This window comes from Callospermophilus lateralis, chromosome 3 (assembly GCF_048772815.1).
Source record: "Callospermophilus lateralis isolate mCalLat2 chromosome 3, mCalLat2.hap1, whole genome shotgun sequence".
Taxonomy (NCBI): domain Eukaryota; kingdom Metazoa; phylum Chordata; class Mammalia; order Rodentia; family Sciuridae; genus Callospermophilus; species Callospermophilus lateralis.
In genome coordinates, this window is record NC_135307.1 from 91,152,943 (window position 1) to 91,213,012 (window position 60,070).

The window sequence follows — 60,070 nt, forward strand, 5'->3', positions numbered from 1 at the left end:
CCTTTTTAAAAAGAATTTAACCTTTATTTTATATGAAACTGAGGATTGGACCCAGGGCCTCACCCATGCTAGACAAGCGCTTTACTACTGAACTACAACCCCAGGCTGATTTCCCATTTCTTGATCAGAGTGTTCATTTTTGCAGTCCTTGCTTCTGTCACCCTGAGCCTGTGACTTAGGGCTACCTTACCTCCTTATGGAATTCCCAAATTCGAGAGCTCTTCTTCTTGGTGGTGTTGCTGAGTACCAGGGTGCCTGCCAGCTATGGAACTCTCACCTCTGTTAATGGGGTTTGTTACCCTTCTTCTCTTGTGATTTCTTCCAGTTTATTCTTTAGAGTCAAATTCATTTCCTTGTTTTCTCAATTAGTCTCTTCACCACACTCTTCTGTGTTGTTTCCTCCTCATTTGTCAAATTCTTAAAACTTTTCCTCCCTCCATTTCTACTTATATAAATCTTGTTCTTCTTTCAGGCATTGTCTCAGAGGATATCCCTGATTAAAGCCTCTTCTGCAACCTCTTCTTCTTGTACCTCTTCCCAGAAGACTTTATTCCCCTTACATACACTTAGGTTACTTAACCTAAAATTACAATTGTTTGTATATACTCATCAAAGACCCTTCTCTGTTGCTTGGGACTTGGGAACAAGAATTACTTATAACCCATATTTTTAAAAAAATTATATATATTTTAGTTGTAGGTGGACACAATACCTTTATTTTATTTTTATGTGGTGCTGAGGATCAAACCCAGTGCCTCATGTGTGCTAGGTGAGGGCTCTACCACTGAGCCACAACCCCAGCCCCATAACCCACCTTTGAAGCTTCCACAGACCAGTACAGTCCCAGGAGTATGAGAATTGAATTAATTAGCAGGAGGACCCATAGGATAATTGAATTAATAGGCAGGAGGACCCAAGTATTCTCTTCAATTTCTAGGCTGGATTCCAACAGTTCCTAGATTGGCTTCACTGTTTATTAAGAAGCTGCTTGTATGGACTGTAGGTACTAGATGAAACAAAGGTTTCCACAATACATACTCTCATCTTCCTTGTAAGAGGTAGGGGGTGTCTCATTTATTTATTCATTCATTTAACAACCACTTATTGATGACTAAGTGCTAAATCCACAGATTTTATTTTTTCCTGTAAAGAAAGATGACAGGGAGTGGGATGCTGCCATTAAGACATTTATATTTGGGGAGTCTCAAACATAACAACTGACTGTAGACAAAGTAAAGTAGGTCCAATAATAAAGCATAAGCCAAATTACCTGGGAGCACTTTTATTAATTTCAAGAGGAGAGAGAATAAAGATACTGGAATAAAGAAGTTTCAGAAGAAAAGCAATTTGCTTTTCCCAGTGGACTCATAGCATCATCATGACAACAACAAAGCTCACCCTTCAAATCCCTGGCACCATCTCTGTGCTTAATGGGAGTGGAGGTAGATTGGGAAGGAGAAGGTAAATCAGTTTATTCAAGATGTGTGCTGTTTATTAGTAGTCAGATATAGCTATTGGGCACTTGAAATGTGGTTTATATATAAGTATAAATTGGGCATGGTGGCATACCTATAATCCCAGCTACTTGGATGGTTCCTTCCTCCCTCCCTCCTTTCCTTCCTTCCTTCTTTCCTATCTGTTTCTTTCAAGCAGCTTCCTTAGAGAAACAATAGCTTTTGAATGGCAGATGTAGAGCTGATCTGGTGAAATCTTCAGTGATAGCAACTAGAATTTTGTTTTGCTTTGTTTTAGCATTGTTAGGAATAGAACCCAGGGCAGGTGCTCTACCACTTAATTACATCTCCAAAGTATTCAATCACAAGAATGGGATCCTAATTGGAATGGGTTATACTCTATGTATGTATAATATATCAAAATACATTCTACTGTCATGCCAACTTAGGATAATAGATTAATAAGTATGATCCATTAATATACCTTCTCACAATCAATGAGAAGATGGGAAAAGGTGAGAGTTAGATGAAATAATAGGAGGGAAGCCTTTAAAATAGTGCCTACTTGTATTAGTTTCCTCTGGCTGCTGTAATAAATTACCACAACCCTGAGGGCTTAAAACAATACACAGTTATTCTCTTGTAGTTCTCTTGTGGAGTTACACTGGTCGTGTATTCATATATAAACATAGAGAATTTATGTCTGATTCATTCTACTGTCTTTCTTATTCCCATCCCCTCTCCCTTCTCTTCATTTCCCTTTGTCTAATCCAATGAACCTCTACTCTCCCCTGATCCTTATTGTGCATTAGCATCCACATTTCAGAGAGAACATCCAGCCTTTTGGTTTTGGGGGATTGGCTTATTTCGTTTAGCATGCTATTCTTCAGCTCCATCCTCACTGGCAAATGCCATAATTTCATTATTACTTGTGGCTGAGTAATATCCCATTGTGTATATATACATTTTCTTTACCATCCATCTGTTGAAGGGCACTTAGTTTGGCTCCATAGCTTAGCTATTATGAATTGAGCTGCTATAAACATTGATGTGGCTGCATTACTATAGTATGCTCATTTTAAGTGTTGACTGATCTGTAAGACATTGGAGATAATATGTATTACTAAAATAAAACCCTGAGGTGTGAGAATATCACAGTGGAGATGCTTAAACCCTTGATTACTTATTAAAGCTGCCCCATCTTTGCACATCCAGTTTCCTCACTGGCTCTACTCCATTGCCCTTCCTCTTTGGTTCTGGTCTCTCATAACCTTTTGACTAATGTTCTCAGATACTGCCTACCCACTAATACCTTAATACCCTCCCACCTCTAAGCCTTGACTCCTGATATTCTCTTTGCCAGGAATATTTTTCTGCTTCCCTTATGCCACATTGTTTCATGATCCTATTTAACAATGTGTCTTAATTAAGTTCTTTTTCAAGAATGAAGATTTAACAGACCACTTTTAAACAATGAGTGGGTATTTAAAGACAGGCAATTAGGCAAACCATTCAAATATAAGAATTGTAACTCTTTGAGATCCAAGATGGCTTTGTGAGTTTCAGTGGCAGAAGTTCATGGATCTTCACTGTACTGTTCTGCCATTTGTATGACTCAACTACTAATTAGATTGGGCTTTTAGTGGGGAAATCCCCAACTTTCCTGGCTTTTTCAACATATATTTTATATTTTTTCTTATCCTTATCACTTCAGCTTATTCATAATTTCTTCTTCCTGATAATTTAGCCCTACTCAGTAACTACAACCAACTTGCTTTTGGTCTTATCTTTTTCTCTCTTTTTACATCTTTCTAGCATCAGCTTCTGCCATTAATTGCCCAATTTCCTCCTTATTTCCCACTTAAGATTCTAGAGAGTAATATATTGCTACATTACTTTAAAAAAATCTATTTATTTATTCATACTAATTATGTATATATGACAGCAGAATGCATTTTGATTCATTGTACACAACTGTAGTACAACTTTTCATTTCTCTGGTTGTACATGGCTACCTTACTGTTTAGGTAGAACTTTCTCCACTAAGCTGCATCATTATTTACTGATCAGGTTATGAATTTGACTGATTTAAGGGCATCAGGTACCCATATATATGGTTCAATCAACTGTGGGCCAACATGGCTTCCCAAGCTCCCTCTAAGAAGGGGTTGTGGACATGCTATGTATATGATGCCATGTGCACATTCTCTCATTTAATTATCACAACAATCCTGATAGCAACCTATTTTCTACAGATGAAGAAACTGAGGAAAAGAGGGACTACCTAGTATGCAATCTCAAATCTGCCATAAAAAAAATCACTATGCATGGCTGGGGATGTAGCTCAGTGGTACCACAAGAAAACAAAGAGAAAAATAAATCACTACAGCAGCCTGCTTTGTTCTTGGATGGGAGAAATCACCATGTAGGGGCTTCGTTGAAGAATTTTAAGTGAATTCTCTTGAAACAAAATTATGAGGTACAGAACTGTCAAGAAAGGAGAGCACTACTGCTGCCCTCTATTCCTTTCACAACTGATTACAAGATAGGTGTTCCTAGGAGAGCTCACTCTTATTGATGAGGGTGTGTGTGTGTTACTGTCCTGTGGGTTCATACTGGAGATATTATTTACTACACATGGATCTATTGTAAATAATGGATCAAATTTAGAACAGATCCATCTTTTACTATGACCACCTTAATGTAAATATGCATGCATCATCCTAACCTAATGTATTCATATTTACAAAACAAGTCAATGGAAAAATATTTTTTTCCCTGTTGCAAATTCTTTCTTCTTATACCCTAGGCTATGGAATTGGTGGGACAGTAGTTTTACAAAAATCCCTAGCTCAAGACTCTTCAGATCTTTCCCTGGGCCAGAAAAAAGTGGGTTTCTACATGTGGGTACAAGGTACATGGAGACAAGGTATATGTGGTAGGGCCAACTTAGGATAATAGATTAATAAGTATGATTCATTAATATACCTTCTCACAATCAATGAGAAGATGGAAAAAGGTGAGAGTTAAATGAAATAATAGGAGGGAAGCCTTTAAAATAGTGCCTACTTGTATTAGTTTCCTCTGGCTGCTGTAATAAATTACCACAACCCTGAGGGCTTAAAACAATACACAGTTATTCTCTTGTAGTTCTGGAGGTCAGAAGTCTGAAATTAGTTTCACTGGGCCAAAGTCAAGGTGTCTGTAAGGCTGAACTCCCTCAGAGGCTTCAGGGACTATTTCCTTTTCTTTTCCAGCATCTTGAGCTTCATTCTTTTGTGGAATCATCCTCCATCTTAAAAACCAGTGGCATAGCATCTTGTTCTACTTGTTACATTGCTGTATTCTGTAGTAATATCTTCTTCTACCTTCCTCTTCTAAGAACACTTGTGATTACTATTATAGTCTACACAGATAATCCAGGATAATCTCCCTATCTCAAGATCCTTAACTTAATCACACCTAAAGGACCCTTTTTTTTTTTTTAATATAAGGGAACATTTTCAGATTCCAGAGATTAGTACCTGTATATCTTTGAGACTGTTATTCAGCCTGCCACACTGGCATAAAGTAAATGCTCAAGGAATGCTAGCTATTATCATTAATATTCTAGGCACTTTACATATGCTCTTTAATCCTCACTATAGCCTTATAAAGTAGAGGATACCTAATAGAGAGAGAGAGGTAGTTATCCCTATTTTACTGAGAAGAGGGTTAGGAAGGTTAAGCAGTTACCTCAAATCAGTTGGTAGGTGAACTTCCAACACATGAGACTAATTCCAGGGCTCACACTCTCCATCTCTGTAGCAGGATGACTTTAGGGAGCATGTCTATGACTATACTCTCAGTAAAGGTAACACTCACCCTATTTTTCTATTCAAGGCATTTGGTTTGCTATTTGTGTTCTTGGGGAAAGGGGAGGTCCTTCCCCAGAGAGTATCATCTCTTTCAGTACTATCAGCCAAACCTCTGATCTCATTCAAGTTTTACCAGGTACCTTAATGATGGTCTTTATAGCAAAATGATCCAATTCAGAATCATGTATTGCATTTAGTTGTCATTCTTTTTAGTTTTCTTCAATATGAAACAGTTCCTCAGGATTTCTTTCACTTACATAATATTGACACATTTAAAGATTACAGACCAATAATTGTAGGATGTCCCTTAATGTTATTTAATGTTTTCTCACTATTAGATTAATTTATACATTTTTGGCATGATTATTACTGAATATTATGCTGTTTTCTTCTCAGTGCATCCTTGCAAGTTATACATAATTTCAGTTTTTGATCACAGTGATTAACCTGATCACTTAATTAAGGAGTTGTATGCCAGACTCCCCAGCTATAAAGTTACCCTTTTTCCTGCATAAATAGTACACAAAAATACATAGGTGCTTTTATGTTATATAACTACCCATTCTTTGTGAATATTTCCATTTACTAATTAATATTTTTTTTAGCTGTAGTTGGACACAATACCTTTGTTTTATTTATTTATTTATTTTTATATGGTGCTGAGAATCTAACCCAGTGCCTCACACGTGCTAGGTGAGCATTCTACTGCTGAGCCACAACCCCAGCCCCATAATTAATTTGTTTTTATCAGTATGGACTTGTGTAACCTATCTTATTCAATAGATTATGATCTCTTACAATCATTTTTAAACATATTTTAAACATACTTTTTTTTTCTATGCTGAGGATCATACCCAGGCCCTCTCACATTCTAAGCAAGTGCTCTACTGCTGAACTAATTCCTAGCCACATTATCATTATTTTTATGCTCTAATTATCTCTGATTTGGCCAGTACTCTTCAAATCACTTTCTGTGTTCTTTGCTATGTCCCATAATTATTTAAAGAATACTTTAAATAATACTTTAACTACTTCCTTAATTTCTTGTACAGTGTTCTTGATTCATCTTGTATGACCTTCAGTCATTTCTTTGAGGAAGCTGTTTTTTTAATTAATTTATTTATTTATTTTTAGTAGAGAATGCTATTTTGTATTTAGAAACTAAGATTTGGTTCTAGATGTGCTGTTTGCTCTCAGAGTCACTGTTCCCAAGCTCACTAGGTAGACAGAATTATGGAGAGGGAGAGGGAGAGAGATAAGAGTTTTCAGTATGCTATACAAGTATTTATTTCTTACAGTTCTTGTGCCTGGGAAATCCAACATCAATGCATTGGCAGATTTAATGCCTGATGTGGGCCAGTTCCTCATAGGCAGTGGTTTCTCCCTGTGTTCTTACATGGCAGAAAGAGCAAACAAGCTCCTCGGGCCTCTTTTTATAAGGATATTAATCCTACTCATGATGTTCTGCCCTCAAAATCTCATAATCTTCCCAAAATTTCACTTCCAAATACTACCACCTTCAGGGTTAAGATTTTAGCGTATGAATTTTTGGGGGACACAAACAGAGAGAGAAAGAGAGAGAGAGAGAGAGAATATATAGAGATCTTTATTTCAATATCGACCACAAACTCACATTGACCTTACTTTATCCAACACTATACAGGATTCATTCTGTTTTTCTCTCTTTCCATATTCATTCCTCTCTTCTTCAATAGTGAGAAACCTCACTCCCATTATCCTGGATATACTTACTTATTAGTTGCCGGTGTATGTGCCAATTTCTCATCTCTGTAGCTGCCTCCCCACCTGAGAAAACAATAACAACAAACCTACTTAGACTCTGATGCTCTACACTAGTAGCCCCCATAGTCATCTTCTTTACACTTAGCATCCTTCACCCCACACTGAGCTGTGACTCACCCCAATATGGACTCCTCATCCTTCTAACTTTGACACACTGTGTTATAAACAGTCCATTGTAAGGATGCCCTTCTGATCCTATTCAGGCCTCCGCACTTGTGTTGTTCCACCCTTACTTTCATGTAGACTCCCTTGCTAGACTTCCTCCATACTTGTATGCCCATTTCAGTTTTATGGAAAACTATCCATCACAAGATTCATTTGCTCTTCCAAAAATTTTTTTTCTGTCAGAATGTCCTTCATCTGCATTTCCTTTTCCTCTTCCTTTGTCTCCACTGTAGCATGTTTATAATCTTTACCCTTGTTCTTTACTAACTTCTAAATGGGTGTTAGGTGGATATGAGGTTCTAAATTAGTGCAGGAATGTTGAAGGTGAAATGACTGGATTGTGAAAGCTGTAACCTAACCAATCCATCCTAGTTTGAATGAACTAACTGGGTGATAATGTTATGTAGGTGGGTTGTGGCTGGAGAAGGTGGGTCACTGGGAGGGTTCATCTTCCATAAGGCCTCTTCTATCTTTGTTTCATGGCTGCCATGAATGAAGCAGCACTCTTCCACCACACCTTTTCACCATGATGTGCTACCTTATTTTAGGCCCAGAGCAATGGAGTTGGCCCACCATAGACTGAATCTGTAAAACTGTGAGTCAGAATAAACTTTCCCTCCTAAATTGTCCTTTATCAATATTTTGGTCACAGCAACTAAAAGCTGACTACTACAATAAGTTTAGTTATTTCTGAAATAGGTATTTGCAGATATGAAAAGAAGGGAAGAAGACAAGACTAAATTCTAACTAACAGTAATTGCTTCTGTGAACCAATATTTTTTATAAAAAATCTTTTAGTTTCTGCTTCTCCTTTCCATAAAGATATGGAGCTGTAGGGCTGTTTATAATAGCCCACAGGCATCTCTTCATTAAATAGATCATCACAGAAGATAATCAATTCTTTGACAATCTGCTTAATGACTTTCATTCTCTGAAGTGGGGATTGTATCTGTATTATTCATGGAGTGAGTAATGATCCCATCTCAATATGGCTCCCACACCCACCTTTCCACCAAACTCCTTGTCCATGATCACCAATTATCTCCTTGTATTAGTCATTTCTATGTCACTATAAGGGAATACCTGAAGCAATCAGCTTATAAAGAGAAAAGTTTTATTTTATCTCCTGGTTCTGGAGGTTCCAGTCCAAGGTTAGATAGTTCCATTGCTTTGGGACTCTGGCAAGGGCAGCACATCATGGCAGGAGTATGTGGCAGAACAAACTGCTTACCTCATGGCCAGAAAGCAGGGAAAGACATGAGGGTCTAGGGTCCCACAATCCCCTTCAAGGGCACACTCCCAGTGATCTAAGGACCTCCATCAGGCCCCATCTTTCCAAAATCCACAGCACTTCCCATTAGCTCTACTCTGGAGACCAAGCCTCTAACACATGGACCCTCAGGGGATACTACCCACATCTAAACCATAGTACTTCTTGTGCTAAATCCCTTTGATACTTTTTGGTTTTCATCTTGACTTTTTATCAGGATTAAAAAGTTGGCCATTTTTTTTTTCTTAAAACATTTTTTTTTCCTATTATGGCTTCTCTTATCCTCAGTGTCCTTTCCTTGTCCCTCTTCATTTACCTAGTCTCTCAATGTTGGATGCTCCATGCTTGGACCTGAGCTGTCTTCGTTTTTCAGTCTACCCTCTCTGTCTGGATTATCTCATTCTCTCTTACTGCTTAATACTGACTATATACCAATGACTCAAATTTAGTCTAAACAAGCCTAGACTTTTCAAGACTCTTATATCAAATATACCCTTATATCACCAGGTCATTTCACCCGGATGTCTCATAGGCATCTCAAATTTGGCCTATTCAAAGTTATATGCTTCATCTTTCTCTCCAATCTGTTTTTCTTTCTCCTGTCTTGCCCATATCAGATATTAGCATATTCAACCATCCTGTTAGTCATGTAAGAAATCTGGGAGCAACCGTTCCACTACCTTCTCCTCAATGCCCATAAGCTAATCCTTTACTAAATCCCATGGAAACCATCTTCACAATAAATCTATCTGTCTACTTCATCCCATTTCCATTTCTACCATTTAGCAATTCCAAGTTGCCATACTTATCTGGCATAAAACAGTAACTTTTTTTTTTTTTTTTTTTTTTTTGTGGTGCTGGGGATTGAACCCAAGGCTTTGTGCATGCAAAGCAAGCACTATATCAACTAAACTATATCCCCTGCCCAACAGTAACCTTTAATTGGTCTCTTTGCTTCCATTTTTCCTGTGCCATCAACATTTCCCCACTGCCACCAAGCACCAGTCTCTCCTGGATAGTTCTAGACCAAATTCTCTCTCTCTGCATTTAAAAATTTTATTATAATTAGTTATACATGACAGTAGAATGCATTTTGACACATTTTACATAAATGGAGTATAACTTCTCATTCTTCTGGTTGTACATGATGTAGAGTTACATTCTTCTATCTACTATCTACTATCATTTCTACCCCCATTCCCCTCCCCTCCCTTTACTACCCTCTGTCTAATCCAAAGTACCTCTATTCTTCCCTAGGTCCACCCCCACCCCTTCCTGCTTATTGTGGATTAGCATCCACATATCAGAGAAAACATTCAGCATTTGGTTCTTTGGGATTGGCTTATTTTGCTTCCTGCTCTCTTATTCTATTTTCCTAACCCTTTCTAAGGTTTTATTCTAGGTTTGTTAGTGAAAGTTATGTTAATAATTTCTAAGGATGACCTCTATTAATCTCATTCATTGCATAGAGATTTATTACTAATTTAACTTTCATTGATAACTAGTTTTCAAGTTCTGTAAGAAACTTCCTGGGTTTCTGTTGACTTTTTAAAAAATACTATTATTTTTTAGTTGTAATTGGACACAATACCTTTATTTTATTTATTTTTATGTGTTGCCGAGGATCAAACCCAGGACCATTCTAGGTGGAAACTCTACTGCTGAGCCACAACCCCAGTCCTTCTGTTGATGTTTTTATTGCTTCTTTCTTTCTATTGTTGTAAATAACTGGGTTTGAGTAATTGCACAGTTGATGACTCCATGGAAAAAGTCAGAAATCAAGATTTTACAACTGATATTTCTCACAAATCTGATCCTTTTACCTCAGTCTTGCCTATATTAGATAATATCATCTTTATCCATCCTGTTAGTTACTTCAGAAATCAAAATTTGGGAGTCAACCTTTCTACTTTGGAACACCTAGGGCCTGTGGGCACACCGGTTTTTCTTGTTAGTACACTATGTAATCCAGACCTATAATAGCCCAGTATTTGTGGTGACAAGTTACTCTCCCTTCTTCTTGATATGTGGCCCCAGAGGATAGTATGTTTTTTTTTATATTCCAAATAATATTTCACAGCAGAAATTTATCAACGACTTGTTAAAGCTTATTTAGTAGAGATAGTGTTTCAAAGTACTGTGATATTTGGGAAAATAAAGTAGGGGCCCAGAAAAGCTGTCCAAACGGGTTACCAATAAAGGCAAAGACAACATTCTAAGGCTTATTTAGTAAAATGTCTACTCCTCATTATTACCAAATGCTGGCCTCTGATGAGAAATTATGTTAAAATGTCACAAGTAGTTTAAACATTATAACAACTTGCTTTTTTATTTTAAAAAATCAGATTCTTAAATTTAATTAGAATGAAATATTTCCTTTTTTTTTTTTTTTTTTTTTTGTACCAGGAATTGAACCCAAGGGTGCTTTACCACTGATTTACATCAGCCTTTTTTATTTTTTATTTTGAGACAGGGTCTTGCTAGGTTACTTAGGGACTTGAACTTGCAATTCTCCTGTCTCAGTCTCCTAAATTACTGGGATTACAGGTGTATTCCACTGCTCCTGCCTTTTTTTTTTTTTTTTTTTTTAAATGGTGGCATTCTTATGACTTCTTTAAGTGCTCTTAGCTCTTCCCAGAAGTTTCTTTTTTTTTCTTTTCTCATTTGAGTTTTAGCATCACTTAAGTTATGCTTCTAACCTTGTATAATTTGTAAGCTTGCCTAGAATTAAGACCATCATTAAATACCACAAAAGTACCAAAGAATATATTTAAAATTTTTTTTTGTAGTTTGTAGATGGACAGAATGCCTTTATTTTTTATTTTTCTTATTTTTTAATGTAGCACTAAGGATTGAACCCAGTGCCTCATATATACTAGACAAGCACTCTGCCACTGCAAAAGAATATTTTAATGCTACAATCTTTCCTATTGCTTGTAGAGTTTCTGCTGAAACGACTGAGGATTCAAGCTTGAAAATGAGGCAGAAAAAAGGAAAGCATGTTGTTCACCAGGATACTGTGGACTTATATTGATATATAACAAGTTGATTCAGAATACCAGAATTTTATTCCATTCTGTTCTTCTGTTTTTTTTTTCTTTCTTCTTCCTTTTATAATGCAATTAACTAGTCCCAGATAGGATATTAAATTTTGTTTTATGAACTGTCATGGCTCCATTTAGATTTTTGTCTTTTTCTTGCAATTGGTATATATAACTTTTAGAGCTCTTATACTTGTAAGGCTTGGAGGGCTTATATTTGAAATGATATCTTGGTTCCACTGTTTTTGTTTTAAACTAAAGCTATATAAAGCTTGTGCATTGAATAAATTTCTGAATTTGAAAATGAAAAAATCACTTTCTTAATTCTTATCAATTTACCCTTGTACCTTTCTTATAAAAAGCTCTAGTTAAAGAATATTTAGTCTCTTTGCCCTCCAAATCTCTGCCCCCAGTTAGGCACAAACCTTCAAGACATTTTCAAAGTGTCACTGCTCAGGAGAAAACAGACACCACTATAAGTGTGTAATTGTGTTCTTATTCTAGAGAACACTGCTTTGGTTTTAGTTGTTTTATTCTCATAATTTAAGTCAAGAAATGTCTACTTCAAGCAGCCCTGAGTTCTTAAGTCATTCCTGGTGCCTTCTCCTTTAGTTTTACCCATCAGAACACATGCCTGGGAGATTACAAGGGAACCCCACAAGACAAGCAGGGGAAGCTGGGTTCTGATTTCAGTGAGGGAATGAAGGCCTGAGCCTCATCTCTCTACAAAAGACCTGCTTAGCTGGTAAATGCAGGAATTGCTGAAGGACCCAGCCAAGCACAGCTAAGCCTTGTAGTAGGTCTCTCAAATCAATGGACCTGATTCTGTGAATAGTTCCATGCAAACCAAATGAAATAAAACTGCTTTGTTAAATCTTGTAACACTCTCTACCTTGCATCCTCTCCCCTGAGCCTCACATTTCCCTTTTTATCATTATTGATCCATCATTATCATCAAATGCTTTTTTAAGTTTCTGCATGGTACAGAACACTTTCCCTGGTTCTGGTTAAAAAATGAGGGAAGGGGTAACACTCAGTGAAATTACAAGCTGTATCCCACAGGTTGGGCATGTAGTCAGTGACACAGGGAGACATCTTTGAGGGTTGCAGCTCTGGGGAAAGTCCTCTGGAAGAGATAAGAAGATTGGTAGTGTAGTTGAAACAGGGAGTGAATGAAGTCCTGACAATGCCCTTAAAGGAGGGACGAGTACTTTATAGCTGGGCTTGCCAGGAAGGCGGCTCCCTCCCAGAGAGTTAACCCTCACTGTGTCCCTGAGAGGGGAGACCTTGAAGGAGCTTGAGTTTGTGCCTCAACTCTTCTTCAAATAGAAGCAGCAGTGCAGTTAAAAAGAAAGGTTCTCACAATTTCCATTTCACAGCTTCTTTATAATGATGTATCAGGCCCATGGGGTAAATCAGGCCCATAGGATGATGCACGAATTCATTCACTTATGCCTTGATGAGAGACTCTGTGCTGGACACAGGCGACAAGGCGCCAACATGGATACTGCCATCAGTATAGCGCCTGTTTCTCTAGATTTACTGTATAAGAATCTCGGTACTGGCCCAGTGAATCTGCATTCTCAATAGCTCCCCAAATTCCTGGTGCCCATTTTTCCTCAGCTAGCGTTTGAGCATGCCGGTTTGCTGGCTTTAACTCCGTAGGCTGCTTTCGGGGCAGCAAAGTCTGAGCCAAGCAAAAGAACTGTGCAGACAGAGGCAGGGGGCCTCGCGGATCTCTCCAGCTGGTGGTTTTGAGGGAGCTGGCAGCTCCGCCCCTGTACACCAGCCCCGCCCCGGCTGTCAAGAACGAGAAGGCTCCGCCCCCGGCCGGCGCGCGCCGCCGAGCCCAGGCCCCGCCTCCCACTTCTAACCCCGGACCCTCTGCAGAGCAAAGACCAGAACCATCCACAGGACCCGCACCGCCACAGGCCTTGCAGACTCCAGTGCCACACGGGAGCTAGAGAGTGACATGGCGACGGCGGCCCAGCCCGAGAACCTCTCCCTTGTTGTGCACGGACCTGGGGACATTCGCTTGGTAAAAGAGGAAGGAGGGTGGGGAGCCTACTTGACCCTTCCTCACTCCTCTCTGAGCCCAGCAGGTCCCAGCTCTCCAGTTCCAACCTAGCAAAGGCCCCTCACTTTAGGTGTTTGTTGAGCTGGTTACCACAGGGGTTAAAGTGGGGTGGGGGTGAGGGTGGGGGTGGGGTAGAGGTAGTGATTAGTGGTTAACGGTTATCATTAAGGCAGGAATATTGTCTGTGCCTCTCTGAACTTAGCCCCGTGACTGGCACGTGCCTATATCCAGGACTGTTGCACATGAATTGAAGCCTTTCCCCTCCTTTGCCAGCTGCAGATTCATTGCACTTTTCCAGCTGCAGATTTATAGTCCAGACTCTTGCCATTGCACTTTTCAGAAGAGATGCAAGAATGCTGCCTGGATTGGGACCTGCCCAGAACTGCTCTTCTGGGTAGAGCACAGGGTAGAAAGAGAAGATAGACAACACTAAAAAGGAGTGAAACTTCAATTTACTCTCCTTTGTGTGGGACTGATAAAAACCTCCCCTGCAGGGTTATTATGATCTTGAGAATACCCAGCACTTATTAAGTGTTCAGAAAATGATAGCTTTGGCTGGCAGTGTAGATAATCACCCTTAGTTCGTTTTCCAGTGATTTGCCTCTTTGATCTGGTTCCCTTGACCTTTTAGGAACTTTCTGTATACATCTGTTCTTTACACCCTGACTTCTGCCCTCTGCTAAGGGGACCAAAGTTCAGGGAGCTGCTGAATCAGCCCAGTGGTCATGCCACAGTTCCATTGACAAAGTCCATTTCAAATGGCCTGGGATGGCATTTGGCATGTGGACAGGTATCAGCCATCTTTATTGCTCCTAAGAACTTTCTTCCCTTCAAAGAACATGCACCAGGATCTAAATTGGAGAGACTCAGAAGATTATCAAGATTAATAGTAATTGACAGTTTAAGAATCTGTGATGATCTCTCTAAAGAATGCAAACAGACTGAGTTTGGTGGCAATTTTTTCAAGACTCCCTTTAATGCCCTGTAATCTCCCTTCTATCTGTGTAAGAATCCTTATCTGAAGGATTCTCTCCATTTCCTCGGTTGAAAAAAGTGCCATCCCCAAGTTGATAGGCTTGGTTAGTTAACAGAGCCAAGACAAGAATTCAGATGTTCAAACTCCCATTCTAATGCTGTTTCCTCTCATTTTGTAGTCTCCATCCAAGGTCCTGAATTAAAGTGACACTATTACTGTTTATTTCAATAAATGCCTCATCAGGCATTATGAGGAAGGGAAATTGGTACTACTTTATATAGCTTATAGAGTGATTTCAAATGCAGTCCTTCAAACATTTATAAGAGGTTACCTTCCATGTGCCAGGCACTGGACCAGAACGCTGGAGGAAAAAAGCTCCCAAGTTTACTGAGGGAGACAGACATGAAGTAAACTTTTGAAGTAAACAATGTAGCAATGTGAGGGCTTTGATGGTCATGGCAATGAGTAAAGGTCTCACTGGGAGTGGCCTTTAGCCCTTGGCCCTCTGTCTGTTCAGAGCCTGCTTGAGGCCATGCACCTAATAAGTAGAAGCCCTAGAATTACAACCCAGGTTCTGCTTTGCCTTCACTCCTAAACTCATGCTTTCCCACTTCTCAGGCAGACTACCCCCCTTTAAGAGGGAGCTCACCTTAAATTTCCTCCATTGGTTTTGCATTAGGACCCACTCTGATTAGAATGGGGATTGGGTTGAGGTGACTGTGTTCTAACGGCTCTAAAAAACATGAGAATTTTATGTGCAGTTGTGGGACTGGTACACAGTAAAAGTGTTCAGGGGCATAACCAGGAGGACTCCCAGGTTTAGTTTTAAGACTTGTAGGTGCGTGAGTAATTTACTAGTCAGAAGAATAGATTAAAATAATGAGATTAGCTTTGAAAATTTGAGTTTAAGATGTTTCCATGACAGATTACAGGTTAACTTTGAGTGGTTCCCTTGGTTACAGGAATGCACTGGGCTGGTGATGTAGACTTAGGAGTCATTTGTTTCTCTACTGAGCGTATTGCACCCATTCCCCAGGAGATATTTGGAAATGTATAAGGGGGTTTGGTTGTCACAATGATTGAGGGCAACAGCTGATAGATTTTATTGGAATTTATTGGATTCATTGTCCTGAACAATAAAGAATTGTCCTGTCCTAAATAGTGCTCTATTAGGAAATTGTGGATGGCGGAACAGAACATGTATAAGCAGAACATGTAGAGGGAGAAGGAAAGAAGCAGGAGACATTACCCTGGAGAAATACCCAATACTGGAGGGAAAGGGACATATGGTTGTCAGCAAAAACTAAACAGAGGCCCGTGCCTCCTCAGGGGTGACTACAACACAGCACAGGCTTTCTGGGCCCTTGTACTCCTTCCCAAGCATAGTTTCTCCCTGTTTCCTCCATAAGGCTCCTTCCCCCCAGTAAAGTATTTCTGCCTGTCCACCCTCTTCCTTGAGGTGAGGTTGATGGTGCCAGTAATGAACCAGAGATAGAGACAGAAAGAAACATCATGGGGAATCTTTGAGGGCAAGAGACCTGTTCTTTCTATAGGAGAACTCAGGATTTCCAGAGCCTAATAATAGAGTAAGTCATTAGTGGCATTTGAAAAGCCATAGGCTAGGTTGAATATGAATTACAGAAGAGAAGACTGGGAAGGGGGAAGAATTGGAATGTCCCTCATCCCCAGCATTTTTTTTTTTCCCTTGAGTACCGAGGATTAAACTCAGGGCTACTGCATGAGTACTAGGGCAGCTGAGTTACATCCCCAGCCCCTTTTTAAAAATTTTATTTTGAGAGAAATTCTCACTAAGTTGCCTAGGCCAGCCTTGAATTTGGGATTTAGAAGAGATCCCAAAAGCCTTCTCAGTAACTGGGATTATAGATGTGCACCAACATGCCCAGCTGTTTTGCCTTTTTGGGATAAGACCACCAAACAATAGATTTAAAACTCTTTCACTCTGGGAATTGGGGCCTGGTGCCCATTTAGGTGGATCAGGGGTTGGTCCCCTGAAAAAAAATGATCCTTGCCTCAAGAACTCATGTAAAGGGAGTTGTTTGGGGAAATTTCTATTCCTAAAACCTGAAGCAGGATTCTGCAGGGTTCTGAAGCAGGAAGGAGGGCTCAGCTTTTGCCAGTGCTGCCTTCCTGCTTCATGTAAAACCAGGAACCTGCCCGTTCAGGGGGGTGGTTCTGTGGGAAAATGTGACCTGGGCCACTTCACTCTATCTAGTAGAAACAAAACCTTAACCCAGAATCCTTCTTGCCTGTGGAGAAGACATGACTCCCTTTTCTTTCTTGATGCAGTAGGGAGCTGCAGGAAACAAAACTTAAATTTGCCTGCTAGTTGGTTAGTGGTCACAGCAAAGAGGGAGCATTGTAAGTTGTGTGGTAAATCAGAGAGAGAAAGGGAGGGAGGGAGGACATAAACATACTGAGAGATTGGCTGTAGTCTTTCATAATGAGGAAAATGAAACAAAATCTGAGATTTAAAACCTTCTGCTCCCCCTCCCCATTTTAAATAGAGAAAGTTTAAGGCTTCCAGAGAGTAGGAGGGAGAGGTGTGGAAACATTCATAAAGAAGCAAACAGCCATGGGCTGGGGTTGTGGCTCAGCGGTAGAGTGCTCACCTAGCATGTGTGAGGCCCGGGGTTCTATCCTCAGCATCACATAAAAATACGTAAATAAAACAAAGGTATTGTGTCCAACTTCGACTAAAAAATAAATATTAAAAAAAAAGAAGCAAACATCCAATCAGCAAACAATATCAGTTTGCTGAGGTCTTTAAATGGAAACAATAATAAGGTCAAAGCTAAGGTGAGGGATCAGAGTGGGATTTAGTTCTAGCTCTATTGCTGCAAGTTGTGTGATTGGACAAATTATTTTCTGCTTCAATTTCCCCATCTTGAAAAGGGGATAATAGTGGTATTCATCTTTTGGTTGTGTGAGAATTCAATGGCATCATGAATGTGAAAGGCCCAGCACAGAATCTAGCACATTATCAAGAGTATATGCTAACTGTGGAGTTAGGCAGGCAGCAGGCTAGAGGCATTCAAATTTAGATGATTTTTAGCCAACTTATTTTAATGTGGGTCGGGCAATTATTTCATATTCAACTGTTAATAGTTTATGATTATTCAGTCAGTCTAGAGAAATTTAGAAATTGCTTTTTTAAAATTTATTTTTATATTTTATTTTTAGGTGGACCCAATATATATATTTTTTAAGATGTGAAACTTTTTTAAAAATATCTATTATTTTTTGGACACAATATCTTTATTTATTTATTTTTATGTGGTGTTGAGGATCGAACCCAGGGCCCTGCACATGTTAGGCTAGTGCTCTACCGTTGAACCACAACCCCAGCCCCTGGACACAATATCTTTATTTTTATTTTTATGCGGTGCTAAGAATCTAACCCAGTGCCTCGTGCATGCTAGGTGAGCACTGTACCACTGAGCTACAGCCCCAGCCCCTAGAAATTGCTTTTTATTGGGAAGTGAATTACTAATTCATGAAGCTGGGATCTAAAACATTCAAATTAGTTTTTCCGTGCAGAATCTTTGTTTGGTGGTGGTAGGTAGGCTTTTTTTGTTTGTTTGTTTGCTTTTGGTACTGGGGATTGAACCCAGAGATGCTTTACAGATGAGTTATATATATATTTAAATTTTTAAATTTTGAGACAGAGTTTCACTGAATTGCTGAGACTGACCTCAAATTTGTGATCCTTCTATTTCAGTCTCCTGAGTTGTTGGGATTACAGGTGTGTGCCACCATGCCCAGCAATGTGCTATAATTTTAATGCTCTAGGGTTTGCTAGAATGGTAAGGAAACTAACAAAAGGGGATTAACATTTTGAGTGCCTACTACATTCCGTGCATGTCCTAAGACTTTAATATAGTGCTGCATGAATTTCTATTATGAAAGATTCAATTTTATTTGTATTTCCAGTTAACCACGGACTGATGCTTGCATTGGCTGCACTTGGATGTAGTGTAGTATCAGCTGCTATAACTATTTTTAAGCGTACCTCTCCACTTCTTTATGTATTGCATAAATAAATAACAGTTCATCATAAGTAACAGTTCATGGACCACTTCTAAGTGCATGTTATATCCCTTCTTCCTGAAAATCAGCTTTTCTCCAATTTCAGGCATGAACATCTGGACAGGGAGAAGAATGGGAATAAAACAACTTCTCCATTCCAGGGACCTGAGCACCCTGGAGGGGAAGTAGTCAGATTTTTGTTTTATGATTAGTTATATGAGTAGATGGCAGGGTAAAGGAAAAATAATTATGAGTTGATATTGTTTAATTATAACAGAAAATAATGCATCAACATCAAATTTAGAGATTAATCAGAGTTCTTAAAGATATTTCTTGAGATTTTGCTCTTTGAGGAAACGTTATATACTCCATGTCAATAGTTTTAAAAAACAAGACAATTCTGTATCTAATACAACACATTAAAAGTGTCCTGTCCTTGCCACTTATGCTTTACTGTTAGGATTTTTGAATGAGGAGAATGGGATTATATAATGAGATGTCATGAACACCCAGCAGCTCAAATGCTTCTAGGCATCATGCATCATGTGTCTTTTTTTTCCTTGTGGTGCTGGGGATCAAACACAGGATCTTCATGCATGCTAGGCAAGTGCTCTGCCACTGAGCTATATCTCCAATCCTTACATCATGTCTCTTTTCCTGATTAGTTTTGCAATTAGTGGACAGCCAGCCACTTCTATATGAACAGATTAAAGGGCACTGATAGTCCTAATGAGCAGTTGAGAGATCACCTGGAGGGAGAAGAAACAGGCTGCTTAACCCTTTAGTATCTGAACTAATCTTATCAGTCAGAGGTAACTTCTAGTGATAACATAATCCCAAACTCCTTCAGTAACAGGGGAGTTAAGTAGTAGCAAATAGCCCAAAGAAATCCCCTCTCTTTATCTAAATTGTTTCAACAATAAAACCAGATAAACAATTTCAAACTCAAAAGAGGAAAATAAGTCCAGCAAATTGCCATCTCTGTCAGCTGTTATGAAAAGGCAATGCCTTTGTCTGTAAAAGGCCAAGAGACACAAAGCTAACATTTTTCCCCTCAAAGCAGCAGGAGCAGTAAACAATGTCAGTAAAAGGATTTTAACATTCTGTAAAAGTAACTCTATTCTTAGGGGAGAAACTAGAATTATGGGTGTGGGGGAGATTTCTAAAATTGCATGACAAATTAAGAAGAAGAAATAGGTACATATATGCAGTATTGGCATCCAATTTAGAAGTCTCTGAGCATGGATATTAAAGCTGGAAATTTCTCCCAAACCAGATTTTTTTTTTTTTGCTGCCATATATTTATTAATCTATTTATTTTTAAAAGTTTTTATTCTAATTTGTTATATATGACAGAAGAATACATTACAATTCATATTAAATATATAGAGCACACTTTTCATATCTATGCATGTATATACAAAGTATATTTATACCATTCCTGTCTTCTTCATACATGTACTTAGGGTAGTGATGTTCATCTCATTCCACCATCTTGTTTTTACCCCCTTGCTCCCTCCCTCGCCTTTTCTCTATCTGGAGTTTGTCTAATCTTCCCATGTTCCCCCTCTCAACCCCACTGTGAATCAGCCTCCTTATATCAGAGAAAACATTAGACATTTGTTTTTTTGGGATTGGCTAACTTCACTTAGCATTATATTCTCCAATTCCATCCATTTACCTGCAAATGCCATGATTTTATTGCTGAGTAATATTCCATTGTGTATATATACCACATTTTCATTATCCATTCATCTACTGAAGGGCATCTAGGTTGGCTCCACAGTTTAGCTATTGTGAATTGTGCTGGTATAAATATTGATGTGGCTGTGTCCCTATAGTATGCTGTTTTTAAGTCCTTTGGGTATAGACTGAGGAGTGGGATAGCTGGGTCAAATCGTGATTTCATTCCCAGTTTTCCAAGGAATCTCCATACTGCTTTCTATATTGGCTGCACCTATTTGCAGTACCAACAGCAATGTATGAGTGTGCCTTTTCCCCCACATCCTTGCCCAGTCTTATTGTTGTTTGTATTCTTTATAGCTGCCATTCTGACAGGAGTGAGATGAAATCTTAGAGTAGTTTTGATTTGCATTTCTCTAATTGATAGAGATGTTAAACATTTTTTCATATATTTGTTGATTGATTGTATATCTTCTTCTGAGAAGTGTCTGTTCAGTTCCTTGGCCCATTTATTGATTGTGTTATTATTTTTTTTTGATGTTTAGCTTTTTGAGTTCTTTATATATTCTAGAGATTAATGCTCTATTTGATGTGTGAGGGGTAAAGATTTGCTCCCAAGATGTAGGCTTTCTAATCACCTCACTGATTGTTTCTGTTGCTGAGAAGAAGCTTTTTAGTTTGAATCCACCCCATTTATTAATTCTTGATTTTAATTCTTGTGCTATAGGAGTCTTGTTAAAGAAGTAGGGGCCTAATCCCATATGATGGAGATTTGGACCTGCTTTTACCCTATTAAGACATAGGGTCTCTGGTTTAATTCCTAGGTCCTTGATCCACTTTGAGTTGAGTCTAAAACCAGATTTAATTTTTTTTTTTTTTTTTTAGTTGTAGATGGACTCAATACTTTTATTTATTTATTTATTTATTTTTATGTGGTGCTGAGGATCAAACCCTGGATCTCACACATGGTAGGCAAGTGCTGTGCCATTGAGCTGCAGCCTCAGCCCCTCAATCAGATTTACACACAAAAAATTGATAACTGGGGAAAATATGTTCAAATTTTGCAAAGTGATATTCACTTCAACAACTTAAAAAACAGACGCTGAATAAATGTGTCTCTAAAAAAAAGTAAAAAACATATAAATATTCAATTACAAAGACCTGAGCACAGTAAGTACTTAATAAATGTTTTAATAGACCAGAGCATCCAACAGAGCTCAGAGATTTCATATTTTTGCTTAAGATAAAGATCCTCATAATAAATTAATGGTTATGATCTTATATGTTTAGTTAGAAGGAAATTTTTACACGTTTATCACTGCTGAGAAGTAAATAGTTCCTTAACTACCCTGTGTGGTTTTAGTGTTAGGTGGAAGGAAGTTTCAAGAAGTAGTTACTTTACTGGTCTGGTATGACAGGGCTTGTAAGAGATGATGACTGAGCACCAGTTCTAGGAATACAACTGCCTAATGGACAGATCCATTTGGATGTCCCTAGATCCCTCATTTCAACACATCCCTGAGTTCCCACAGGAATTAGGATGCCTCACTTCCAGTTGCTTCACTTCCTATGTCCTGTGAGATCTTGAAGGAAAGAGAAAAAAGGCTCCCTGTGAGGGTGACCCAGTGTAGGGTTTGGCAAGGTTGGAGATAAGATGGAGACATAGTGGCTGCCATGTGAGTGCTATAGGGCCACTGGGGACTGTAAGCAGATTTGCATTTTAGAAAGATTGTTATCAGCAGAACAAAGACTGGATGGAGCTGGGAGAGCCTGGGCAGGGAATCAGCTCAGTGGACTTTGGAGAGTATCCAACCCCTTACTTTGACCCCCTACTTTGAGTGTGCCAGGACCAGCGGCTAGAACAAAGCCTCTTATGACAAAATGACCAATTGGGAAATCTTTGGATTTCCCTCAAAACACCCTTCAGGTACTCAATGGAAAGGGAATATGGAGGGAGAAGGAAGCAAAACAAGGTCTCCTGTTTACTGTAAGCATGCAGGACAGCCCCACAAGGCTCACAGAAGGCCTGGCATGTGGGAGCAGGTGTCAGAGATGATGCTGAGGACCTGGGGCCAGGCTGCCGACTTCCTCACACTCTGCCCTGACAGCAGGAGTGGGTGGCTTTATCCTTTTTCTACAACTGTCAGAAGCAAGACTAAAAACACTGCTGGCATCTTAACTTCACTTTCTTCTGAAGTCTGGGGCCTTTCAAAGAACAATCATATTTCTCTAAAGTTGACATAAAAACAATGGGAATACAACTTTTCCCCCCAAACAATTTAAAGTACTTTTCAAAGGGGCAAGGTTATCCACAGTTGGTTCAACCATAGTGTAGGGTAATTATGGAAACAGAACTTGGTTATTTCCTTTTTTTCCTCTTTCCACATATTCTATTTGTTGCATTAAAGTGGTACAAAATGATGGACTTTGTTACTACATATTTGTAAATGCACACAATATAACAATATATTTTGGCCAATATCACTCCCCAGTCCCTCCCACATCCCACATCCCACGTCCTGGTCCTGGTCCCTTTCCTCTACTGATCTCCCTTGATTTTCATAAAATCCCCCCCATCACTTTTCCTTTTTTCTCTGTAGCTTCCACATACGAAGGAAAACATACAACCCTTGACCTTCTGAGTTTGACTTATTTTCCTTAACTTTTCGAGTTTGACTTATATCGCATAACCTAATGGTCTCTACAGAACTTTGTTATTTCTTTTGTTTTTCTTCCTTTCTTCCTTCCTTCCTGCACTGGGGATTGAATCCAGGGCTTGGTGCATGCTACGCAAGTGCTCTGCTACAGAGCTACATTCCCAGCCCTGTTATTTCTTTTGCAATAAGACTGAACTTATGTACTATGAGTTGGCTCTCCTTTTTATGGTTATCTTTGTTATACAGAAGAGGAAATTGAGGGCACAACAAGGTTACATAACTGCCAGAGGTACATGCAGGTGTCAGGGAGCCTGCAATGCACGTGGACAGGTGATTCCAGAGTCTAATTCTTCATGGTCCCACTCAGGTTGGCTGAAGGAGGGAAAAGGTATCTTCCCCCAATTTCTCCTTGTATTGAGGCAGTGGCTGCAATGCATGCAAGACTTTGAGGGAATGAATTCAGTTGTACTGGTAGAAGTGGAGAAACTGGGGCCAATAAGGGTACATTTAGGATTGTTTGCAAACATCTATTTAGGGATGGCAAGATAACATTTAGGATGAAAGGAGCACCTGGCATGATCCCATGTGTCCAGAGAATTCTTCCCTGAGTATTTCCATGAGTTACTGTGTAAGGCGGGGGGCCAGGGGGTGAGTGAGCTTAAGGAGAAGAATAGGAGGGAGAATATGTATGAGATCCAGACAGGATTTTGTTATTGTTATTGTTTCTTTGTCCTGGGGTTGAACCTAGGGGCACTTACCACTGCGATACATCTCTAGTTCTTAGGGCCTCACTAAGGTGCTGGGACTGGTCTCGAACTTGCAATATTCCTGCCTTGGTCTCCCCAGTAACTCCAATTATAGGCAAGTCCCATGATGTCTGGCTTCAGATAGGTATTTCTAACTTGAATTGAAAAGTGTGGAATGGGATGTAGCTCAGCGGAAAAGGGTTTGCCTCACCTGTGCAAAGCCATCGATTTGATCCCCAGCTCCAAAAAGAAAAGACAAAAAGAAAAAAGACAAAAAAAAAAAAAAAAAAAAGAAAAGAAAAGTATTGGAACACTAACATAACTACAGTAAAGATGTTACTCAGTTCTTTTTTACCTTCTTATTACTATCATTCACAGAAAGGTAAGAAATCCTATTTAGGAAAACTTGAATGTGTCTAAGACTACAAAACATTTTTTTTTTTTTAATTTCTTGCAGTTCTGGGGTTTATATCTAGGGCCGTGTACATGCTAGGCAAGCGCTCTACCCCTGAATCACACTAAGAAGCCTTGGGAGATAAGAAATTGGGTAAATGAAAACATATCACCACTGAAATCTAAGACTGAAAAAGAGATTAAGTAAATGGGATTTTAACCAACATCATGCCAAGAACCACAATAAAAAAGCAAGGATTTTTAGTAATTGTGTATGACAACTTTGTAAAACCTGTGGGCTCCACGGTGGTGCTTAGACAATATTTACATATTTATAGGCTGATCTTAATATGGGCTTGTGCTCAGGTAGCATGTCTTCTGTAGATGAGAGGCAGTAAACAAGCCTGAATTATAAAAGTGATTAGAGTTAGCAAGAAAGAGAAGGGAAAAGAAAGGGCGGCAGTACAGGGAAAGTATTTGAAGTTCTCATGAAGTGTTTCTGCTACCAAGGAAAAAACAAATTATTAGCACAGCACCATCTAGTGCCTGAAGAAGTTACTGTAGGTTTTTCAGAGAAGTAAGAGCAAAGGGCTTTTTCAGAGATTACAGTGGTCATTTCAGTGACCAAGGGCTTACTTGGTTCACCCAACTATTGCTCTGAGTTTGAATCTCCCTAACTCCCCACCCCAAATGCAGTATTCAAACTTAATACAGATAGAGGCAAGAATATGAATATTAGGCTGTGTAATCAATAGTCTCTCAGTGCCTAGGAGTTTGCCTAATAACACAATTGGTGGACGGGTAGAATACTGTTCCATGTTTGTCTTTAGTTTCAATTTAACTTGCAGTTGAAAATTTCACCCAATATAACAGAAACAACTTTACATAATATTTTCTGATATATAATGTCAGATGTGAACTGGGTGTGGTGGCACATGCCTGTAATCTCAGTAACTTTTGGGAGGCTGAAGCAATAGGTTCATAAATTCAAGGCCAGCCTCAGAAACTTGGTGAGACCCTGTCCCCAAATAAAAAAGTAAAAGGGCTGGAGATTATAGCTCAGTGGCAGAGTGTCCCTGGGTTCAATCCCCGAATTGCAAGGAAAAAAGTCAGATATGAGACCAGTGACTCCATTGGGGAAGGTTTTGGTGACAGTTATCCTTAAATGGCCATTTTTAGATGGAATTCCTTCTTGACTGCCTGCCTTCTTTCCTTCCCTTCTTTTCTGACTCTTCTTCTTTCTTTTGTCCTTCCCTTCCCTTTTTAAAATTGAGGTTAAAAACAAAACAACCAAAACCTGCCCTATCCACCTTTCTTCTACAACAGATTATTTGTTTATTTGTTTTTTGGTGCTGCTGGAGATTGAACCCAGGAATACTCCACCACTGAGCTACATCCATGGTCCTTTTAAAAATTTTTAAATTTTGAGTCAGGGTTTTGCTAAATTGCCTAGGATGGCCATGAATTCGACAATCCTCCTACCTCAACCTCCTGAGTAGCTGAGATTATAAGTATAATCCCACTCCTGTTCAGATTGCTTCCCCCTCCCCAGTACTGGGGCTTGAACTCTGTGGCACTGAGCCACTAAGCCATATATCCAGCCATATTTTATATTTTATTTAGAGACAAGGTCTCACTGAGTTGCTTAGGGCCTCACTCTTGCTGAGGTTGGCTTTGAACTTGTGATCCTCCTGCCTCAACCTCCTGAGCTGCTGGGATTACAGGTGTGTGCCACTGTACTGGCTCAGATTGCTTTTTTGTTAATATTTAATTTTTTTAGTTGTAGATGTATACAATATCTTTATTTTATTTTTATGTGGTGCTAAGGATCAAACCCAGTGCCTCACACATGCTAGGTGAGCACCCCACCACTTGAGCCACAAACCCAGCCCTCAGATTGCTTTTTGAACCTGTGAGAATATTCAAAGTACAGGTCCTCTATGTTCCCAAGAGGCCTCTAAAACTCTACCCAGGAGGTTTGGAAGACAGAGTACCACCTATCAGTCTGTGTGCTAATATAAAGGGAAAGGGGTGGCAGCATAAACACTCTCCTGTCTTGAGATAACAGTCCTCACATGCACCTGCCAGAAATGCTCTCATCCTTTCCTTATAGGAGTTTGTCAGAAACAAACTTATATCTAAGAATGTGTTTTTCTAGGATAGATGATTCTGATATGAAAAGCAGATCCAGAGACCTAGAAGTAGCCCAGATTTCCTTTATGCCTGAGGGCACATCTAGCAGACTTTTTTCTTAGTCCTGGATAAGTTGGGTGGGTGGATGAGGTCATAAATTAAAGTCAGCTCTTCCTGAGCCTGAAGTTCTGAACCAGAATTGGGCCTTTGGCTTTAGGGCAGTTGGCAGTTTCCCTGGGAGGGAACCCAGCATTGGAACAGTATCCCATCCTGTGACATGACACTGGTGACAGCCAGTGTGGTTTTCTGTAAGGTTGTGAACATATGATGTATGCCATTGTTTGGATCAATTGCTCTGTTAGAAAAGTGGTGAAGAGCTGGGTAGGTTTTTCTAGCCTGCCATTCGATGAGCCCTTCAGTATACACCTACAGCCCGGCAGCAGTATGGTCTGAGCTTACGATAATTTTATGAAGACTCAATGAAACTCCACTTTGACTTTTTAATAATGGAAAGTGTTCATAAGGTAAAGTTATTATTGTTATTATTATTATTAAGCTAAATGACTTTTTCTTTTTCTTTTTTCTTTTTTTAGGAGAACTATCCCATTCCTGAACCAGGCCCAAATGGTAGGTCCTTGCAAAACTTAACTGGTATTTTTTTCCTATTGTTTATGTTTGAGACATGTGCCTTATTTCCCTGCCCCACTTTTTTCCTACTATTTATTACTTTTGACTTCATTAAAAACAAACCAGACTATGCATTTGTTAAGCTGAGAACCTAGTCTGTTTTCTACAACATGATTAGATGGTAGGTTTATCTTGACTGCTACATTAAATAAAAGAAACATTAACAGAACTAGAAAAAAATTATATTAGCTGGGCATGGTGGCACACACCTGTAATATCTGCGATATAGGAGGCTGAGGCAGAAGGATCACAAGTTCAAGGCCAGCCTCATCAACCTAGGAAGGCCCTAAGCAACTTAGCAAGACCTTGTCTCAAAATAAAAAATAAAAAGATCTAGGATGTAACTCGGTAGTAAAGTGCCCCTGCATTCAATCCCCAGTATCAAAAAGTAAATAAATATGCAAAGAAAATAAAAATTTACTGAATCGTATTACTGACTTGTCTCAGGGAGTTTTTGATGCAAAGTGTATGAACCCAAGGCAGAATTGTTCCTCTTTTGACTTAATGACCAATTACCCTATCTACCACATTGGTATTGCCAAATCATGTCTTAACCCTAGCCCAAACATTGAAAAGCAATCTACAGAACTTGATCTTTTAATTAGCAAAGAGAGCATCTTGCTAGTATTCCCATGAAGGCCAGTGGAGCAGTCTAAGCCTTTCTGTCAGGTGGCTGGGGGAGGGGTTGCAAGGAGCCCTGCCCCCTGCCTAAATCAGCCAAGTACTGAAAGTGAGCACACTGGGGCAGGCCTCCTGCACCTTTGCTCTACTCCTTGCAGGCCTCTCAGTGGGTGAGCCCTCAGGGTGAGCTGACACATTTCCTGGTGTGGCGTCTACATGGGGTGGTCATGCCACCCAGTTGCCTAGGGAAGATCCCTGCTGATTGTTTTCTGATCTCTCCCATCTCCAGAATCCTACTTCTTTATAATCTGCAGGACCCTGAAGTAAGGCTGGGAATAGTGGGCTAGAGTATCTATAGATGGGTCATCCCAGCCAATTATGCCCCCTTTCTGTTTGTCCTTGATGAGTTGGGATGTCCTTCCCCACCCTGCCACACCTCATCCCAGAACTCCTGCCTCTGTGTGGACATCAGATTGAAGGCAGCTTTCCTGGTGGCTCTAGAGGTTTGCTACTCAAAGGTCGGTTGAATTTATTGACTTTCAGTGATAAGATACAGTCAATAGTTCTTTCTATCAGTGTTTAGCAAGTGATGTACTTTCAGGGTTTATAGAGTCACACCAAGATATCCTGTTCAGAGAAGTAAAGGAGGCACCTCACTGTGTCCTGATATTTTGGTATTGATTTGTTGGTTCCACAGGTGGCCAAACAAGGGCCATACATCTTGCATTCAGAAGGATCCCAGTATAGCTTCTCTCTGAATCTTTCCTCATTTTCTTGTCTCTTGCTATGCTTGAATTGGAAATGGGAAAGAACATATTTCAGTGAGCACCCTAGCAAGTCAGATCCAATCTCTTTGCTACAAATTGGTGACTTCAAAAGAGAAAACTCTAAGATAGTTATCCTAATTCAAATGATTCCCTAATTTTTGGGGGGTGGGGGGTGAGTATTGGGGATTGAACCAAGAGGCACTTAACTACTGAGCCACATACCCAGTCTTTTTTATTTATTTTATATATATTTTGTACTGGGACGGAACCCAGGGGTACTTAACCACTGGACCACATCTTCAGCCCTTTTTTTCATATTTTATTTTGAGACAGAATTTTGCTAAGTTGCTAGGACCTCTCTAAGTTGCTAAGGCTAGCCTCGAATTTGTGATCCTTCTGCCTCAACTTCCTGAGTTGCTGGGATTACAGGTGTGTACCACCGCATCTGGCTTCCCTACCTTTGATCTCAGAATTCACCCTGCTATTTCTTTCTCTGTTCATGAAAACCAAAGATGAAGAATGTTCTTGAGTCACATCTGCTGGATTTTGCCAATAGTTTTTTTGTCAACTTGGCTAGGGTATGGTGCCCAGTTGTTTGGTTGGTTAAATACCAGTCCAGATGTTGCTGTAAAGGTATTTTTTAGGTATATTTAACATCAGTAAATTTTGAGAAGACCAGATTGTTTCCCACAATGTGAGTGGAGCTCACCCACTCTCAAGAGTAAAGACTGGGCTTTCTTTTATTTTTAATATATATTTTTAAATATATATTTAAAATATATATTTTATATTTATATATTTTATATTTGTATATTTTTAATATGTATTTTTAAATATATAAATATATGTGTCAGCTCATCTCAGGGTGAGCTGACACATTTCCTGGTGTGGCGTCTACCTGGGATGGTCATGCCACACACTTGCCTAGGGAAGATCCCTGCTGATTGTTTTCTAAACTCTCCCATCTCCAGAATGGGAAAAAAATATATATTAAACTTGGAAAACTAACAACAACAAGATAGTGTTGGTCTCTACACATGTGAACCTTACCTTCCATAAGTTGACATAGTTTGTGACAAGGGCAGTGTGTAAAGTGTCTGAAAGCATAGCAGAGCTTTAGGGTCTCGGTCTTTCTAAGGCAGAGGTTTTTCTCGGGGAGATACTTGTAATGCGGTCAGCTCAGTCAGACAAAGTCTGTAATCCTTTAGTGCTTATTTCAGCAGAGAGGCTCAGTAGTATCATTATCTTAAACTTGGAAAACTGACAACAGTGATACCACCAAATCCCACTTTGTTCAAACCCTTGGAGGGAAATGCCATTTGAAGTCTTTGGATGATTTAAGTAAAGCTGCGGCTTTTTAGAAAACAAGAAACATGAGGAACTCAGTCTGATAGCTCACCATGGATTGCCAAGCTGAGATTCTGTCAGGCTTATTCTTTTGGATAAATAAGAATCAGATAGAGTAGTAATTGTCTGGAAACAGTTACCTCCTGAAAAACAGTTTGTTCTTTTAAGAAGTTGGCACATTTCTTCCTCCTAATAATATCTTATTTACACTGTGATTATTGGTTGGGGTTCTCCAGACAAACAGAACAAATAAGATATGTATGTATGTATATGTATGAGTGTATATATAGAGGTGGGGGAAAGGGAGAAGAAGAGGGAATTTTATTTTAAAGAATTGGCTCATGTGATTGTGGGTGTGGGGACTGACAAGTTTGAAGTTGGCAGGGCAAGGCAGCAGACTACAAACTCAGGCAGATTTCTTCTTCCTCTTCCCCTTTCTCCTCCTTTTCCTTCTTCTCCCCATCTCCTCTTCCTTATCCTCCTCTTCTTCCCCCTCCTTTCCTCTTTCCTCCTTCCTTCTTCTTCCTTTGCAGTACTGGGGGCTGAACTCAAGGCCTTGCATTTGTAAGGAAGGTGCTCTACCATGAGCTACAGTCTCAGCCTTTTCAATTTTGAGCTGGAGTCCTGCTAAGTTGCCCAAGCTCCCCAGCTCAGGCAGGTGTCTATGTTGCAGTCTTGAGGAGAATTCTTTTCCTTTAAGAAACTTCAGGGGCTGGGGTTGTGGCTCAGTGGTAGAGTGCTCATCTAGTGCAGTGAGGCACTGGGTTCGATTCTCAGCACCACATAAAAACAAAATAAAGTTATTGTGTCCACCTATAACTAAAAAATATATATTAAAAATAAAAGAAAGAAAGCCCAGTCTTTACTCTTGAGAGTGGGTGAGCTCCACCCACATTGTGGGGAACAATCTGGTCTTCTCAAAATTTACTGATGTTAAATATACCTAAAAAATACCTTTACAGCAACATCTGGACTGGTGTTTAACCAACCAAACAACTGGGCACCATACCCTAGCCAAGTTGAAACATAAAAATCACCCATCACATACAGTTCACTTGTTCTGTGGAAACTCTTCTATTTTGCCAGACTTTATCGGGATTGCTGTTCAGCTTGTTTTCCTCTGTGGTCTAAATTTTGTACCTGGACCCAGCCTGTCTTTTATCCAGAGAGAAATCATTAGGGCTCTTCAAAGTGAAACTGGGGTTGTTTTTTTTTTTCCTCACTTTTTTCTCCTTTCTCTTATCAGAAGTGCTGTTGAAGATGCATTCTGTTGGAATCTGCGGCTCTGATGTCCACTACTGGCAGCATGGTCGAATTGGGGATTTTATTGTGAAAAAGCCAATGGTGCTGGGGCATGAAGCTTCAGGAACAGTCGTAAAAGTGGGATCATTGGTAAAGCACCTAAAACCAGGTCAGCAAAATCCTTCAGCTAACTGATACATGTATTCATTCCACATAATATTTGTGTGTGCTTCCTCTCGACCAGGCACTCTGTTAAGCACTGAGCACAGCAATGAACAAGATAGCGTTGGTCTCTACACATGTGAACCTTACCTTCCACAGCAGGAGACAAACCTGGACAGACAAACAGGTCCTTTGTGGCAGTGTGTTAACGGCAGTGGAAGAGAATGCAGGGTGTGATCAGCATGTCTTACCTAGACCTCTGGCTCCTTTGGAAAAGATGCAGTTTACCCAATACCTGAAGCCAAGTGAGAAATAAACTAGATAAAGGGCTAGAGAAAATGTTCCAGGAACAAAAGCCACAGACTACCTCCGTGTGCTGAGAATCAAGGCTTTAGATAGAATCTTTGATTTTTTGAAAAAAAAAAATATGTCTTTTAGTTGTGGATGAACCTTTATTTTTATTTATTTATTTTTATGTGGTGCTAAGAATTGAACCCAGTGCCTCACACATGCTAGGCAAACCCTTTACCACTGAGACACAACCCCAGGCCCAGGAATCTGTGATTTTTATTGGAGGATTGGGAAATAACCAATATTTTCCCTGGATTTGCTTAATTCATTCTGCCTGAGGGGAGGAATTCTTAGCTTACCAGTGAACTAAATCTGAATTGTCTTGACATACCCAGTTGTTAGCTTTAACTTTCCTTTGCTAACAATGTCATTATGTCCTGGAGATGATGTCAGATCACTTGGAAGAAGGCAGTGGTTTAAGTATGTGCCATCTTGTGTTAGTCACAAGAGCCTCTAAGCCACATGGAGGGGGATTGGCAAGATCAGAAATTATACATGTGTCCCACTTAGCATTCTTAGGACAGAGCCTCCCTTCATCATTAGTGGAAGCTGAGAAAACTGTAGTGTTACAGGGTTTTCCTAAAGTTGAAAGTCCATAAATTCCAACAATCTCTGATGACTGGTTCTTATGAGACCAGGTCTCTAAATGTAAGTTAAAGCATGGAATGGGGTCTGCTCACAAGTGTTTAGTCCAGGTCCAGTCTTGTGCCAGGTGCTTTAAGAGAGATAAGAAAAGAAAATATATGATCCCTAGATGCTTAGATCTAGTTAGGGAGACCAGACCTTAGGACTTATACCAGTACCAACAAGTAGAGAACAAGACTCTGGCCCTAGAAGTCAAAGGGCAATTGCTATAAGCAGAGGTGGTTGAAGAAGGTGCCTGGAGGAGATAGGTCTTGGAGCTGGACATGTGATAGTAACAATAATAAGAAGGTCAGTATTTCTGATTTGCTATTCATTAATCTCCAAGTTAAACATTTAGAGACAATTATTTATTTCATTCTTGAAATGAGTCTATGAGGTAGGCATTATTTTGCTTATTAGTAGATGAAGAAATTGGAGCTTGGTTTTTGTCCCAGTGTCAAACACTGGTTAGTCTCAGAGCTGAAATTCCCACTCTGTTCTTTCTGACCCTAGAGCAAGTACTCAGAACCATCAGGCTGCCCAGAATCTTTAGATTTGAAGAAGATTTTGTATTTGAGTCAGTGAAGAGGTCATAAAATAATATTCTGGTTAAGAGGAACAGAACAATGAGATTACAGAGGCTATAGTAACTAACCTGTCTGGGTTGCTTATATGTCTCTTTTTCTCAGAGCAGTTGTTTTTGGTTGGGGAGTTAGTGGAGATGATAAAATTGCATAGTTTTTATCAAAGTTCCTCTTTAAAAAAACACCATACAACTGTGAATTGTATTATTATAATGTAAAATAATTATAGTAATATAAATTATTACTGTAATAATTTACTCAGTAATAAAATTGAACAATATAAAACTACACCTAATCATGGAAAATCTTGAATGTCAAGTTGGAGACATCACCCTTAATGGTATAATTTGCAGAAAGTTCACTGGGCAGTAGAGAAAGTATAGGGAGTCAGAGAGGGAGAAGGAAGAGATGTACAGGTGAGGAATGCATTATAGTGGTCTCAAGGGATTTCTGTGAGTACTTTTTTTTTTTTTTAGAATACAAAGCTTTTATTTAAAATGATTCATGAGCTAATTTTTCCCTCCAGGGTTGCTATACCACTGAGTACTTTATTGTAAGCCCTTTTCATTTTTTTATTATAAGATAGTGTCTCACTAGTTGCTAAGACTATGATTGCAGGCATGTGCCGCTGCACCTTGCTCATATGCTAATTTTGATTTCAAGTTCTAATCAACTAATCCTAAGAGAAGAAAACTGCTTATTGAATATTTCTTAATAGTTGTTTACATAATGTAAACTGATAAATCTAAGGCATGAAAATATTTCTAATTCATATATAATCTAACTATCTTTTTAAAAAATATCTTTATTTTATTTATTTATTTATTTATTTATTTATTTTTTAATGTGGTGCTGAGGATTGAACCCAGGGCCTCACATTGCTAGGCAAGCGCTCTACCACTGAGCCACAACCCCAGCCCCCTAATCTAACTATCTTATAGTTTGAAATTCCTCTGCAATAATGCCAGTTCAGATAATTATAATAATGATAAATACAATAAAAACAAGTGTCCTACTATTATATATTACCGTCACTATTATTACCATCACTGCTACTAATGAACACCAGATGTTTAATAGGATCTACACTATTCCATGGATAGTTGTGTTGTGTTCCCGGCGACTTAAATACTCAGGGGTCACTCCAGGGAAACTGAAATAATTGGGCTGTGTGAAGTAACCACACAAGAGAAAGAAATACCTTTTTCTTTGGGGGTGCTGTGACGGCTTCTCTGACCTTAAGGGTCTGCAGAAAGAAAGAGAGAGCATGGGCTGACCCCTTTTATTGAGGAGAAGCCATTCAAATGAGACAAGGAGTCAGGTTTCAAGGGGCTGAGTCTAGCTTCATGATGTCTGCTGTCAGCAGGTTGACTGACATCTAGGAAGGCCACAACCAAAGGCAGAATAAGAGAAGGAGACACACAAAAGGCATTTCCATGGAACATTCAATTCCAAATAGGGCAAGGTGTAATATCACAAAGGAACAGGTGAGCGTAGCTACCTGACTACCAGGTGAGCGGGGCTACTGTCTATGATTACCTAGGGAACCAGATCACAAGGTGACTGACAATACCACACCCATCAAAAGGGGAGACAAACGCTGGTCCCACTGGTCACGTGTTAGGTTGGCCGCCCGCAAGATGGAACACAGAAAGACAACAGATAGCTTATTCAGAGAGAAGATTGATGGCTGGAGGAGAGATGGGTAGATGCAATGGGAGGGTGGATAGATAAATACAGGACAAAGTGAACATAGCTAAATGCTTCTTGAAGAACCTAGGTAGAAGGTATCTGGATATTTACTTAAACAATTCTTTGAACATTGATGTATGTCTCAAATTTTTCATAATAAAAATATAGGGGGGATAAAGCAATTGGAGAGCAGTTCTTGGGCTGGGTTTCCAAGCAGGATAATGAGACATAAAAATATGACAGACTAGCTATTCACCAGCCTTGAATATATTACTCTCTATTGTACAGTCTGGGCCTCTACAGGTCCTTGGCCCTCACAGTTCTGCCAACCAGGAATCAGTTGACTCCTAATTATTGTCTAAACACAACCATATTGAACATAAAACAGGCTATAATTATAATTCTTGTCTTTATAGAGGTCTTGTCTTGTGTTTTCAAAACAAGTGAATAAAAAATGTCTGCATGCTCCATGCACTAGCTGCCCCTTTCACAGTGGATTTGAGGGTGAAGCCAGACCTGGTTTGCCTTAGATATAGGACTGGTTCTGTGTTTCCCAAGCTGGAAAGGGCTTGTGGAGCTAGAGAGGCAGGTTGGCTTGTCACAAGGCAGGCCAAACCAGTCTTTAGAGAAGTGGGCTGGCTCTTTTCTCCCAGAATATGAACCTTTGCTGCATTCTGTGTTCCTTTTGGAAACACTAGCAGGCTTGGCCTATCTAGGGTACCCTGGGTCCCCAGGGAGGAGGATGGCTTCTTAGGCTAGATTCTTGCATTTGGCATCAGCCCAGGAGCTGGCCATGCCTTCACCATATCTCTATCCTGTTCTTGTTTTCAAAGGTTGGAAAACAAGAAGCCAAGGAGGGGTCAGGTGACAGTGTACCACCATATTTTCTTCTCCAGGTGATCGTGTTACTATTGAGCCTGGTGCTCCCCGAGAAAATGATGAGTTCTGCAAGATTGGCAGATACAATCTGTCACCATCCATCTTCTTCTGTGCCACACCCCCTGATGATGGGAACCTCTGCCGATTCTACAAGCACAATGCTGACTTCTGCTACAAGTGAGTGCCCACCATCCAGCTGTGCCATTTGGAACCTCTTTCTCTCTGTTTTTTTAGTGCTCTTTCTTCTAGTTTCCTGTGGTGATTTCAGCTCAAATTTTAAACATGGGGCATTTCCCTGGCAGGTGTGCCCTTCTTGGTGGTACTGATGAAGGGACTAAAATTGACTCACAGTAATTGGTTTATCATCTTTTAGTTTGGAGCAAAAATAGAAAATTGCAACTCAAATCACTTGAGCCCTATAATCATCTTGGAGAGAATTTGCCATCATCCATCCTTCATTTTGGTTTCTTCTACAGCCACCAGAAAGGGAAACTATAACAGTAACCTTGACAACAACAGCAAACAGTGACAGTGAGGCTTACTGAGGAGGTGTAGTGTGGTGCCAGGGCTTGAGTCTTGGCATCCTGGATTCAGGCCCTCCTTGTGAGTGACTTTGGGGAGATGATTTAACCTTCCCCTGCTTCACTTTTTAATCACCAGAAGACTAGAGAGGGCAGTGCATGTAAAGCCACATCTACTATTACCACACGCCTGCCTTTACGCTAATAAGTGCTTTATATGTGAATCTTATTTAACCTTCCCAGGAGTAATGGTGAGGTGGGCACTGTTTTGCACTTTTTTTTAAATATATTTTTTTAAGTTGTTGATAGACCTTTATTTATTTATTGAACCCAGTGCCTCACATATGCCAGGCAAGTAAGCTACTGCTGAGCCCCAGCCCCAGCCCTGTTTTGCACTTTTTACACAAGCGTTTACTGAGGCAAAAGAAGGCTAATGGATTCAGGTACAGAGCAGAGCCAGGAGGCAGACATCCCCATGCCCTGTGTCTACTACCCTAATACAACTCATGCCTGAAATAGTCTTGAGTTAAGAAGCTGTGTTCTAGAGAAACAAGGTGTTGCATAGTCCTCATGAGTTTCTGCTTTGGAGCTCGGGGTGCTGATGGCCTCCTCTTCCTCTGACCTGACCCAAGTGTGTTTTCCTTCTATCCCAGCCTGGCCCCAGCGGTGGCTGTCAGCCAATAAAGGGCTTGTCCAATGGAAACCGTGTGCCAGTCCCAGGGGCAGTCTAACAGATCTGAGTTTTTCTAGTGCTTACTGGAAGCCTTGAGAGGAGTTGTAGGCCAGAGACCTTGTGATGAGTTTAAGTCAACACCTGGCTTACTTCAGAAGAAAGCAGGTTTTTGTGGGCCGAGTTCACCTATCAGCAAGTGGTTCCTGAATCAGCCTGTCTTTTCCTGGGCCCTTTCCAAATCAAGGTGTACCCAGTGTTTTCATGGAAGGAGGAAGAACATAGTGGTAAAGCTCAAGACTAACCACTAGTCTCTGCCATTTACTCACTGTGTGACCTCAAGCAAGTTCTTTAAATTTTATAATCTCAATATCATTGGCATAAAATGGACATTCTAATAGTATTGTTCTCACGGAACAGTTGATAAGATTTAATGAGAAAGAAATAGTAGGTACTCAGCACAAAGCCTGGTGCTCAATAAATGACACCAAGGTATGTCTTAGCCATGGTCTTGTGGTCTGGGGGATGGGGTATAGGATTAGGTCTGAGAAGGGAGCCTTGTGCTGGAGATAGGGTGGTGGTAGTTTGTAGGGAATAGTGTGTGGTAGTGAGGGGGTTCTGGTTAGTAGTGGCAATAGGAGGGTTGAAGAAGGTCTCTGGGTGTCATGTACAGCTCACCTCTCCTCTCCTCTGTTCCTAGCATAGCCCTGGGCCCTAGTCTGCTTCATGCTCCCTCTTGGCTTCTTGATCATCCTTTAACCACTTTTGTCTATTCCCCAAACACTATTGTAAAATCATCAAACTGCCTTGCTATTTATTCTCTGGTGTTTACAAAGTCCAAAAAAGTTAAGCCTAGAAAGAAATTTGGAGTCCTGTCATTCCCATTTCCTGTCAGTTCCCACTGGACAATATCGGGGAGGGAGGACCCAGTAACCTTCCCGTGGTCAATGGCAGAGGGGCTAGCCCCAGCACTCCTCATGCCTTCTGTGTTTTTGCCTCCATGCCAAGAGGTTTTCTCATATAGTTGGCTGTGTTGGGTACAGGTATGAGGAGGCAGCTTCTATCTGACGGGTAGAACTCTCAATCAGCCAGGTGACAGCCTAACTCACCACCATTCCCATCCATACCTCCACCCACTTTTCTTTGGTGTTTTTTGTTTTTGTTATTGGTCCCCCCCCCATCCTCTTCCTGTAGTACTAGGGGTTGAACCCACTGAGTACATCCCCAACATTTTTTATTTATTTGTTTTTTTGAGATAGGGTCTTGCTAAATTGCTGAGGCTGGCCTTGAACTTCCAACCTCCTGCCTCAGCCTCCTGGGTAGCTGGGATTACAGGTATGCGCCACCATGCCCTGCTCTTTGATGTTCTTATTCCAAGGGAAGTCAGAGACAAGATACCAGGAGCACTCAGTTTAGAGCCATTCTGAGCTCTGTGGGAGGCCCAGCTGTGAAGAGGCAAGCTATTGTGTCTGAGAGTGTGGAGTGGGATTCCGTAAAATGGTTTCGGAGTCTTTATTATTTCATTATAAACCTTTTTCCTTTATATGGAATCAGCACCTGTAGGGTGAGTAGGGTTTGAACAGCAGTCAGAATGAGAATGAGTTGGAGTGGGGGAAATTATGTGAGAGAAGCAGAGGGGAGGGAAGGGGGAGAAGCCAGCTGAACATAGTGTGGAATCAGGACACTGGTTCAAGTCTTGATTAGAACCAACCTTGTAACCTTGGGCAAGTCTCTTAATGTCATTGAGCTTCAGTTTCCTCTAATGTAAAATAAGGATAAAAAAAGAGCCTGTCCTTCCTGCCTGACAGGGTTATCCTGTGGATTAGATGAGATAATGGACGAGAAAACTGTCTAATCTGTAAAGCCTTTTGCAAATGTTTGCTGTCTACATCAGTGGGATTGTTGATGAGGTGGAGATGCCAGTGGATTCAGAGGTGAAAACCAAGAACCCAGTGGTGAAAGTGATATAGCATTTAATCAGCTATGTGGAACAGGCCCTGTTCCCTTCTTAACCACTCCTGGGACAGCCAGGCAGCTGCTGTCACCAGATGTGGTTTTTCTGGAATGGGGACAAGTACCAGAATGATGCCCACTGTTAAGTCACTGATCTTCAAAGCTGCTGATAGTTGAGATTGTTTGCTAAAGTGAAGCATGACACATGAAAAGTTTGAAAAGATGATGAGATGCTGGAATGTTGGCTATGTTAACCCCTTGTTAAATGAACTTCTATTAATGACAACCACTCCATACCTTAGCTTTAGTAGCACATTACAAGATAATATGGCCTTAGGTGCAGTGGCACAAGCCAATAATCCCAGTGTCTTGAAAGGCTGAGGTAGGAAGATCATAATTTCAAGGCCAGGGCCAGGGATGCATCCCAGTGGTAGAGTGCCATTGAGTTCAATCCTCAGTACTGCAAAAACAAACCAATAATAAACAAAATCACAATGTGGGTTGGGGGTGTAGCTCAATGGTAGAGCACTTGCCTAGCATGCACAAAACCCTGAGTTCAATCCCTAGCACCACAAAAGGCAAACAAATTAAAGCATGGTGTGATCACATTCACTGAAGTGATTTCTCTAAAGAAAATCATTTTCATAGGGGGAAGAATAAAATGGGTTCTGGAATCAGACATTACTGACTTCTAATTGGAATTTTGTGAGCTCTTCATTATCTTTGGACCTTTGGGGCAAGTCATTTAACCCTTTAAACTCAGTTTCCTGAATAATGGAAATAGTAGTACCCACTACAGAACTGTTCTGAGATTGACATGAGTGAATGTGTGTAAAGTGCTTAATGTATTACTCTACACATCAATAAGTGCTCAATGTTAGCTATTGTTACTGTTGTAGTGACATTGGACATATACAATATAATTTTTTTTACTTTATATATTTTTTAATTTGTTTTAATTAGTTATACATGGCAGTAGAATTCATTTATGCACTTTGCAATATCATACATAAATGGGGTATAAGTTCTTATTTTTCTGATTGTACTTATTGTAGAATCACATCGGTAATGCAGTCATATTTGTAATAAGGTAATAATGTCTCTTTTATTGTACTATCCCTCTTCTCCCTATCCCCTCCTCTCCCTTCACTCCCCTCTACCTAATCTAAAATAACTCTGTTTTTCCTTATACTGCTCCCCCTTATTGTGAGTTAGCATCCACATATCAGAGAAAATATTCAGCCTTTGGTTTTTTGGCATTGGCTTATTTCGCTTAGCATGATATTCTCCAACTTATTTATTGGCAAATGCCATAATTTCATTCTTCTTTAAAGCTGAGTAATATTCCACCGTGTATGTGTACCACATTTTCTTTATCCATTCTTCTATTGAAGGCACCTGGATTGGTTCCATAGTTTAGCTATTGTGAATTCAGCTGCTATAAACATTGACGTGGCCATGTCACTATAGTATGCTGATTTTAAGTTCTTTGGGTATAAACCAAGGAGTGGGATAGCTGGGTCAAATGGTGATTCCATTCCAAGTTTTCTGAGGAATCTCCATACTGCTTTCCATAGTGGTTGCATCAATTTGCAGTCCTGCCAACAATGTATGAGTGTACCTTTTTCTCTACATCCTCACCAACATTAATTTTGCCTCTATTCTTGATGATTGCCATTCTGAGTGGAGTAAGATGAAATCTTAGAATGGTTTTGATTTATATTTCTCTAATTGCTAGAGATGTTGAACATTTTTTCATATATTTATTGATTGATTGTATTTCTTTTTCTATGAAGTGTTTTTAGTTCTTTAGCCCATTTATTGGTTGGGTTATTTGTTTTTTTGGTGTTAAGTTTTTTGAGTTCTTTATATATCCTAGAGATTAATGCTATTATTGCTATTATACTTAACCTAGAAGATCTAACTGTGCATGATGAATGACTCCTCAGGCTTCCTGACAATGTCACCTTTGAGGAAGGGGCCTTGATTGAGCCACTCTCTGTGGGAATTTATGCCTGCCAGCGAGGTGGAATCTCCCTGGGGAAGAAAGTCTTTGTGTGTGGAGCTGGTAAGAAACAGTTGACACTTTATTATGGATGCAGTGACTGAGAATATGGGGACCCCCTTGTTCATCTTATTCCCCTTCCAAAGGCTGGGATTAGTTCTAGAATCTTTCTGAGTAGGGTAGGATTATAGTGTTTCATTCCCTCAGTGACTAGCACTTTGCTGAATAACTAAAATGTCTGCAGACATGATAATAATTAGATTTCCTAGGCAACATAACCCTTTTATTCATTTTAAGAATGAATTCTGGGGTTGGGGTTGTGGCTCAATGGTAGAGCACTTGCCTAGCATGTGCAAGGTACTGGGTTTTGTCCTCAGTACTACATAAAAAAAAATAAATAAAATAAAGGTATTGTGTCCAACTACAACTAAAAAAAAGTATTAAAAAAAGAATGAATTCTACTGGGCATTGTGGCGCACATCTGTAATCCCAGCAGCTTGGGAGGCTGAGGCACAAGGATTGCAAATTCAAAGCTAACCACAGCAAAAGCCAGGAACTTCGCAACTCATTGAGACCCTGTCTTTAAAATAAAAATACAAAATAGGGCAGGGGATGAGGTTCAGTGGCCTAGTGCCCCTGAGTTCAAGCCCTGGTATCCACCCCAAAAATGAATTCAATGATTGTTTTTGAACCTGTGACAAACCTAGGAAAATGCTTTTGATATTAAAGGAAAGGATAAGTTTTGGAACTTTGGAGTCACACCAGAAAAAGTGATGGCCAAGCCCCGTCCATGAACTGTGAATGCAGAAGTGAATGAATGTATATTTTTTTCCTAGGGGAGCTTATAAAGTTGGTTTCAAGGGTGTGTACAAAACATGAACCCAAAAGATATTCTTTTTTGCTCCATTTTGTGGTTCTAGATTTTATATTAAAGCCACAGTGTCACCTAATATGCAGATTCTGTGGCGAAACAGGTGATTTGGGGCTAGTTCTTGGATACCTGAATATCCTGAAGATGGTCAACCCAGAGAGCCACCCGACTTAAGGATTCCCTCCAGAGGATCCTTGGAGGACATCCAGAAAGGGTATTTCTCATGGGGAAATATGATGATTTCTTATGAAGTTTAGGGTAGGAAAACATCTGAACCTTCTGGTTCTAATTTGCTGAAAAAGTATAAATCCTCTGGGTCTTTGAATTTATCTTCAAGCAATGCCCAAGTATAAGTGGAAAATTTATAGTGCTGAGTTATAAGAAAATCAAGTATAACCTAGTGCTAGGAGCATGTTTCATATAGAGAACATTTACCTCTGCATTCACAAACAGTTGTTAAGGTCTTAATATATGCCAGGTGCTGGGCTAAATGCTAGCAACACAAAAGATGCAATTCTTGGCCATGGCCTGGGCAAGGGAATGAGCTGATATATAATAATACACAAACTTCTCCCTTTTTCTGTTTTGTTTAGGGCCAATTGGGCTGGTCACTTTGCTCGTGGCCAAGGCAATGGGAGCAGCTAAAGTTGTAGTGACTGGTAAGATTTTCTTAAAATCTCCTTGAGGGTGAAACAGCTGGACCACAGTTTAGGGCGGAGGCATGAGATACATTCCCTTCCTGTGTTAGTCTATTTCCTGTTTCTGTAAAAAAGATAAAATAAATACTGGAGACTTGGTACTTTTAAAGAAGAGGTTTATTTAGCTTACCATTTGGAGGTTGAAAGTCCAAGATTGGGCAGCCCCATTAGTTTGGCCTCTGGTGAGGGCCCCTGGGCCCATAGCATCACAGTGGCTGGAGCATGTGTGAAAGAGATCATATGATGAGACAGGAGACCAGAGAGATTCAAAGGTCAGACTCACTACTTTCAGGAGAATTAACTCACTCTGCAAGACCAGCATTAATCCCTTCTGTTGGCAGCATTCCCAAGAACCTAATTACCTTGTACTAGGTCCCACCTCCAAACTACCGTGTAGAATACCAAGCCTCTGGCACATGAACTTTTCAGGGACAAACCACATCCAAACAATGGGTTCTGATTCTAAGGGGGCTCCTTCTTTCTCTGGGTTTTAGGGTTGAAAAGTCTACATAGGTATGACCAACTCAGGATGGAGCCTTTTGTGAAAGGCGGGAGTAGCTACTCTGGAGAAGAGGTTGTGTCTCTTTCTGTGTGGACCTCCTACTTCCCTCTCAGTTCTAAAAGGAAACTTAGTTCTTGGTCTGTTTGGCCAAGCTTAGGAGATCAAGAGAATGTATTTGTATTGGGGAGTTGGTGGTGTGCATCATATACCCATCCATCCATATGTACATGCATACATAAGGTTTTATGTGTGCGTGTGTGTGTATGTAAAAAGTATGAAAATGTGTGTAGCTGTGTGGTATGTGTGGGGCTTTGTGAAGATGTAGAAGGGTATTGATTATGTGTCTTGTATGAGAAGGAATTTATGAACGTGTGTGTGTGTGTGTGCGTGTGTGTGTGTTATGTGCAACAGTATGTAGGGGTCAGAAGCACCTCTCACTACACTGGAGCTTGCACTTCTGTTTTATTTATTTTTTTCTAATCAGTCATTTGATTTCTCAGTTTAAAAGAAACTTTTGCTCATCTTTAGATCTGTCTGCCTCTCGGCTGTCCAAAGCCAAGGAAGTCGGGGCTGATTTCACTCTTCAGGTCTCCAAGGAGAGCCCTCAGGAAATTGCCAGTAAAATAGAAAATCTACTGGGGTGCAAGCCAGCTGTCACCATTGAGTGCACAGGGGCAGAGTCCTGCATCCAGACGGGCATCTATGTGAGTGGACTGCGGGCGACAAACTCTCGGGCTGCTTTGGGGAATCAGCGTAGGGCAGTGAAGGGAGCAGAAGTGAGAAGTCCCACTGTCAGGATTCTCCACCCACTGGCTGTTTGACCCCCAAGCAGAATTGGTTAGTCTCTCAGCATTTTGTTTTCTTGTCTGGAATGCAGAGATAGTAACTCTTATCATGGAGTCACAGGGTGCCCAACACAATGACAGACACACATGAATGATGTTAGTAGCTTGCAGCTTTAGGATGGGGTTGCCTTCAAGGTCATTTCGTGGTCATTAAGGTACCCTCTTGGTAAAATCATCAACAGGAGGAACAGCTAGTCATGTCTTAGTTGTGTGGTAAATCCCTATCTTGTTTTATTGAGGAAAACTGTACTTTTGGGTCACTGATACAAAGTGACAGCCATTGATTAAGTTAGTCACAAAGATGAAGTGAATTTTCAGCGCCACAGTGGCTAGTGTTGTGCTATTTCCTAGAACTGGAATGTATAAGCTGCATATGTCTGATTTGCTCCTTGAGGACCTACCCCATCAGCAATTCATGGAAACTGACAGGTGTTGTAGGTAAGGGGAGGGAGGAGCAATGACAGATCAGAGAATGAGGAAGAAGGGAGAAAGAGAATAACTTCTAGATTCCAAATCTTACTGTATGTCAGGTCCTCTTCTGGGTACTTTATATACATGAGGCCTAATCTGTGCAATAGCTCTGAAAATCATTTATCATTTTATGTGGAGAGGGTCCTGTAGACTTTGCTTCAAGCATATGACTGTAAGTGGTTGAGTCAGGTTCAAGCGCATCCTGCCTGCTCTAGGGCCTGCGCTTCCCCTATTCTGCCCTGCTGCTCAGGAGAGGAAGGGAAAGTGTAGATGAGCAAATGTGCTAGGATGGGAGGGCTTAGGCTGGGGAGGCAGCAGGCCAGGGACCCCTGCCCCCACCTTCCAGACTGCTTCCTCCCAACAGTGTGGGCTTCTGCCTTCCTTCTGAGTCACACAAGGTTACTTTGCAGCATGTGAGATATTCTGGGTAAACTCACACCTACAGCTGTGGCATACCCTCAGGCCCAGCATCCTGGAAGAGCTACCTAGCCCTTCTCCTACCAAAATGCCCAGTGGCATTGGGGGCTAAGGAATGGAGCAAGTAGGAGCAAAAGGAAGGAGCAAGTAGCATTTTACCCTGTCCTGAGTTACAACTGGAATGAGCTAGCCCTCTGGTCACTGGTATAGACAGGTTGCCATATGGGAAAGGGCAAAGAGAAACCAAAACTCAGATGATGGGATGTGTGTCATCTCCATTTGTTGCCAGTGGGGGCCTGTCTTCTAGGATACTTGAGGTTGGCATGGAGGTGAATGTAATCCTATGGCCTTACCAGGCCTGAAGAGATGTCTGATCTAGGGAGTAGCACCAAATATAGACATACCTGAGCATCACTTTCCTGCGCAGGTGATAACTGCATGGTGTTTGGGGGGAGGTATGGCATTATGCCTTGGGGTAGAATTAATGTTACCTTGGTCCAGACATCACACCCACAGCAGAGTGGTCAGGTAGTCTGAGCATTCCTTGACCTATGATCAGCAATTGCTGGACCCTGGCATCCTGGAGTGGCTAGTTTGTGGTAGAGAATTGCTAATGGGGAAGAAGTTTTCCTGGAAAATTTCTCAGTCAATAGCTTTTGTGGCTTACCCACAACTTTGACCCCTTTCTCCCATATTCCAATGTGAACAGCAGCATCTTCCTGATTCATGTATGTTCCCTGGTGGCTTGTAAGTAATTCTGTGTATCAATAAAAACACAAAACAGCCAAATGTTGAGACCACACTAGCTGAGCACTGTGATTGTTACACACAAGAGACTGGCTGAGAGGACAAGTCCAACTCAGAAGCCCAGTGCTAGGAGTCAGTGCACATGGCTGCAACCTAGAGCCCTACCTTTGCTCCTGGCACTGCAAGCCTCTCTTCATGGTGTATCCTTCCCCTCCAAGAGTGGATTGGGCCATGTGCCTTTGTGTAACTCTGTTTATCACTTAGAATAGTTCTGGTAAGTGCTTGTTGCTCCTTCTGACTATCATGAAAACTTAACCGTGAATGGACTGTCCATTTTTCTGTCTCTCACAATATAGAGCACAGTGATCCCCAGAAAGCTCTGGAGGAGGCACAATATTCACGTGGAGTTACATGAAAATTGTCAGGAAAAATTCTGCCACCTCTGACCCTCCTTTGAGAGGTCCAGGGAGTATGTTACTAGAGTCTATAATTCCATGTCCTTAGCAGAGCACTCATTTTCCAGATAAATATTCAGGGAAGACCAAATCCATTATGACTGGGACTATTGGGATGAATGCCTCTGGAACAAAAACATTTCTGCAAACCTGCTTATAGGAAGATGCTTTTAAACTTTATAATTCCAAAAGCCCATTTGTACAGTAGCTGGTAGTTTTTTACTTTTGGTGAGGTCAGAGGGTTGTTGCTTAGAGGTGTGTGAAAGGCCTACCTTGTGGAGGGGTGGTCTGCAGGAAGAGCAAGTGTCAAGACATGGAAATCGGGCTGGGGTTGTGGCTCAGTGGGAGAGCGTTTGCGAGGTGTGAGGCACTGGGTTAGATCCTCAGCACCACGTAAAAATAAATAAATAAATAGAGAAATAGATAAATAAAATAAAGATATTGTATCCATCTACAACTAAAAAAATTAAAAAAACAATACTGATGCCAGTATTTGGTGCTGTATTTATAATGCTTTGGAAGATGTTCTCTTGGTCAAATGTTATTTAAAGATGATAATGTTTGCTCTGCTGCTTTGTTGAGTTTTTTTCTCATGTTCTGCAGCATAGCAGGACTCATATTCTCTGAAATTTTTGGATATTCACCTGATGCAGTCAGAAGACATTTGTGTGACAGTAGTGTGTTAACAAAAATTGTATATCCACGTTCTCTTACCTTCTGAGTTTTCCTGGTTTTACTTTCTCTTCAGGCCACTCGTTCTGGTGGGACTCTGGTACTTGTGGGAATGGGCTCTGAGATGACCACTGTACCCTTAGTGCATGCAGCCGTCCGAGAGGTGGATATCAAGGGCGTATTTCGATATTGCAACACGTGAGTATGTTGTGGGTAAGCCAGGGTGGCCAGCTGCCAGCAATACCGGGGCAGGCCCCACACTGACTCTGGGACCTGTTTATTCATGAGGGGCACTCCCTGACCACACTGACTGCTGTGTGATATGATAGAGATCCAAAGAGAGAACATGTACTTCTCAAACAGAGGGAGGGACATACAGGGTAGGGATTTTGAAGCATGCTCTTATTAGATGTCTGCCACTCATCATTCAGCCCTCTCTTTTCTTTTTTCTTATGAGGCCAGACATCCATTTTCCCTCTTTAATGGGAAGAAGGAGAGAAAGGAAGACAAAAGAGAGAGAGAGAGAGAGAGAGAGAGAGAGAAGAAATCAAGTCCCTTTGCCCTCATTTCTGAATTCCAGGGCCCATCCTGGGGAACTAGGGCCTTAATTCACCTCACCCTTGTTCCTCACCTTCAGCCTTTCCCCTTTGAGGCCCCACTGTCTGGGACATCCTGCTCTAGCAATGTCCCTTACTCCCAGCTTAAGAATCTATAATTCCATACCTTCAGCTAAATACCATTTTTCCAATAAGCTCTGCCAACCTGAACTGGCAATGTTGTGACTTGATTATTCTGAACTGCCTCCCTGAGGCCTGCTGCCTTTTTGTAGCGGCCTCCATAGTCTTTCTCAGGCCTCCATAATCTTTCTCATTCAGCCTAAGGGATTCTAGGTTTCATGGTAGGCATTGCAAAATGAGGGAATAGGAGGTAAGGAAGCAATTGGAAACAGTCTTTATGCCTGCAAATTACAAGCCACAAAGTCATTTCCTGTTGTTGGTCTGTAAAATTGGCCTTGCTGAAGCACAGCACTAGAAAGAAATATGGCCAAGCAGTTCTTACGCTTGATACCTTTGGGGACCTGGCCTTTTGTTTCTGAAGGTTGAATGTAATGCTTGTATCTTTTACAGGTGGCCAATGGCGATTTCGATGCTTGAGTCCAAGTCTGTGAATGTAAAGCCTTTAGTCACCCATAGGTTTCCTCTGGAGAAAGCCATGGAGGCCTTTGAAACATCCAAAAAGGGATTGGGGATAAAAGTCATGCTCAAGTGTGACCCCAATGACCAGAATCCCTGATGTGAATTAAGCTGTACCCTCATCCCCCTCTCAGCATCTCAGGGCTAAATGGCTGGGGAGGGATCTGCCTTGAATGCAGAACTTTGTTTCAAATGGTAAGAATAATTAAAATAATTCATTATAAAGAGAGAGTCTTATAGAGGAGTTCGTGTGCCTTAAAGACACAAATAGGGATGGTTTTGGGAAACTTGTAGCCAGAATGACCTGCTCATGCTGAACAAAGTTCAGCAAGTAAAGCAGAGCTTAACAAGCAGCCACTGAGAACTCTTCTTCTATCCGGGCCTTCTTTGGGTAAGGAGACAAATATGGCCTTTGGGTTCCTGTTTCCACTATGACTGGCTGGGGAATGGGAGCTGAGTTATGAAGAGACAACTTTATCAAGACGTACCCAGCCCCAAGGCTGATTTTCAGGGTCTGGGTTGAGAGTTATCAGCAGTTGTAGTTCAGAGCACAGTTCCCTGTGGTTGACGATAAAAGGAGAATAAGAAAAGAGACTATAACTTCCTGGGTCTAGTGTAATTTTTAACCAACCACATGAATAAAATAAAAATCTCATGTGAGGTCAAACCAGCTTGCATTCCCCAAATGTAGAACTAGTGAGAACACATCTCAGCTCTATAGATTGCCCCTACAACTCCTGAGAATCTTGTCATTCCATTTGCAAGGTAGAGAACTCATTCCCAACTCTCTCCACCCCTATCCTGAGGTATGGTGCCTGTCACTAGGCAACCAGGAGGCTCCCACCTAAAGACAGTGGCAGGAAGTCATTAAATTATGCTTCCGACCAGCCCAGGAGGATTTGGCCAGCATACCTGACTGCCTGATTTCCCTACCTCATAGCCTTAGCCTCCCCTCCTAGGCTCACTGAATGATGATTATTAGACAATTCCATTAATTCTGATTGTTGTAGACAGAAAACTTACCTCTTCTCATAGCCAGTTAAGGCTCTTGTCTCTTCCCATCTGTTGGAAGGATATCTCCAAACTTGTCTTATTTTAGTCATGGAGTTTTTCCTGTATATGGTTTGAATCCAAATCGCAACATGTTTCCTTGTGATTTTGAGATTATTAATCAAGGGTAAGGCTGTAGTAATAGCTATGACAATGGCAACCTTTTTTCCCCCTTGCTTCAGTGGTGGGTGGAGGGAGAGTCTGAAGATGCTTGAGTTTTCTTATATCCAGGGAAGGCCATGGACAATGCCTGGAATTCCTCAAACTGGTTCAGTTAATAAATTCTGTTGCTGATATGTGAGTCCTGCTGCCATTTATGCCTCTTTAAGGAAGAGTGGACTTAGATTGCCTATTGAACAGAAGGAATAATCCCAGGACTTTTCCAGAGGACCCATTTTCTGCACTAAATACAATTACATTGACTGCTGGAAATTTGCATAAATCTTCTATAATCCTCACAGCAAACCAAATGTATAATGACTATTTACAGATAAGGAAATAGAAAAAAGTAATTTGATTAAGATCACACACTGCTTTTCTTTTCTCAGAAGAAGGGAGGGATGGGGAGACTTCTGTGCACACACACTTAGCATCCATGCAGCCTAACCCACTTGCACTTCCTTCTCTTATTTCTACATAGTTGGGGCCAGACTTGCCACTTGCCTTCTCTTAAAATTTTCCTTCCAGCTTAGTGGTGCCCAAAGTTTCTTTAATGTGAAATGAGATGGAAGACTCATAAATGAGATGGAAGACTTTCTAGATGGAAGACTTCTAATAGAAATTACTCTTGAATGGGGCAGATTTCATTTTGTTAAATTCACAAGTAGCCGCTATTGTTCTGATTATGGAGGGATGGAGGGAGAACACTGAACCTGAAAAGGATTTCAGATCTTCAGAGGGGACAGCAGGAAAGGTAGCATCAGCAAGGACAAAGACACATCACTTTTTCCATAGTTGTGTTTGAGCCTGATCTTCTAAGCCAGTGTCTATCAATGTCAACATCATCTCCATTTTCTGGTCTCTTAGGTGGGCTTCAGGATGCCTGTGCAATTATAAAGAGCAAATGGGCCAATTGAAAATAGCAGTTCAGAGGACTCTCCTCATTTTCAAGGTCTTCCACAGCTCTCAAACTATTGCTTCCCACGCACATCACAGGGGCAGAGAGTGGAGGCAGCAGAGGTAGTGTGGGGGACCAGCTTGGTGAGAGCACTACAGAGCTGGTGCCGAGACTCCCTCTCTTCATCCTTGTTCAGATGGTACTTCCACCACTTGGAAGGGGCTGCAGGAAGCCTGGGAATTAATTTCTAACACCACCTCCACAAAGTTCTCCATTAACATTGATTGACTCAGTGAATCAGTCCCGGAACTAAGACGAATATGAATTTCCCTCAAGTTCCCCAACCTTGGGAGGCCTGGTGGCCTCTGTGTGCTCTGTCACCTGTGCCCGGCACTGGTTCACTCTCAGTCAACACTGAGAACCCCGCCCAGCTGGCACTCCCAGCACATGAGTGGAGTGGGGTGTAAGAGTGGAGAGTTGGGAAGAAGGACCCTAGAGGCAACCCCGAAGGTGGAAGAGAGATCCCCAAAAAGGAAGGGGGTGTGCATTGGCTCCAGCAACTCCCTTTTGTAGTGTACTTTTGGCCACTGCACATGGTTTCTGTTCATCTCCTCCCAGTCTCTTGTGTAGCTCAGTCTTGCCTTTTCTTTCCTGGTTTCTGTTTTGCACAAAAAAGGTTTTTTAGGCATTGGTGGAACCAGAAGATCAGGATCAGGGGAACAGGATGTGTTGCATATTTTTCTTCCCCTAGAACTGTCCCCTGCTCATGATGTCAGTCTAGGCTTGGGGCACAGAGGCCAGGTGACAAGGAAGAAATGTCCTGGGCAACTGGTTGGGACAGAGGCTGCACTTGGCAAGTACTGGTTAAAGCCCACATCCCTGGGTGGCAGAGAGGTCTCCACCATCCCCATTTCCATTTATACATCAAATTCTTCAAGGGCTCAGAGAGGAGCAGAATGGAGAAGAGGCAGCAGTCTAGTGGCTTGGTGATGAGCTTATGGCCTATGGGAAGTGCCTTCAAGATGTCAGTAGTTGTTCTCTGACACAGCTGCTACCATAATGACACCACCCAGCAGCACTCTCACAGCTTCTGCCCCTCCAGCTTTCCTCTTCTCTTAAAGCCCTGGCTGAGTCAGATACTGAGTGTCTCCCCTGAAAGTGGCTCAGGTAGTTATCTCCAAGGTACTGCTCAGTAAGTCTTCCAGTTAGTAGGAGATGCTTGTTACAAGTTGGGGTGGCTGAGTAAACTTTGTCCTCTGAGAGGCAGCATGTTGTAACATTTAATAGGGATTCCTGGGTTCTGTCTAATCCTGGAGCAGTCACTAACTCACCATGAAATTTGTCAAGTTCCTTCCCCAATCAGCCTGTTTCCTCTCCTTGTTCTCCTTGACCGTAGCATCCCTGTCCTAAGGGGTCTGCAGAGCCTAGAGATGGGTCAAGCAAGTCAGGCTCTTCACTGCCATGGTCGTTTACTGGCTTTTCTATGCTCCACATAAGGCGAGAGGCAGAGACACAGCCTTTCTGGGTTGGGTCCCTTTGTAGGAAGGAAGGAGCTGTGGGGATAAGGTAGGCCTTCACATAGGGTGAGCCTGTTCTGGGCCCAACACCACTGGGAGGCATGAAAAACAACCCCTTAGGAGTAAGAGAGAAAACCTCTGAAGACAGCATGGTTAACTTTCAATCTTATGGTGTTAACAGCCACAACAGAAAATTAAGAGATGAAAGTGTAAGTAGTCTTCAAGGCTATGGAAGGGAGGTAATACCCCAAGAGATAGTAGGCTGGGACAGCTCAGTCTTCTGAGAGCATGTAGTCTGCAGAAATGCCAGTCAAAGCAGGGTCTGCATTACACAGAAAACAATATTAGAGACTTTCCCAGAAGATAAGGACAATTTCAGTGACAAGGGGAAAACACACATATACTGTTCACCAAAGTGATCCACAGTAATCCTTTACCTTATTAGCATAGTAAAATGCACAATCCTGGGTGGACACTTAGGATGGTAATGAGACATGCGATGCATGAAGAAGAATGATAGAAGGGAGTGTAGGCCCAGCTAAAGCCCCAACTCCACATGAGATGACATCAAGAGATGGAGTTCACCCTATAGATGTCACAAAAGCTATTCCCCCTTTGTTCTTTGCTTGAGATCAGCCTGGGAGCTTAGTCCCTCCCGTGCTATCTCCCTTTTGCTTCAGGTAGAAAACTCCCCCCACCTTTTTTTTTTTTTTTTTTTTTTTTGCTGAAGCCGGCCTGGGGTCTCTATCCCTCAAGGCTGTGTCCCTTCTGACTCAAAGTCCTTAATAAAGGCTTGCCCGTGCCTAAATTCATTCTGGGTCCATTGTTCATTTCTATACCTCTGGATCCAAAAACCCAAGTTGGGTAATAGTATGAGTGCAGTTCTTGGGCCAGCCCAGGCTTCAGGTAGATGGTACTGAAGCCGCATGGATTCTACTCAGACCTTATAGACTCGTGAGCATGGGACTATGGGCTACTAACCCTCTTGGGCCTCTCCAGTAGTCCTGCCTCACAGCTCTTCCCTGGTGAGAATTGGGAATCTCAAGAGGCTCTTCAAATTCGCTGGCGATAGCCATATTCCCTATCACATAAGTTTGTGCCTTGTAAGAAAATTAACAAAGGAAGATAAGTAAAAAAATAAAAATAAATAAAGAAAAGAAAGAAAGCATTATCCATTCCTCAATAATAAGATTGTGGGATACTTCTTTCCAGTTCTTTCCTATGCATCTCTACACATATAAAACACAAACATGTATTTATGAACATAATAAAAGTGTACTTTTACTACTATTTTTCTATCACCTGTAATAAATGCTTTAAAAATAATCACAATTATTAAATAATTCCCATTATTATACCCAGTGAAATGAACCATTCCTTCATATCTCATACCAAATCAATTTTCCCTAATTAAAAATAAAGGTTACTTTTTTATACTGGTTTTCTTGGAATTTAAACAAACACCTTACTGGTGATTGATATGGTTCCTTTAATCTGTGATCATTCTCCATTTTGGTTTAAATGCCATTAATGTTGAAGAAACTGGGTCTTTTGTTCTCTATATACTATTTTGTAAACCTGCCTTTTTTCTTTATTTAATAAATTGCTAAATTTCTTTTTTAAAAATATTTATTTTCTTAGTTATAAGTAGACACAATGTCTTTATTTTTGCTTCATGTGCTGAGGATTGAACCCGGTACCTCACACATCCTAGGCGAGCTCTCTACCTCTGAGCCAAAACTCCAGCCCCAAATTGCTAAGTTTCTATGTCAACAGTTATCATCATGTAAGTCACTTATTTAAACCACATCATCATTTGTAAGTTACCATATCCCATTGTATGGGTGTACTATTATTTATAAAGCAAGTCACAGTAATTTGGGCATTTGGATAGTTTGTAGAATTTTGATCTTATGATAAAATTGTGATGATGATCTTTGTGGTGCAGACTGTGCTTGTGCTTCTCATTTTTTTTTCTAGTTATACTTTAGAATGAAGAGAGCTGGGTTGGAGGCTACACTCCTTTTTTTGCAAGGCCTCACATATGCTAGGCAAGCACTCTACCACTGAGCTACGTCTCCAGCTCTGGAATACATACTTTAAAATTAACCTGGATAAGCAAGAAAACAGAGTATTGATATTGAGACTAAGAAAATCTCTGGGGGTGCTTCTGGCCATGTACAATTTGGGAGGACTCTGGGGTCTGAGGGAGCTCTCAAGGATTGCTAAAGATGGGGCTATGGAGCCATTGGCTCTCTGGCTTCAGGCCAACCAGAGAAAAGCTGGGTTTGGGCTTCATTATCCAAAACTTTGACAGGTCACTATGTCTTCAGGCCTTTCCTTATTGGTAGTATCAGTGGTTGCTTTGGGCTCTGGGACTATTACCAACATATGACAATAAACAGGCCCTTTAAAGAACTGGCATAGGATTCATAGGAATCTGTAGTCTAATTACTGTGGAGAAGTGGGCCTCCAGGAACTTGTACTAGAAGCCTCCCCACAAACCCACAACAATCAGGAAACACTGGGTAGCATTTGTTAACTTTGATAACATTGTAAGGCTGTTGTGTGTAGAATATTCTTTTTCAATTCTGGACTCTTCGAAGTAGGTACAAATTCATGTAGCATAGAATGAATTGGACTAGGTTTTAAGCTACACATTTTGGATTCTCCAGGCCCTGAGAGGCCTGGAAATTTATAGGGCCCTTAAGAAACGTATGTTCTGAGTGATTCAAATATAATTGTCTCATGCTATTTTATTCTCTTGCTACATATGTATATTTAATATTTGCCTACATAGCTTAACAATACAGACTTTCAAGTGTGCTTGCATATTTGTGCTACTTTCAGAAACATCAAATTGAAGCATCTCTTGTCACTCATCAAATGGGATGGGATTGGGCTGCCAGCGTGGAGTGTATCAAGGGTTGATGATTCTGAAGAACTTCTTGGGAAGACTATTAATAGTAAGTAGGAGCCAGCGAATGATCTGATAGAAAGTGAATGAGGAAAAAGCTGAGAGGCAAGGAACTACTACTAATCCAGGGCAGAGTGAAAAACATGACTCAACGTGGCCTTTGGGGGCTGGGGCTGCAGGTTCTAGGAAGCGGCTGGGCTTTCAGGACAACACAGGGACAGACAGGCTCCAACCAGAGTTTCCTGGGCAAACCCCAGCTTGGCTTCCCCTGTACCACAGACTGAATTCCACAACTTACTGCACACCCAACTAAATGAGGTCCCCAGGAAGTCCTTACTTGCCTTCATCATGCTGCCTTCAGGATGGGGATCCAGAGAGATTGATGATTACAAGGGGAAGAAAGACATTGCTGGGTGATTAGCCAGAAACACCCGTCATCCAGTTTATGTCTTGTGGCCATGAAGCTGAGTGGAGGAAATACATCCCTGCACTTGGAGGAGATGGTAAAGGAAGAGGCCACTAGGTGTTTGGCTGTCTTGGGCTCCACATAGTAAGAAAGAGGTGGGTGCACATTAGACCTTATGACTTTGAGAGACTCACTTGACTTCTTTAAAAACTCAGCTTTCTCATCCTTTAAATTGGAAAAAATAATAACTACCTCAGGGACAAATGAACCCATTTTAAAGTAATTAGCATTGAGAGTGTCACTATGATTATGTTTATTAAGTGTTCATGCCCCTGTCCTCCCTTCACCAAACCTTATCTCTTCTCCTATTAAATGGGCAGGGTGGATGATCCCCAAGACTTTTCCATCTCAGATCCTGGAGTCTGCAAAGGTGCTTGAAACTGAATGAGAGGTCCCCAGGGCATCAGAAAAGATCTAAGACTGGCCATCACCCAGTATCCTCAGCTCTTCCATAAATGTGCCAGGGCATGAAAGATGGCATCAGACCTGGAAGCCAGGCAGTGTAGAGGAGACGGACCAAATAACAACCAGAATCTACTCTTACCTGCCTGCCCTCTTACCTGTTTTGGGCAAAAGAACAGGAAGATTTTCATTTTTCACTGTTTGGATTCCCCCATTATTTAAAAAAAAAATTTTTTTGCCATGATCATACATCACTTGTGTAAATTAAGAACATTAATAAGGATGTCAGTGTTCCCTGTGGCTTTCAGGCTTAAGTGCAAAAAAGTAGAATTCCCATTTTCCCCGCCCCAGAAAGCCTTTGGGACCACCCAGAGGAATCCCTGGGCCCAGGAGGCCTGTATGGCTGGCCCCCACAAGACAGGGACTGTTAAAAGCCGTGGCCAAGTCTTACACTGCATTATGGAGAAATCCCTCACAGACTGCCATGGTGCCTAGTCCACATGGAAGTTGTTCTGGAATGTCTGTAGCCTCATAAACAGCCAGCCCTCATCCTTAGCTCCTAGCCATTCTCCTCCTGCCCATTAATCTGACCTGACCCAGAACATCAGGGTGTCTGTCCTTCAGAAACAGTTTCAGTATCTGGTGACTTATTTATAGAGAGGAAGCCAAACTATGAGGACTAGGAGTGGCAGGTGCAGAGACCACAGCAAGAGGAGAGCTTACCTGGCTAGCAACCCCTCCCCTGAAGACCCATCAGAGACAGCCTAGGGTCCAAACAAGACAGGGATCTCACTGAAGGACAAGAAATAGGACCAGCTGCTCCCTATAGCCTCTGGTTTTAGGGGGAGTTGTACAGACCCTGTAGTGTTGTAAGAACAACACTGGATCAGAGGCAGAGTCCTAATTTCTGGGTCCAACCCTTCCAAATTCAGAAGAGACACTTAATTTATGTTTTTGTTGTTGTTATTGTTTTAGTGGTGCTGGGGATTAAACCCAGGGCCTCCCATATGCTAGGCAAGTGCTTTACCACTGATCGGTAGCCCAGCCCTTTTTATTTTGAGACAGGGTTTCATTAAGTTGCTGAGGCTGGTCTTGAATTTGCAATCCTGCCTCAGCCTCCCAAGCAGGGATTGGAGATGTGCACCATCAAGCCCAGCCTATGTATGTTCTTGACCATCTGCAATGCAAGTCATTGGAAATTCTCCTGCTATTGTTGTCATCTATCAATAAAATACTAAACTGCTAAGAGAAAGAACGAAGGAGTAATTACAACTGTTATTCTTAACAGTCTGGCTTGCTGTGAACCGGACAGTCTTCTGAGATGCTAGATATCTGAACTCATTTAACTCTCACTATAACGCTATTAGATTGATATCATTCCCCCTATTTTATGGTTGAGAAAATTGAGGTATTAAATAACTAAATAGTTAAATTATTAGTTCTAGATTAAATAATTAGCTCCAGGAGCCATCCCTTCACCCCTGCACATATACATATGTTTGAACATGTAAAATGTCTGCTACAATGGACAGCAAACCGAGTTGTTAACTCTGGAGGAGAGGATTTGGGGGATTTTGTGTTGTCAGAAGGCAGGAGAACAGGAAGACTTTCATTTTTTACAGTTCAGATTCCTCTAATATTATTTGAAACTTTTTTTGGTCATGACCACACATCACTTGTGTAAATTAAGACGATTAATAAGAATTTCATAGTTCCCTGTGGCTTTCAGATTCAAATGCAGAAGAATATAAGTGGTGACATAGACTCCCAGGGCAGAGGACCATTTTTGTTCCCAGAAAGCCTTTGACTGCAGCCCCTGTCTTGGAGCTGACAGAGGGAGAGAACCATGTTCTCACATTAGAACCCCTGCAGACCTTAGGCAACCAGCCAGTACAGGGCCATCTGCTATGTCACGGAGCCCACAGGCCAGTTGTGAAGCCTCAAAAGCCATGATAAACAATGTATATTTAAAAATATGGTAAAAAGTATGGTAAGCAAGTCCCTAAAAATACTGGCTGAAAGGGGTCAGCTGCTTGCAAGGCTGCATCTTCCACTATTTCTTGATCTTTTAAACTGATTTTCTACTTTAATTGCTCACTGCTGAGTAACTACCCACAACAGAGCAGTCCTTGGCACCTCCCTTTAGGTTAGTGTGTCTGCGTTTCTGGACTCAGCCATGTTTTGTGGATTGTGTCACTAAGCTTTGTTTTTAAATCAAGTCAATGATCCTTTTATTTTCGGAGGAATTTGTTTATGGCTGTGATTATGATGTTTGTACTTCTATCACCTCTGGACCTGCCTTTGTTGCTTCCTTCTTTTGCTTTCCTTTCCCCTGTGTGTGGTTTCTGTAGAGGACTTATTTTTCTGGGTCCTTTTAAATGAGCTCAAAAGAAAACTTTATCTTATATTTTTAGTTTTTAAAATTGTTTCTACCATTAAAAAAATTTAAAAGATTTAAAACAATGTTTCCTACTATTAATTTTTTTTTGCGGGGGGTGCAGTTGTGAGGATTGAACCCAGGCCTGTCTAAATACACCATTGAATCTCCCCATTGACTCCCCTGGTGATCCTTACAATATCATTTCTAATATACCACTTAATTAGCTCTCATACCATTAGACCTATTCACAGTGAGCTTTTCAGATCTTTTTTCTGTATTCATGTTCCCACTTTTCCTAATGATGACTTCTGCAACTGTAAACCCCTGTCAATAGATTTTTCCTGCCCCTGCTCCAGCCCCACCCTGAAATTGAACCCAAGGACCCTCTACCACTGAACTATATCCCCAGCCCTTTTTATTTTATTTATTTATCTTTTCTTTTTATTTTATTTTGAAACTGGATCTCACTAAGTTGCTTCGTGTCACATTAAATTTTGCTGAGGCTGACTTTGAATTTGTGATCCTCCTGCCTCAGCCTCCCAAGTTGCTGGAATTACAAGCATGCACTCCCACACCTGGCCCAGGCAATGATTCTTTCAAGGATTCTGTTTCTTGAAATATTCTTCCAAAGGGGAAAAAAAAATAACTGGGATTCTTACTTCATGTTTCTTATTCCTTTTCCTCAGATTGTGGGACTTTTCTCTTTTTCCAAGATTTGAGAAGTGATACCCTAAGATGTTTTATTCTAGTCTCTTAAAAAATCTTTTTCTAGTCATCATCACCCCCACTCCCTGTAATCACCAAATACCACACCCATGTTTATGATCCTATTTGATGGCATCTCTGAATTCAGAGTTGGCAAATAGGTTTGCAGGGAAACGTTGTAGAGGATCATATTGCTATCTGAGCTTTACAAATATATCATCTTACTCTCACATTTGGCAGAAAATTGAGGCTCAGAATAGTAATGGAACCTGAATAAAGACAACTATCATAGTAGGATTTGAGCTCCAGGCTGATGGAGATCCACTGGCCATTCCCTCAACCACAATGATGCTGTACTTTTTTCATAATAGTCTCGGTTATTCTGTGGCCCTGTATCTTGTTATTCTCTTTGATTAGTTGCTAGATGCATTGGGTTTTTGTTTTGTTTTGTGAGCAAATCTTTGTTTAAGTTGGCTCTATTTAGATTTTTCTATGCTAGTATTCTTGGCATTTCTAATTATTTGCTCTCCTCTACAATAGAAGAATTAAAAGTCCCTACCTTAACCTCAACCCTCTTTACCTAGAGGCCTCCATTGATAACAACATTACATATGTATATACACACACTACACTTTACATGTACATATATGCATGTGCATAGATTTAATTTTACAAAAATAAGATCATATCCTGGTTATATACATTTTCATATCAGTACATATGGATCACATTTTTTTTTGATAATATGTTATCATAACATCCATTGAATGGGTACCCATAAAATATAATATGCCTTGCACACAACATCCATGCACTGTATATCATCATGCATCTATGCTGAAAGCTATTAACGTAATTATTAAACATCACCCAAAAGCTCCCTTGAGGTATAGGAATTATTTTCCTTTATTCTTTCTTTCAGGGTAAATGCTATCACTTCTGCTGGACATGTGTTTGTAATTCTTCAGGACTTCCCCCAATATTTCTTCCTTCTTCAGGTTCCTTTTAATCACCTTTCTGTGTTGGTGATGAGACATTGATTTTTAAAATTTCATTTTGACACAATCAAAAGAAAAATTAAAAAGCAATAAAAATTAGAACTCAACAACAATCATCCCCATAACATATCAACTTTGGGTTTTTCTGTGTTGGCCTTTGCACATGTATAATTATAATTTGAAAATATTTCTATTTTTAATCTATGGTTATGAAAGCAATATATACTTATTTTTTAATATTTATTTTTTAGTTGGACACAATATCTTTATTTATTTATTTTTATGTGGTGCTGAGGATCAAACCCAGGGCTACGCATGTGCTAGGCGAGTGCTCTTCCACTGAGCCACAACCCAGCTCCTATATACTTATTTTTTAAACATCAGAGATATGTGTAACATAGATAACTAAAGTTACTCTTAGTTCTACTCCACCTCCAGAGATAAACACCGTTAACAATTTACAAATACTTTCACAATCATAATCAAAACAAAGCTACAATTTATTTTCACTTAATTATAAATCTTTTTTGTTTTTTAGTACTGGAATTGAACTAGGGCCTTGCTGAGCTACATCCCCCATTCCCATAATAGTAAGTCTTAACCATTTTTATATGCTCATAAAATCTTTCTCACTATATTTTCTCCAAAAATACTTTTGTTTGTATTGGAATCCATTTTTGATGATTATTTCTTACTTTTTACTATGAATATTTGTATATTTTTGAATAAACACTACAAAAATATAAAGAGGAAAATAAAATCAACCACATTGTCACCTAGAAATAACCAATATTACCTTTTTGGTGCATTGTCATTTATAAACACAAATATTTGTCTAAATTTATGATTATTTTCCTAAGACAGTTTCCTACAAGAGGAATTAGTGAACAAAAAAAGAGGAGGGGCTCAAACATAAGACTCTTAAGATATTTTGCCAAATTTCCTGAATGAGATTGCCCATCTAATAATTTCCACTGTAAATGGTTATATAATATTTCATTTGATTGAATAGTTTACTTAACCATTCTCTTACTGTTGGACAACCAGATGATCATGGCTACCATATAAGATTGCTGAGAGAATTAAATCAGAGAGAATAATAGTAAACCCTACTTGGATCTGACTCAGAAGGGATCTCCACTGCTGTTCTCTTGCTTTCTCACTCCTTCAACCACTCCAGGTAGTAAGATTCCTGTCCTCCAGAAAACTCAGCCCTAATGGCCTCCCCTCACCATCTTGGGGCCACTGCAAGATGCCTTCCAAAGGTGTCAATCTCTTTTGAACCCTGATGGGGTGACAC

General features: G+C 40.6%; 1 protein-coding gene across 1 annotated transcript; it reads left to right on the plus strand.

Moving 5' to 3' along the window:
- Nucleotides 1-13,432: 13,432 nt before the first annotated feature.
- On the plus strand, nt 13,433-47,922 carry Sord (sorbitol dehydrogenase). Its single transcript, XM_076848529.1, has 9 exons — nt 13,433-13,628; nt 26,896-26,929; nt 30,971-31,135; nt 35,276-35,435; nt 40,352-40,470; nt 41,872-41,937; nt 43,007-43,182; nt 46,162-46,283; nt 47,213-47,922. The coding sequence occupies exons 1-9, from the start codon at nt 13,563-13,565 to the stop codon at nt 47,376-47,378; spliced, it is 1,074 nt and encodes a 357-aa protein (XP_076704644.1). The 5' UTR covers nt 13,433-13,562; the 3' UTR covers nt 47,379-47,922.
- Nucleotides 47,923-60,070: the final 12,148 nt, after the last annotated feature.

Bases quoted from the DNA above. Each gene is read 5' to 3' on its own strand.
- Sord (XM_076848529.1), top strand. From the start codon at position 13,563: ATGGCGACGGCGGCCCAGCCCGAGAACCTCTCCCTTGTTGTGCACGGA. The intron at 13,629-26,895 runs GTAAAAGAGGAA...TTCTTTTTTTAG, and splicing joins GACCTGGGGACATTCGCTTG to GAGAACTATCCCATTCCTGA. The intron at 31,136-35,275 runs GTCAGCAAAATC...TTTCTTCTCCAG, and splicing joins GGTAAAGCACCTAAAACCAG to GTGATCGTGTTACTATTGAG.